This window comes from Populus trichocarpa, chromosome 11 (genome assembly GCF_000002775.5).
Source record: "Populus trichocarpa isolate Nisqually-1 chromosome 11, P.trichocarpa_v4.1, whole genome shotgun sequence".
Classification (NCBI taxonomy): domain Eukaryota; kingdom Viridiplantae; phylum Streptophyta; class Magnoliopsida; order Malpighiales; family Salicaceae; genus Populus; species Populus trichocarpa.
The window spans coordinates 11,949,809-12,021,897 of NC_037295.2; the positions used below are offsets into that span (position 1 = coordinate 11,949,809).

Consider the following 72,089-nt stretch of genomic DNA (forward strand, 5'->3'; position numbering starts at 1 on the left):
AAAAAGAATAGATATCTAGTATCTTATTCTTTTAAGGGAAATTTCTTAGTTATGGAGTCTCTATATTGTATTATGGTCACTAGAAAACCTTAACTGGTCAACAAAGATTCTATAGTATAAAACTAGTTACGCTAAAAGAAAGATATTGTTACCTCTAAAGCGTCCTACTTAAGGAATGTTGCATTGTTGGTTTTGTCTTAAATTTCTAAAGGTTTATTGTGTTATGCTATTAATGGTCTACCTATAATATTTTTTATTCTAGCATCAATGAATATTCAACTAATAAATGGTTCCAACCTTGGCGTTGGTAAGTAATATTTGCAAAAGGTCTAATATTCTTGACTCTAGCACCAATAAATATTAGGGTTTAAAGTTATTGCTAATCCTAGTGCTAGTATTCCTAACTCTGATGTTAATGAATAATTCCAAGTTTATTTGAGATTCAGAAACTATATTTCTTTTATACTTGAGGTAACTCATTGTGAGTCTATTTACCTCAAAAAAAATTTTATTGAATTTTCAAATGGGTTTTAAACCCACAAGAGTGATAAAAATAGGCTTTGGCCCTTTTATTAAAAAAAAAATATCATTTACCGTATGAAAACCTAGTTTATTTAAGAATGACGAGTTTTAGGTTTTTGAGTATGTAGACCCAAAGGTCATTTAATTTAGATCAAGATTTTAATGTGCTCAATGAACTTGTTATTAAACCCAAAAATACATGCAAAAAATATTTTTGAAAATATTCCAATGAAAAAAATATTTTTTTATTTTTTAAAGTGTTAAACATGGTATTTTATTAAATGTCAAATCATGTAAAGAAAATATTTTTAGTCCTTTTTTTGTTATGCTTGGCCATGATATAAATAAATAAAAAGGCTGCTATTTTTTTTTCTAATATTTTCCTTTTTTTATATCCATTTATCTAAGACTTGTAAAAAAATAAAAAGAATGCATCACACACGCACATGCCTCTTCACTAATTAACTCACACACCCTACAATCATATATATTTACAAAGTCATTATCATATATCAAATAATGAGCACAACAAACATATCAAAAATCATCAAAAATCCGAAATGAACTTTTCAAAATGTTGGAAGTAGATTGGAGCTACTAAGATCAAATAAGAAAAATGTTTGAAGTGAACTGGTGTTACAGGAATAGTGGTGGCGTGTAGGTTTAACGTGCCACCATCCACGACACCTGGTGGATTGAGTGGATCTCCTCTTCCTCTTCCTCTTCATATCTATACCAGAGGTGTAACTAATGGCAACCAAAAAGGAAGAACACAAGCACACAAAAATTCTGGTCTCTCCCTCTTTTCTCTTTTTCTCTCGACTCTGTTTCTCTCTCTACTATTTTTTGTTCTCGATCTCCTATCTCTTCTCCCACTCAATTATTATTGTTTTCACTAATAAAGGATGGTTATGTTGGCTAAAAGTCTTGGTAGCATTGTTGGTTCAGATGGAAGAGAGGACTGATGTTTTTCCTCTTATCTATTGTCAGACTATTTATATTGGTAGGAGGACTTGTGACTAGTAACTAACTAGCTGGAAAGTATGGTGGTCATTGTCCTTTATCTTTTTAGTGTGGTTTTGATTTTCATAGTGAGAGACACAGAGAGAGATTGGTTTGTGTGTGTTCAATTAGGTATTTTAAGAGAAATAAATATATTTATTGAATCTCTCTTTTTATATATATATATATATATATATATATATATATATATATATATAAAGAGAGCATTTCTCTCATTTTTTCTTGAATATGTAGGAGTCTTTATGTGTGTATAGGAATCAGTAGTGGTCTTTAGCTTAATGGTTTGTAAGGCTAGTTGTGACGGTAGGTTAGGAGGTGAGAGGTCACTAGAAAGGAAAGAAATCGAAGGGTCAGCTTTGGTGTTTTACACGAAGGTGAGGGCTCTCTGCCTTTTTTAAAAGCTGAATATGAAGTTGTGTTTAGTATGCTATATTTATGGGAGTGGGGAAAAGAGGAAAATAAAGATCAACTTTTATACACACACACACACACACACACACACACACACACACACACACATACCAGCTGATTAGGAATGCTCTACGGTTTTTTAAGTGAGTAGGAGAGAGAGTCTCTTTCTTGTGTTTTCTGGTATGTTATTTTTTTTATTGTGTCATCCTATTTTTTTGCCATGATTTTTCAGTATTTATAGGCCAAATTATTTTGTCTTTTTATTTTAATTGCTTCATCCCCAAGCAACTTGGTTTCACTTTGGTCCCTTATTTTCTTTCTTTATGCTTTTGGTTGCTTTGCCAATTTTTGTTTTTATTTTTTTTAATCTTAGAATTTTTTTTAAAACGATGCGGATGTTCAAAAATATATATATATATATTGGAATTTTTGTTGTTTCTCACTTTTTTTGGATTTTTTGAAAATATAGGTTAAAATCGAGTTACAACAACTACCTCTCTTTATAATGTTTACGATATAAAGTATTATAAAAAGTACTTTTCATAGACGCTATGTAGTAATCTTGTAAAGAAAAGATTTTCTTTGGAAAGGATTTTTGAAAAATGTCAAAGTTTAAGAGGAAACTTGATTAGGGAATTTTTGAATTTGAAAATTATGAGATGATTATCCTTGTAAACCTTTGAAATTAGTCCTTTAAGAGGTGACATGCTTCTTGAAATGTTAAAAATTTGAAAACAATCATTTTTGGAGGCGATCTACCTTTTAAAATATTAAAAGTTTGAAATTGATCATTTATGAGGCAACCTTCCTCGAAATGTTGAAATTGATCATTTGAGAGGTAACCTACCTTGAAACATTGAAATTTTGAAATTGGTCATTTGTGAGGTGACATTCCTCGAAACGTATTAGTCATTTGAGAGGCGACTTTCCTTGAAACGTTGAAAATGATCATTTGAGAGGCGAACTACCTCAAAACATTGAAATTGATCATTTAAAAGGAGACCTATCTCGAAACGTTGAAATTAGTCATTTGAGAGTTGAACTTTCTTGAAATATTGAAAATGATCATTTAAGAGGCAACCTACCTTAAAAATGTTGAAATTAGTCATTTGAGAGGTGACCTACCTCAAAATGTTGAAATCTTTGAATTTAGGATTTGAAAGACTCGCATGGATTTTAAATTTGCACGAACAATTTTTTTTTAGAAAAAATTGTAAGTCTTTTCTAGGACTTAAAATCACGAAAAGGCTTAACTTGTTATTTTATAGAGTGATGAACTCAAAGAATATTTTTTTTATCTTTTTCAAATGATCATTTTATAGAGTGAAAAATTCAAAGTTTTTAAAAATGCTATAGGGTTGGATGTCATGCATGCATCTTTACTTGTTTTGAAATATAGAGCCCTATTTCTCTTTAGTGATCCATCTTTTTCAATGATGGCAAGGATTGCTATTTTTCTAACTCAACCTTTTTGGTCGTTTGATTCACTAGCTCACTCAAATTTTTCATATGCAAATATTTTTCTTGGATATAAATACACAACCTGGATTTTTGTAGTGATCATTACCATTTTGTTCTTAGCAATAAATATTTGTCCTTTTGACTATTCAAAAAAGATCAATTACTTTTTTTTTTTAATCGTGACTTTACCTCCAGCCAATCTTACCTCCTAAAGGTGGTATCATAGGGTCATTGCCTACTCATCGTCTTGTCTTGATAGTGAATTGATGCTCAACTTATAAAGAAGTTTATCAAATCATCTACTTTCATAGACTATTTTAAACAAAACTGCCCCTTAACTCCTTAAGTTATGCACATCATATGGCAATATCCTTATCAGAGATTTTTCATTACTTGACTATCATCATCACAATAAACTTCTTTAAGCAATATTACCCCCATCTGACCTAAATGTGCATGTTCTTATAAAGACCATGAAAAGACATGCATCATCTTTTATAAAGAACTTCAATGAAAATTCTTCAATAAATCTATTTTCATGTTTTGAGATCACTTCACAAATTTTAGTGATTTTATCTTTGTGTATCTCACAATTGAAATGAAATTGTTAAGATGTAAATTGGAAAGTATTTTTTTTGGTTAAGACCTTAAGACGCGTCTTTCAACATCAAAATTAAACTTTATAGGTATTTTGTTGATAATTGACAAAGTATAGGTCGAGCAACAAATGTTAGCTCAAAACTGGTTATCCATAGCTCAAATTAATTTCCCAAAATCTTAAATGTCTTGTATTTTGAATTTTTTGCCATTACGTTCTAGTTACAGGTTATTTGGCTTAGCAAAATCTACTGTTAATTTTCCTATATGTATTCTTTTTACTTACTGAGAAGTCAATAAAGTGACCTATATTATTCATGCCCATGAATTGAATTAGGACTATGTCATTGATGTATGATCATGCATCCACCATCACTGAATGAACCATAAATTATTTACTGTGTATTTTAACTATTTTAGTTGATCAATCTAGTAACTAAAAAAAATAAATCTTGAAGTAAGGACGATGACATATATGTTAGCGTGTAACCTATCTCATCTAAATAAGGCGTTGTAACTCATCTTTTCTTCCATTTGTAACAACTCACAGTGTCTCTGATACCTTCTCTAAAATATGATAAAACCAGTTCTAATAAGATTATGTCAGTTCTATTATGATCAATCTTGGAGATCAAGGTTAGAGATATAATATTGAGTGATACATTATTATCGACTAGAACCCTCTATATTGATACATCGTTGAAATTTACTATAGTGTACAAAGGTTTCAAATGGTAACTTATAGACAATATTGACTTAGGAAATGCAAGACTTGAATGTTAGTCGATCATTGGTTCTAATTAGTGAATTTCAATGATATCTATATTTTTTTTCTACATTATCTTCATAATCATTATCTAAATAAAGTAGTTGGCGAGGTTTGACTTCAAATGAGTATGGCAAAGTGAGAACTATGTTTATGGATGTAATTTTCTCATGTTTTCTTGCTTTTACATCAAAATGTATTTCCTCTCTTATCTTTTAAAGCACTATGTTTTTCTAGTTATTGTATTAGAATTGAGAAATTTAGTTTCTTTCCTTTTTCTTTCTATTGTATATTATCATTAAGAAGAGTTTTCACACCTTCATCAACCATACCAACAACCAATAAACCATTAATATTGAGAATAATGTTGTTTATTTTCCTACCAGGTCTTTTATTTAGATGAGAGCATCTATCAAAGTCATTTCATACCCTATGAGTTCATTTAAGGTCTGAATATTTTTGTTGTCCTCAACCATTGTTAGAGTTGCTTTTTTTTTTTTATCAGATATTTTCTTTTTTTCGGAATGACTTGTTTAGCAATATTCTCTTGTTGTTATTATTGAAGAGCTAATGTTATCTTCTTATTCTATTGTATAGATGATGACTTAGATCAATGTTAAGATGCTTGTTTTTTTTATTCAAACTCCTTATACATTGGATTAACATATTGGATGACATTGTATCATTGTTATTTGACCTCTAGTTTTACTTTGGCACTAGTTTTAATTTTTATGTTTTTTAACTTTTGGATGATTACTTTTCACAAACTTCTTCATTATCTTAATTATTATTTTATCTACTTTTCTGAAGATTTTTTTAGTAATCTATCTCCTTAATACATCATGGTATATTATAACCTCCTAAGATGAAGATGGTGTAGAGGTATGACCTCTTTTCACTATTTTCTTCGAGGTTTTTATATCTCTTGTGATTTTGTCTTTTATAAAAATCAACCTCTGATTGATACTTTTATTTGTCTACACAAGATATGAGAAATTTTATCTAACATTAATCGATCTTAGGTGCCTCTTGTTAGTATCTTGAATAGTGCTTGAGGTTATTTGTTAATGGCTATTTTATTGATCTGTTTAACATTCAAAACTTGATCTTTAGCAAGATGTATGCCTATGCACCATATCCCTTTACTAAAGTGTTTAGGCATTCTATTATCCTAATTTAGGCTTTGGACAACCATCTTTATTTCCATATCATTTTCAAATGTAGGAGATATTGGTTGTTTATAATAAAATTACCATCCTCTTCATTATTGAGTTTGGATGATTTCTATCCTGACTGGTGTCTATGCCAATCATTGTTAGCTAGTTTTTTAGGCCTAAATATTTTGGTCTGTCACCAAGGTACTACTTGTTACACCGTGTACCCTAAGTCTTTCCCTTTTGGTAAAGTTATATGGTAGGTAAGGCATCTATATATTTCATTATATGGCATATCCTAGATTTTTCAAACCACCTCTTTATTTTTTTTATGATTTATATATCTTTTCTCAATATTAGAATTTGTGACCAATTCTAACCTATGTCATAGTTGATTAAGCCATAACTTTTATAGCTCTCCCTTGTAGACATGCCCTTCTGCCTTAAAGATAGTCAATATTGTTGTTGTATTGGGGAATGGATGGTTATCCATTTTCATCTTTTTGTCTAGAAAAGAAATTTTTCAAGACGACACAACTATTAGTTTCATGCCACTTATAATACTTATTTCCCTTAATTTGGTTAGTAGTTGGGATGATATGATTGCCAAAGAGCTTAATTTTCCCTACACATGTCAATTGATTAAAGATTTTTCTAAGTTCTTTTTATGTTAAAATATTACTTATTTTTTTCAACCACTTTGATAGCCTATATATCTATGCTACTAGATTTAATAGCCTCTCTAGGCTTTTTTAATATCACAATCTTAGATTTAATAGCCTCTCAACATTTTTAATATCACAATCTCAAATGATCTTCATTCTTCTATTTCAATTATTAATATGAGTTGTTAAATGTTCTCAAACTTCTCATTTAACTCTTAATCAATTCCCTATTTAACTCTTAATCAATTAGGGAATGCATGCTCATGGCATTGTCTAAATAGCCAAATAAATATATTCCTCTGAGTGGTTTCTTGTTTTTTATTTTACCAACATCACCTTTTAAGAAACAATATCACCTATTAGGCATATATGTCTAAGTATATGGATTCTACAAACCACTTCTTCATGTTCCACTACATCATTTCTAAAATAAGTTTAATGCATTTATGCTCTATAATAACTGCAATGCACTTAGTTTTTAACATCTTAAATCCAAGGACATAACTTTTAATTGACTCATTGGGTCATGGACAATCCTGGCTAAGTTAACCAATATCACTTTGAGTTTTATTCTGTATAAGTGATTGTTTAAGTGAGTCTCTATCTCTTTTTAATTATTGATGAAGTTTGGTGGGAGAGTAGAAAACCAATGTAAACCTTTATTATTATTATTATTATTATTATTATTATTGATGAACTAAACAACCTTAGCTTTATGAAAAGATTCATTGCATCATTGTCATATTAGTTTGTGAATTTGGTGATGTGTTTCCTTGTAATTGCTTAAAATTTGCAATCTTTATTCCTCTAGGAATTAGGTGCAACTTGTTAACCCATTTAGGATATAAGCACTTGTTACAGGTGTTACTATTCATCTAATTTCTAACCCCGTACAAAGGGGATTCAGGTTTCCCTATTGTAAAATAGCTTATATAGCATTAAACTACCCAATAATAAGTTGTTGCATAGGATAATAGGGTTGCTGGGCCGTACAATTAGCTTGTCGTTGCCTATATATTTACAGGGGAATTAGTGTATTAAAGGCTATCATGTTTAGGTTTGTTGTTGTATCTGATATATTTACATATGTTCCACTATATGAAGAATATTAGTTTCAAAAACCCCTACTATAGTGATTATAGCTATAGAACTTTCTAGGATATGCCTTCCAATATATAAGCTTGAGGAACTCCATACTTGCTTTGCCATAATTCATTATTCAATTAATCAAATATGGCATGCATAGTTCATATTAGCTACCATGATATTATTATGGTAAGTTGTGTTTTGTGCTCTTCATCTCCATTTAGGTGACCCTCATATCAGCGTTAGAAAGGTTTAAAAGCTAATAGAAAAATACTTTTTTAAAAGCTATCGTTATTGGCTGGTTAACACTTGTCACAACTAATTATAAGCATATTATAACACTATCTAGTCCATATAATAAGGGTGTGTGTGTGATTATGTTTGATACATAAATACACCTATATACCCATCCATAGTTGGTATTGATGACATTAAATGAGGTGGAAACATAAACAATTGCATGTAGAACCATGTCCAAATGGAGTTCCATGTTGCAGGGGTGAGTTTGATGTTAAAGACCCCTATCATGCTACTTCTAACCCTAGTTGATCCATAAGGTTACGTGGAGATGAAATATCAAGATCCTCACAATTAAGAAACAAGCCCATCTATATCTCTTGTGCTCATTGTTCATCAAGTGTAACAACAATGATTTTATTGTATTCTTATTTAGTGGCATATTTTTTGGTTAATGAAATAAATATTAAGTCTTCTCCATTGGGCATGCTAATATGTTGACCAAGAAAGATAGTTTTTGGTTAATTAAGCTACTTGTTTTTCATTTCTTGTTTCCAACTATAACTAGAAATTGAATCATGAGCATAATCAGGTATTAGCCTTGCAAAATCAAATAGAATATAGAGATACCAAACCTTAAACCTTAAAAAAGTTATATGTTTCATCCATCATCACATATAGAAGAAAGTATGTGTTTAAAAAAGAATCTCCTTATTGATAACCATATAAATCCTAACTAATTTATAACACTAATCAATTTAATTTATTAAGAGCTCTTACTCAGAACAGGACTAAACCTTCTAGTCGATTACACAAACTCTAACTGGTACAACCGATTATTTTCTCTTAGTTGATCATGACTCTTGGTCAATTAAGGTAATATCAATAATCCTATGCCTCGAAGACCTTTTATTGGCCAACAACTAAGGAAAGGATCGATATGATTGAACTAGCCTAACATTTGTGATAAATGAGGCTAGATAGTGGACATATAGCAGGATGATAGCTAGATATTAGACCTATAACATAACCAATATACCATTGTCCATACCTTGAATGGTTGATCAACTTTATCTAATTCCCAAAAGAATAAAAATTGTTGATTTTTAAGTAGTTCTCTAGGGAATACAAGTGTCAACAAGGGAACATGATGCTAAATTCACATATTTGAGTGGTGGTGGTGTTGGTAATCCCTTCATAAAAGTAAGGTTGTTTGGTTATTCATTAACCAAAACTACCTTCCACTGGTTCTCTATAATGCTCCCCATTTCAATCAATAGTTGAGAGGAAATAAAAGCACAATTTCATAAGCACTTTATAAAACAAAACAAGAGGTAACATTAGCTAACTTAACCAGAATTGTTAGCGACCCAAGAAAAACCATAGGCAGCTATGCACTCCAATTTAGGACTCCCTATAGCCATAAAAGAACAGGAGTGCAACAAGTTAACTCTAGAGAGGATGCAATGAGATATTAGATAGAGGTTCATTGGAAACAAACAAATTGCTATCTATATCCTTATAAACAATGCCGCTTGGTATGAAAAAGATGTTGGGAAAATGAGCAAAAAAGTAGCCATTATAGGGAACTTACCCGTTTGGCTACTTGAATGAGGTTGTAATGGCCCATTCAATTATTGACTCAGATTCTAAAGAGGAGTTTGAGGAAGATCAGCGACAGCTAATCTTAGTCCAAAAACTAGAAAAGAGAAGACCATTCGAGATAGTTGTATTAAATGGCATGATCTTTCTTATAGTGTTCGATAACTTCCTAATGAAATTAATTTTGCTAACCTTATTTTATAGAGGTTGTGTTTCCATAATGGCTTTTGCTTTGTTTTTCTCCATCATACTAATGCACCAAAAATCCTAAGTTCCCCTGACATAAAAAAAATAGAATAACTATGGAGAGACTAAAATTTTACCTTGACATAAAACTCCAGGCACTACTATATATGCGCTATTTAAGAATTCAGACAAAAATCCAAAGTTAATAAGACCTCTGGAATGCACAAGTAACTTACCCAGTAGTAAATGAAATAATGTGCTGAAACAAAAAAAATTGTTTACTGAGGTCATTCCCAGCATGCTTTGCAGATTAAAGACAACTAATGAATGAAATTCACACATGCGCTGTACAAAGGGACAAAAGAGCGCTTGAATTAGAAAGGGAAATAAATTGAGGTTGATTGATTCATTAGCTGTTAGGTTTGAATAAATGAAAACATAAATCAGAACCTAAAAAACAGACAGAAAAGCTCTATACACCTACATTTCACTACCAATATCTGGCCAGCATTGGTGACTTTTCATGCATAATATTGCTTACAAAATCAACCAACCAGAAGGGAAAGGGGTAAAAGAAACCGTTGATGGATGGGCAAACAATCTTCACAATCTTGTTCATGCAACCACCTTCCACTGGCTTGAATGAAACATCAACTTTTCTTAGCCTAGTCTTTTAGGAAGAAATCCAGCACCAAGTACAACAATGTTCATTTCATACACATCAGGAACTGTTAAAAGTTAAATCAAGAAGAGAGCTACAATATCAATGAGAATATTACGTTAGACTAGCTATTTGAAGAGGAACAGTAGTGCAGAAGATGAAATAATAAAAAATGCAAAGCAATGTAGATGCTTGAGGTCATTAACCATTCTCCAGTTTCAAGCACAGCCCCGCAAAGAATGAACCAGCATAAAACAATGCACAAAAGATGGGATTTATAATAGAAAGTACCAGTTATGGGGTTGAGGGTTTCATTGTTGAGAAACTAACATAATTAAATCCAAACCATGACCAATAAGAATGTGTCAGAATGCTTTTGTCCAAGCATCTAATTATGAAAATGTTTTTAAAATAAAAACCCTGAAATAGATTCATGAAATTCATTGCAGTTGTTACTTCGCACTTGCCATAAATAATATTTCTTCTTTTAAAATAAACAGTGCACCATTCATATTAGTAATCGTGTAAGAGATCCAGGAAACATTAAGGTGAGTGATGAGGTTGTTAAATACTTCATATGTCATAGCATTGCATCCATAATGCAGTAAGAGAAAAAAATAGGGGGGGCAAAAAAAACAGATACTGGTTTATGGAGAAAAGCCAAGTTGTTGCTAAGAAAGTGACATGGAGCAACTAAAAAGTGTCATGAAGTTTACCTAACTGCAGATTCACTAACTTCAGAGCTTGACCTCCACATCAACTCCAGCAGGAAGGTCAAGTTGCATCAATGAATCTATTGTTTGTGCAGTTGGGTACAGAATATCTATAAGACGTTGATGGGTTCGAATCTCAAAATGGAACCTTGCATCCTTGTGCACATGGGGGGATTTAAGAACACAGTAAACACGCTTCTTGGTTGGTAATGGCACAGGACCCATGGTCTTCGCATTGGTGGTCCTTGCAGCATCCATTATCTGCTTGCAGGAGTCCTCGATCAATTTGACCCAAAAAGATCTTAGCTTGATTCTAATTTTCTGCTTCGGTGCCATCTATAAGCAACATGAAGACAAAATGAAAACTCTATGCATGTGATATGAAGAGTGATTACATAGTTAAGGGAGGCCAAAATAAAAGATCATAAGGAATAAGATGAGGGTCATTCAGGCATCAATTGACCACAGATGCAAAGATATTTGAACAAGTAGGCTCACTCAAGGCGTGTATATCAAAGAAAGGCTGCCATTTGGAGCAAATCCTATAAAGTTACAACCCAGAAATAATGTTACTTCCCACCAGCCAGGAGAATCTTCATAAGCAGCCGAACAGAGGGTTGAGTTGAGAGGACATGCACTCTTACTTAGCACAAAACAATAAGTGTTATGGGTAAATATTTCAACATGGAAAACATTATGAAAACATGCACTGTTACTAAAATTACTTTTGATTCATGATTATTGAGGATAGAAATAAATAGGGAAATAAACTACATATCTAACTGTTGAAGTATTTTGGTATCCCAGATAGTAGTAATACAACAACAACAACACAAGCTCAGAATACCCCAAGGGACACAAGCTCATTAATTTTCTACATTCTGTGACAATATCTAAAACGATAAGGCAGGTAGAGATATATACCATGTCTGCATCTGCAGCAATGCTGACTGATTGATGACTGGGAGTCTCAGAATCTCCAACCTACAAGATCCAGGATTAACAAGTGAATTGAGTAAAGATAATATTGATGTATTTTTTTCATCACAGGAAAGCAGAGAACTCGTTCTCTTCATAATGTAAACTTTACTTGATTGTTGAGAGTGAAAGGAGAGAGTTAGAGAGAGACCTGAAAGGTATCAGATTCAGGTCCGTCAAGGGTATCTGGAAGTGGGTCTAGAGTGGTTTGAGAATCCAAAGCTTCAGGAGCAGCAAAAACTCTACACGTTGAAAGGGAGGAGGGTTTAAGGGTCGTCTTCAAGACATTGTTGTTAAAAGAAAAACAAGAAGTCGAGAGCTTCGTTGTTTTACAAGGAAATGAAGAAGAAGTCGTAAGAGAAGGGATTAACGTTGTAGTGAATGAAGAAGCAGACATCATTTTTTGTTTTTTGAATCAATCAATCAATCGGCCACTCCTCTCTCTTCTTCTTCTTCTTCTTATCTTTTTGTTGTGCGCCTGCGTGAACCCCTCTACCTGTTTATTGGACTTGGATTATCCAATTGTTTTTCACATTTTATAAATAATTTTGTCCTCGTCTTGGGATCCACTTAAAGCCCACACCTGATCTGGCGTGGCTGCACACCAACTTTATTCTTTCGCATGGGCTTAGCCCTTACCAAACTCATCCAGGACGGACAGCCACACACAGGTCGTCCTTCCCACGGAGGAAAGGACCTGGGATTTATTTTCTTGATTAACAACATTAATGAACACATGTTGTAATTAGGTGAAAGCAACATGGAACTACTCTGGCTATTCATGGATAATTTAAGTATGGAGTTTAATATTTTACACGCATGAAAAGAGATTATATGATTCTCAAGCCAATGAAGCTCTATCTTGAAGATTGTTTTCTAAAGTGGAAAAGAAAGGAGCTTCCAAGTGATCAGTACCTTTAGCTTAATTTTTACGCAATAATAAAATGGATTAGGGGTGAGTAAAAAAATTAAAAAAGTGAAAAACCGAGAAAACTGAAGAAAAAAAATAACCGAAAAAATCGAACCGTGAAAAAAAAACGATTAAACCGATTAAAATTTTAAAAAAACTGGCCGGTTCGGTTCGGTTTCAGTTTTATAAGTCTAAAACCGAAAAAACCGAACCGAACCTAAACCGGAAAAAAACCGGAAAAAAACGAGCCAAACCGGCAAAAAACCGAGCCAAACCAAAAACTGAGTCAAACCGAAAAAACTGGTTTGAACCGGTTTTTGTCCTAAAAAACCAAACCGAACCGAAACCGGTCGGTTTGAACCGGTTTCGGTTCGGTTTCTTTTTTTTTTAAAATTCGGTTTGGTTATTTTTTTTTGATAAAAACCGAACGGAATAAAAAATAATCACTTCTAAAATGGATTAATATGCTTGAAGATAACAATGATTAGAAGGATCATATTTAAAAAGAAATAATATGGAGGATCATGAATACATATTAGAGTCAACCTAGTTGGGTAGGGAAATATTTTGAAAAATTTAAGAAACAACCAAATAATGTTGATATCAGCCAAGTAAACCCAAAACAGGGCTATTAAAATCCAAAATCAGACTATTGATTTTTTGCATGATTTTTTCTATTTTAAAAAGATTGTGTGCTATGCATGCTACCGTACAAGGGTTTGTGACTAATTTTCTTATGTTTTTATTTCTTTCTAAATACCCATTATTTCTATGCATTTTAACTTGAGAACTAAGCAAGAACACGTGAAGGAAAGCTAGAAAAATACTTGAATATACATTATCATTTTTGTATATTGTGTTATTGTCTTATAAATTATAATTGGTTTGCTCTTTGAGTGAGCATAATTATTTGGGTTACTTAGTTTTTTATAAAAAAAAAATTATGGAGGTGTGAGTGCTACCATATCAATACTAAAAAATTAATAGTACGAGGTTTGCTCTCTAGAGATCGCTAGTTCGAGTCTCACAAACCTCGGAGTTACTAGAAAATTACATGGTCGTTAACTTTAGGGCATGTGAGATTAGTCGAGATGCGCGCAAGATGACTCGAACATTCACGTTAATAAAAAAAATTAATAACATGAGTGATATTAAATCAACACTTGGGTTAGCTCTCGAGTCTATAGAAACAGTGGTTGTAAAAGACATGTTCCTCTCTTGTACAAGTAAGATAAAATAATGGATTGAAAAAGCTCAAAGTTATATTTGGAGATGGAATAAAGGATAAATCTTTGTGCTCGACATCTTTATCTATACACGCTTTATTTTATAGTTTTATTCTTCTATAATGCAAATTTATTATCTTCACTTATTGCTTAACATGTGTTAGCAAGTTTTATATTTATGTAAGTGTTGTTTTTATTATATCAAGGCCTATTAATCATTCGTCTAGGCTTAGTTTTTATGAGCATGTGTTGATATAAATTCTTACAAAAATAGCCCAAGTTTAGGAATTTCAAAGAGTTTACTCTGTCATTGAAATTAACAAAAGGACCAATTGATTAAAACCAATTTTCATCATCATTGTTATTAAGTTCTTTTTCAAACTATTAGATTTAACTCCTACATTTATTATAATGTGAAAATAATGTTGTATTTATGTTTATTATGTTATTAATGAAGTACTAATTTCATTATAAAAAAAAGTTGACTAATAGATTCTGTTAAACTCTTTAGAGGTTATAAAATATCTTTTAAATACTAAAAAATCATTTATTTTTCATTACAATTAACATATAACAAGCTTTTCTAATACCTAAATCATATGGTTTTTATTGATCCCTCTTATATCACATTCATCAATTTTTTTCATTAAAAAAAAGAGTTACACTAATATCCTTTTATATATATATATATATATATATATATATATATAAAACATGAACATGAACATGAACATTTGATTAGAAAATAATTAATAAATTATTCCTCATGAATATTGACAAACAACAAAAAAAGTATAATAAGTTCATTTTTTAGATTTACATTTCAAATAAGTTTATGTTTTATTATATTTCCTAAATATCCTAAAAATACATTTGAGAATTTGCTATTTATCTTTTCTTTTTAAAAGAAGCTTTGTAGGCATGTGAAACAATAAGAATAATAATGTATCTAGCCGCTCTCTCATTCTTTTTTTATCCCTTTTTATAACCCCTTTTCAAAAAAAAAACCAAATTTTTTTCTCAAATCTTCTTTGTTCTTTTAATTGTTTGATATTTAGCTACCAAATCTAATTAATGTTTTCCGTTGTCCAAATAATTATAGATTTAAATTTATATTATCTAACCTTTGTTTGGTTTATTATATGTAGTCATGTATTTTTTTTTTTAGTTTCTGTTTGTTGGAAGTTGGTTAAAGAATTTATGTCAAAACATGAATTGCAATCTTAAGGGATTTTTTTAGGAGAGTTATCAATTCTATAGGTTATGAAACCTTGTAATTGTTTGTTGCATTAATAAGGCATAGTAATACTACCTATAACTTCATTAATAAGTGATGACATGGGATCCCTATGATTGAGATACATGAAAAAAAAAAAGTTTTATTGTAAAAATAGCTTGAAAATGAGAAACTAAAAAATAGAGAGCATGAGATATTATGATTTATAGTTACTTCTATAATGAACACGTCTCTTTTTATTTTATTAGAATTGATTATATCTTTACTTGAGTTTTATGCAAATTTTAATGACTCTATACTACTTTTAGTATTAATAAATTACATTTTCTTATAACAAAATATTTTAGTATGTTTTGGTATGTAATAATTTTTTAAAATCATAAAGTTTTTCTATTAGCTTCTTGGCCTAAAATTTTTTTTAGAGATTAAAAAGTAACATTAATGCATCTTTTTTATTTATTTATTAATTCACATGCTTCTTTATAACAAAAAGCTTATAGTACCTATTTGAAAAAAAAAAGATTTACAAGAAAAAAAATAATGATATTTTCACCTTTATAATAATTTTTCTTAACTTTATAATGATAGCATTGTACAAGAAAAAATAAGTTATAATAATAAATTAGTTTGTCGATCAAAAAATTAGAGATTCATAAAATTATTATCATATGGTTTATAAAAGAAGGTTAGAAATAATTTTGAGATCAATCAAGCACTCAATTGAAGATAAAATAATTGCAATTTAGAGTTAATTTTACCAAAAATGAAAGAATTAAAAGACCATGGACTAAAGTGAAAAAGACACTAAAACTTGGTGGGCATTATTAACTCAATCAGGGGTGTAAATGAAGAGAAAATTGAGACTTAGGGTCAATTTGATCAAAATGCACAAATTAAAAAGCCAATGACTAAATTGTAAAATGCATCAATATTGAGAGACTGTTTTGAATGTAATCAGGGGTTAAATTGAAAGAAATATTGGGAAAAAATTGAAATTGGTAAAAAAAATAAAGAAATTAAAAGTTTAAGGACCAATTTGAAAAAAAAAGCATTAGTGAAAAAATGTGTTTCACCAAAAACAGAACTTCAAAAAAAAATTATAAACAAAAAACAACATCATTTCTGCTATCTTCTTCCCCTTTCCCCGGCGTGACCAGACCTATCATGCATTAAGTTTCTTTTTTTCCCCTACTTTGGATGAACTTTGGACACACCATTCTCTCTCTCTCTCTCTCTCTTGCATCCCATAAATGAAAATAGGCATACCCCTCATTTCACTTGAACATGTACTTCACCCTTAACAAAAACTAGTCGCATTACCCCTCTGGAATGACTTAAAAAGCTTGTCAAAGTAACAAATCTGAGCATGTTTACAAAATTTACATCATTAGTGAAGGGTCAAGATCAATCCAAGAAAATCAAGATACATGATTGCTCCACCTATAAATATTCTAAGATCCCCTGCCTATAAATAGAGGGTCAGAGCAAGAAAGAGGGGATAAGTCTAGAGAGAGAAAAGGTTGAATTAGAGAGAGAGAGAAGGAAAAAAGAGTTTAAGCTGAGAGTAAGCCAAAGAGTAAGAAGGAGGAAGAGGAGGAGGAGAAAAGGAAGAAAAAAATAAAGAAGAAAAATAGATAAAAATCACCCTAAGACCATAAAAGCCCAAATAGGGTGAAAAAAGAATAGATGGGTTTTTTCGGTCATAAATTTATTCGTTTTAAACTAGAGAGTTTCATAATCGAAAGAGGAAAAAAAAGAAAGAAAATGAAGAAAAATAAAAAGAAAAGGAAGCAAAAAAAAAAAAGCTACAAAAAGCTAGAGAGAGAAAAAAAACATTCAAAACACCCCACCACTGCAAGCAAAGCCTTGTAACTGCCATCAAGGACCACCTAACACCTCCCCTCTTATTTGAAATAATTATTGAGGTAAGTCACATCCCCTCTTCTCTCTTTTTCATTCCTTATGGTTTTTGCTCAAAATAGTTTTTCATATATATTATGTTTTTTCCTTAGAAAATAATGTATGAATGAAAACTTAAAGTTTTTGTTTTTAGGATTTAGTTGGATTTAATCCAAATTTTATATGTTTTTCTTATCACAAAATATGAAAAAAGAAATAGGGGTTGACTATGTGTTTTGGTTATTTTCTAGAAAATAATGCATTAATAGAGACTTAAAGTTTGTGTTTTGAGAATTTAGTTAGGTTTCATCTAGATTTTATATGTTTTTTTAACACAAAATACTAGAAAAAAGTAGGGGCTATCTATTTGTTTTGACTTTTCGTAGAAAATAAATGCATGAATGGAAACTTAAAGTTTATTTTTTGGAGTTTAGTTCTGTTTACTCTGGATTTTATATGTTTTTGATTATAAAATATGAAAAAAATTAGGGATTGAATATGTATTTTTTATTTCCTTAGAAAATAATGCATAAAAGAAAACCTAAAGTTTATGTTTTAGGGTTTTGTTGTGATCTGGACTAGATAGGTTTGTATAAGTCAAAAAATAAAGAATTAATGTTTAAAAATATTTTTTGCCTTTAAAGATAATGGTGAATAAAATAAAAGTCAAAGTTCATTAGGGTTTGGTTATACTTGAATCTAAATTTTGTATATTTATTTGATTATAAATATGAAAAGTTATGGACTAAATGTGTATTTTTGTTTGCTTAGATGATGCATAAATGAAGAAAAACTTGAAGTTATTTAGGGATTATTTTGTTTTTATCTAGGTTTTGTTGGTTATGATCGAATTACTTTGATTAAAATTTTGTATTTTAGTTTTCTCTAGGTTAATCTGATGCTTTATCGAAATTAAATTCTTTTTCATCAAAAAGCAAAAATAAAAATTGATGAAATCTTTTTTTTAGGGATTAACTTAAAAAAATTCAAGTAAATGTTTTTGATAAAATCTTCTATTTTCAAAAATTAATGTGAATTTTTTTTGTTCGCGTCCAAAATCAACAAAATCTCCTAATTTTAGAGATTAAAATAATTTTTTTTATAAAAATCCTAAAATTAACTAAATCTTCTATTTTTAGAGATTAACGACAAAATATTTCATTCAAATAAAAAAGTCTATGAAATCTCCTATTTGGAGGGGACTAAGGTCAAAATCCTTATTAAAAGTAAAAAAAAAATGATGAAATCTTCTATTTTTAAAAATTAACTTCAAATTTCTCCGCAAGTCTTCGACATCCTTTCAAAAATAAATATAATAAAATAAATCATAAAGATAAGTCTAGAAATAATTCAGATAATTAATAGCATACTAAAATAAATATAGGAGAAAACACATAGCAAATGTAATTTTTCTTTTGAAAAGATTCGGTAAGAGTGACGATGATATTTCTTAGGCATAATTAATATAGTACTTGAATCTCTTAAACAAGGTTTTATTTTAGGATTTTTAGTTTTTTAAATTATTAGGTGGCAACTCTATTATTTTTATTTTTCTTTTAATTTTGGAGAGTCCCATATTTATTATGATGTCACAATAGGTTTTATTAAAGATTGTGTTCTTTATCAAGTTATATTAAGTTCGATGCTATGTATCAAAAACATGTGTTAGGGCTTAGAAAATTACATTGGAAAATAAGAAAAATTTTAAAACAAAAAACAGAAAAAACAAACTTGAAAAGTAAAAGTAAGACTCTTTACTTCTTCTTTTTTTAAGTCATTTTTGAAATTTACCATCATTGTTATTAGATAGAAGAGTTAGTAGAGTCAATCAAGTTGACTTGAGAGTTGGTAATATGAAGCAATTGTGGTTTTCTAACAATCAGGACTTTTGTTATTTTTCTTTGTATAATTTAATTCTTAGTTTTTTTATCATATAATTTAATTCTCACCACCTAATATTTTGGAAAAAAAATTTAAAATCCAAAAAATTAAAAAATCTCGTTAAGCTGTATAGTTTAATTGTCTTGTCATAATTATTATTTTTACTTTGAAAGTTTCATACTTTTTAACTCTCCTCATGTAATTATCTAAAATTTTAACATATAAAATTTTGATATCCAACTTAACAAGACTTGATAGAAGAACACAAACTTTAACACAAACAATGATACACCGGTAGAATTCATATATTTGTTTTTACAAGGACAAAATCCATAGAAAAACAAGAGTGCAAGGTAAAATATGTCATTAATTTAAGGTAAATATGATTAAAAAAAATGGATTTGAAAGGCCAAAGCCAACAATCTACTTATTTTCTAGCAAACAAGTTAACAAAACACTAAAGAGAATGACTAAATCACTATATCTATAAACAAAAAACATTATTAATTAGAATATTGTTTTGTTTTGTTTTTGTTTTTTTAATTTAAACATTCAACAACCAATTCATTTTTTTCTTTCAATCTCATCCTTCAATATTAGCTTGTTTTAAGAAATGTGTTTTATAAAAAAAATTTGATTTCCTTTCTGTCAAGTTATATACCAGTTTTATAGATTTTTTTTCTCAATTTCAATTTTCAATATTAGATCTATTGAAAGTGAGGCTTTATATCATTTTTTTTTAAGTTTCTTTATATATAATTAATTTAAGGTAAATATGATTAAATGAAATGGATTTGGGAGTCCAAAGCCAACAATCTACTTATTTTCTAGCAAACAAGTTAACAAAACACTAAAGAGAATGGTTAAATCACTATATCTATAAACACAAAACATTATTAATTATAATAGTGTTTTGTTTTGTTTTTGTTTTTTTAATTTAAACATTCAACAACCAATTCATTTTTTTCTTTCAATCTCATCCTTCAATATTAGCTTGTTTTAAGAAATGTGTTTTATAAAAAAAATTTGATTTCCTTTCTGTCAGGTTATATACCAGTTTTATAGATTTTTTTTCTCAATTTCAATCTTCAATATTAGATCTATTGGAAGTGAGGCTTTATATCTTTTTTTTAAAAAAAATCTTTCTATTTATTCTCTATTCTACAACAACACCAGATGAAGTTGAATCGCACCAAATACACCTTCACCATTAAAGGGGAAAATTTTCTGGGTTTCATGGTACGTAGTAAGGGTATTAAGCCAAACCTAAAGAAAATCCAGGAAATATGACTCCTCCTCAGACAATGAAAGATGTATATAGATTAACCAAAAGATTTACTGCCTTCAACAGGTACATCTCTCGCTTAAGTGAACATTGTTTGTCTTTCTTAAAAAATTTAAAGAAAATCTCGGATTTAAGTGGACTTTGGAATGTCAACAAGCTTTGGAATAATTAAAGCTCCATCTTTCCTCTCCTAGAGTTTTTTCATAGCCTAGAGAAAGAGAATAACTTTTTCTTTGCTTGGTGGTTGTTGACTTGGCAGTTAGTGCGATACTGGTATGAGAAGAAAAGGGTATCCAAAAGCCAGTGTATTATGCCAACAAATTTCTCCATGGTGCCGAGATGAGATATATGAGGATTGAAAAGATAGCCCTCACTTTGGTTAGTGATGCTAGGAAACTAAAACTATATTTCCAAGCATATCAAGTTATTGTGTTAATTGATTTGCCTTTAAGATAAATCCTCCATAAACCTGACCTATTAGGTCGCCTAGTCAAGTAGGCCATTGAGCTAGGAGAATATAGACTCCGATATCAGTTTAAACCAACTATTAAAAGAAAAGCTTTAGTTGATTTCATTATGGAATACTCCTTCACCAAGCCATCTCCATTAGAGTTTGAAATTGAAGTAGCAGAGAACCAATTTGCCACTAAACCTTAGGTATTACATCTTGATGGAACATTAACCCTGAATGGAAGTGGAGCTGGACTTGTGTTGACTAGCCCTAGGGGAAACAATTTTTAGTATATAATTCATTAGGAATTTTCATCCTCCAATAATATGGTCGAGTGAGGCTCTTTTAGTTGGTCTCAATCTAGCATAGAGTATAAGGGCTTATCTATTTTTATGTTCAACGACTCTTAGCTAATTGTAGAACAATGTTAGGAAGTATTCGAGGTTAAGGAGCCTTCCATGATAAAGTACCGATAAAAGGTGCTTTCACATATTAATGTGAAGAAAGGAAAAGGAAAACAAATTATTATCTCCAAATCCATTTGCGATGGAAACAATAAGGCCAATCTTCTCTCTAAACCAGCTAACTACAATATAACAAAATTTATATCTCATGTCTGGGTTGAGGTGTTCGAAAAACCAAGATATCAGAAAAGTAAATGTGTTGATAGTAACTATACATGCAATCATAAAAAATTAGAGAACCTTAGTCAGGAAATACTTACTCGCGAGATAGTTACCACCATATAGGATTACTACACTCAAGCTAACACGGAGAGCATCATGTTATTGTCTCCAAGATGGTTAATTATATAGAAGATCAACTATTACTCCATTATTGAAGTGTATATCTCCAGAAGAAAGTGAATATATGCTAAGGGAGATCCATGAAGGAATATGTAGATTTCATATAGGGGCGAGAGTCTTAGCATCCTGAATAATTCCCGCAGGGTTTTATTGGCTTACACTCTTAAAAAATACTAAACAAATAGTAAAGAGGTATGAAAAGTGCTAGAGGTTTGCTTTAGTGACTCACCAACCTTTTACTGAGTTAACCATCATTACTTCTTCATGTGTTTTTTTACAATGAGGAATGGATAGACTGAGATCATTATCAAAAGCCTCGAGAAGAAGACAATTTATCTTAGTGATAGTTGAATACTTCACTAAATGGGTAGAGGCAAAGACACTAGTAGAGATAACCACCAACAATGTTATCTTTTTTTTTTTTTTATGGAAGAACACCATACATAGATTTGGACTTCTACATATGCTCATTACTGACAATGAAACCCAATTTGACAATAGAAAAATGAGAAAATAGAGTCAAAAGATCAAGATTGATCACAAGTTCTCCTTCATCTCTCATCCTCAGACAAATGGACAAGTTAAACTCACCAACAAGATATTGTTAAATGGATTGAAGAAGAAAATGGAAGGAGCTAAGGGTGAATGGGCTATGTTGTTAGATAAGACTTTATAAGCATACCGAACAACTCAGAAATCTTTTATCGGTGAAACACATTACCTCTTGAATTATGGAACAAAAACAATGATTACAGCCTCAATAGGATGCCTCGGCCATAAGGTATTACATTTCTCTACCAACACCAATGACCAAAGATTGAGATCAAACTTGGACTTCTTGAAGAAGTTAGAATCAGTTTTGTAATGAAGAATAAGGTATTTTAAAGTCAAGCTACTCAGTACCACAATGTTAAAGTGAAGAATAAAAAATTTAAAGTGGAAGATTGGATATCAAGGAAATTAGAAACTACGAGTAGTGTTGAAGAAAAAAGGAAATTGACACCAAAATAGGATAGACCATTTAAGGTGATTAGAGTAATCAAGTCTAGTACTTGTCACTTACAAGATGAAAAAGGAAAGAATCTTCCACATGTATGGCATTCTAACCTTTTAAAAATATACTTTAATTAAAGTTTCTAATGTTGTCTCTATATCTTTAGGATCTCCAATCAAATATATCTCTAAAGTTTATTCTTCTTGTATGAAACTTAATGAAGTAGTTATTCTTCATTTTTCTTGTTTTTATCTCTCCAAGTTAATTTTCACTATAAAAGTGAATTTACCTTCAATTATCTCCATATTATTTTCTTCAAAGTTTATATATCCAATTAATTTCTCCAAAATAAAATTGGAATAATTCTCTATTAATATCTCCATGTTATTGTTGCCAAGGTTTGTCTATTTGGTTATTTTCTCTAAAGATTGAATTAAATCTCCATGGCAATCTCCGCACCTCTTTATTATTTTCTTGAGGATTTATTTCTTCGTGTTTGAAATTCTAAGTAAGAAAAAATAGTTTGGGTAGTGAATTGGGTCGTGGTTGGTTCGACCAAACTTTCCTTTAGTTTGGTCTGGGAGGTCGATTGGATCAAATTAGACATGTAGTTCGGTCGAAGCAAACTACAGGTAGTCTTGTCAAACTAAACTACACAAACCAAACTAAAAAAAAACATTTCAGAGTTATTTACCCAATATGTTATGAAATAAACAAGAAAAGTCGACATTAATGCTTTGAGACCTATTACGGAAATGAAGATCTCTAATCATGTTTACCAATTTATCCTCTAATATTGTTTTTAATACTGGAATGGTGCTATAAATAGTCTCAAATTCAGAGTTATTTAACCCAATAATTGTCAAGGAGAACATTCTCTTTGTAATCATGTCACCTCACTTTAAATATGTGCTAATTCATTTTATACACTAGTTAATGTACTATAAGCATTAAATGATATTTTTTCAAGCTCCTCAATTTTATTTTTGTAGCCAACCATTTTTTTGCTTAGATTCCACTATAGTATCCCGAAGAGTGGTAAACTCTATATAGAAAATGTTTCCTTTTGTGCACAAGGAGCAATATGTTGATTGTAATTCATGAAAACCCTCCTCTACTTGAGCCTTCTTTTCCTGGCAAGTGGTAATCTCTTAACGAGCTTGTATCAAAGAATTAGTATCTACTTATGCTCTCCTTCTCATCTTCAGAGAGCTAATGCTTGTCTTTATAAAATCTAGGAAAAATATTTTGTTAGCAATGATAACAATCATAAAGGCTTATGATAAAAGATCAACAATCTTTTACTCATATGAAAAGCATAATTCAGGTTATGGGATAACAAGTTCGACATGCTACCTCTTCCAAACCGTTGGATATCTCGATGAAATTATGTTATTCTAACAACAATATACATATATATATGTGTATATATATATATATATATATATATATATGTATGGTCATAATGATCAACAAATGAATTATTATTCTTGTTGCTACCCAATGTTTTACTCAATTTTTGAAAAACAAATCAAAAATAGCAAAAAATAATAAAAATCCAAAAAATATATTTTTGACATCTTTGTGTCACTTGCAACGTCTTTTTCCAACGCTCATTTGTTAGCGCACTTTTTAAGTCGACATTGAAGTTACTCTTTTAAAAAAAATCAAAATAAAAAAATAAAATAAAAATCAAAATTTACAGAGGACCAAATACAAAAAGAAAGAATCTGAGGGACCAATTTTTTTTTTGTATTGCTTGATCACCAAGTTTGCTTGGGGACAAAAAAAGCAAAAATACAAAAACTTAAACCTAATTAACCTAAACTGGCCCTCTCCCGCCCTATGGTTTTCTCTCATCTTCTATACTGAAACTACCCAACACCCCTCCTTTTGCTTTGGCTGAACCCCCACGAGCTCCCCTTCATCTTCTCTACTCTTGTTAGAAAACAATTTTTTCACCATCTTTTGAACTGGTCTCAATCTTCACCAAATAGCCCCCATTTTCCTTTCATATTCAACCTTCAACCTTCAGCCCCTTCATCTCCCTCATCTCCAACGAACCAACCTGAACTTTCTTTTTCCATCTACCACCAGCCTCCAGCAGCCCCATAGACCCCTCACTTCCTTTTTTTTCTCCTTCATACCATCAACACCGTTGAACCAAGAAAACAACCTCGATCATTTTTAGCTTTTTCATCTCCAACAACCCCCACATAGAGAAAAAAAAACCATCTGACTCATTTTCCCCAGCAAATCCTCCGTTCATTAACTTTTCCTCTCTACCCCCATTACACCCAAAACAGCCGCCACACAGGTCACGACCCTTCACCCTCCTCTCAAACCATCTTCTCCAGGTAAACACCCAGCAACCTCCACATACAGAAAAAACCTTGAGCCTTCAGGCCCATTCCCCTAGACAAAGCCTCACACTCATCTTCTCTCCTTCAAACACCAGCAAATCCATCACCTCTCCCTATTCAAACCAACAACTCGTCGGTCAGACACTACACAGATAAACCTCTCATCTCCTTCTCTGAACCATCCTCCATTCTCACTGCCACTATTTCACCGCAACTCAACCAACACCACCAGATTTGTCTCAGCCATTCTTCTTCCATCGAAGATCCACCACTTCCAACCATGTTGACAACAGCAGCAAAGCTTCAACCAATCGCTCCCTCACTCACAGGAGACCACGACCACCAAAGTAAAGGTTTTCCTTTACAACAAAACTGTGTATGGAGGAGAAGAAAAGGGAAACTGAGAACAGATCCTTAAAAATAAAAATAAAAATGAATCGACTGACTTGTATGTTTTTTCATCTTTTACAGGTGACAATGGCCATCATCATCGGTGTAGGAAGAGAGGAAAGGAAGAGATCTTTTAGGTCCACTTGATTTTCCAGTTCACAGGAGACAATGCGTGGAATTCACGCGTCAACAGAATTGGTGGCGCATGGAGAAGACGTGTTGCCACTGTTCTTACAACCCAGAACTTTCCAGCACTATTCTCGAGTCCAAGCAACTTTTTCCAGATAATGTTTTTACCTTTGTAAGGTCCTTTTTGCAATTTTTAGATGTTGATGTGTGTATTTAAATTATGGTTAAACTGTAAATTTTTATTATGTTTACAACATGTAAATTGTGGGGTGTGTTAGCAAAAATAATAATAATAAAAGATGTGTGTGTGTTTGTATTTTCTTATATGTTTAATATTTCAATAAATCACTATTTTTTAATTCATGAGAATTAATGGTTAAAAATCCTGGTATAGAATGTTGGACCTACAAATGAGAATGATATTTGAAATATCAGAGTTGACTAGAAAATTTTTAGAGTTATTCTAAATGTTCACCAATTTTAATTGGAAATATTTTCATTGTAATACACAAATTACGAAGAACTTTTTCCTAAGAATTTATTTGGGTACACGAGTTCATAATAAATTCTTAAACACCGGATTTATTTATACGAGTAAATCTCAATTATAAACTACAGATAGACTACCGATCAGAAAACCATCAAAACCTCTAAATTACATCAAACCACAAAACAACTTACCTTAGGTAGGGTGCGCTAAGGGTCCTAATACCTTCCCTAGCCACAATTAGTCTCTTACCCTCAAATCTCTGACAAGACTAGTATATCTGAATTTCTTAGCAACCTTGAACCAAACAACTAGGTGGCGACTCCAAACGACCCCTCCGACCCAGTGCGTCCACATGCGACAATTCCCAAATAGCAAAGTCATGACATATCTCTCTCTATCAGTGTATATCACTTCTTTAGGAGGTTGGAATCCTATCAATGAAGGTTTATCAGGCATGGGGCCATAACCACTAATAGTCATATGATTCATAAAAATTTGTGTGAAAGAAAGATGAAACCATAAAAGAGGAGGAATAAAAGAAGAAATGTCAACAGTAGGGCCATCACTTTGACTTATATCATTAGGGATGTTGATAGGGATTGGCAAACTAGTCACAGAACTTATAACAACAGGATTCTAGGCAATAACATGTGCAGGGCTTGGCAACGGACTAGGTGAGGGTGTCATTGTCATGGGACAACTGGCATCTACAAGCTTGAAATTCATAGGCAGAGAACTACATCTTTTCTCGCTCCTCAAACATAGAGCATACCTGCTCCTCGTTGTTCCTATATCAAGTTCAGAGTCTATTTCACCACTTTCTAGATGAATTGCACCTAATTCATCTACTTCGAGTTTTTCTACAGCCTTTCCCTTCTCTTGTGATTTCTTCTTTTCAGATTCTTCTTCTTGAGACTCTTCCTACTTCTTTTCAGAGGACGATGTGATGATAATGATGATGAGGTTTTTTAGGCTTGTTTTTTCTGGTTATTTAATTTTTTCAAAGAGTGGGGTTACAACATAGACAAATATCACTATAACACTTATGCAGCACGAGATTCTAAAAAAATGACAAAATATCTCTCATATCATATATGTTGTCTAATAGAGAATACCCTTCTGCCAACTAAAGAAGGTAATGTTGACAATTGTCAATAACATTTCAGAACATCTTTTCCTTATTTGGACTCAAATAAAGAACAACATTATCTACAACACAATCTCTAGAATGGAGAACATCCCCCATATTATTTTAGTAGAGAACCACTATAACACATTATAATCCAATCACTCTAATTTTTTACTGAGAGTGTTTTGCCTTGAAAAATATCTTCCAAGAGATTTGGTGTTCTTCTCTTAGAAAAAGTGTAAGACCATGCTATACCCTTTTTAGCTTCAGGAGAACTAGATAGACTATAACAATATTTAAATAGTTCAACAATAGGATTTTAACCTTTAAGTCTCAGGTATCTGTTAAAAGTTGTTATAGTCATCCACCCAATTAGGTGTAACTAACCTTCAGATATGTTATAATAACAAAATATGTCTCTAACAAAACCATACGTGAGAAAGATATACACAAACCTAAACATGCATATGAGAGTTGTGATCTCAAAATTTCAAGTTGTTGACTCTAGTTTTCTACTTAGTCTTTCACAGGTAAGTGGAGTCCTACCATTATACCCTGGCATCATGTTAAGTGTTAGATGATTAATAGATCTATTGGCTACAACACTTCTATAAAGGTCATGGGGTTGAGGTGGATAAGATGTAAGCATGGGATTTGATGCACCCCATGAGAAAATCTAGCCCTCTTGTTCCCACTAACAAATATACTAGCTCTAGAGTCACTATAAAATGAGTAAGTTTCCTCACATCTGTTTCTACTTATAAAAGATTCACAACAAGGAATTCGAAAGAAAGAAGAATAAGGTATTGAAGTGGAGAAATTGAGAAGAAGAAATGACTATTTATAGAGTGATTCTACCAACAACATTAAAGTAATTCGGCGTGCCCACGTGAAACAGTGATACATTTACCAAGATTCTTAAGATAATTGTCATCGGTCATGGTAGAATAAGTTCTTTAGCTTTATCACGTACACAACCATATGAAAGATGAAAGATGTTTAATGATTCCTGACATTGATACATCTTTAATTTCCAACAATGTGATTCCTGAAATAGTTATCATTGTCATGATGGACCAAGTTCTCCAACCCTATTACGTACACAACAATATGAAAGATGTCCAATGATTCCTGACATGGATGCAGGTTTTAATTCCCACCAATATCGGTCATAATATCACTAACATTCCTTGTATATATCATTCAATTTGTCCATTGCATATGGCTTTATGATAAAGTTATTTTTTAACAACAATTTGTTAAAAAATTACTTTAAAGGGCAATTGATGATGATAAGATATTCGGTTGGGCCTAGCCCAATAGAATTACCCAACCCCCAACCGAGTTCTTCTTCTTTTCTCCTTTCCTTCCTCTCCCTTTAATCACAAGCTAAAAGTCTATGATAACTCTACTTGCATCTATAATAGAGGAATAAGGTTGCCACCTTAGGTCGAAAGATTTTTTCTAGATATTTATCTATATTTTTTCATGTTTTTTTTTAAAATAAAATGTTAAGTTTTAACAATAAGAAAGGGATTCTCTCTCAAGACAAGACATAGAAAAATATCTCTCTCCCTCTCTCTCTCTCTCTCTATATATATATATATATATTCACTTTTTTCCATTATCAATACCTAATAACCTTAAATTGATTTTGGTATTGGAGGGTTTTTTTGCATGTAACAACCGTTATCTATACAACAATCATCCTTAAAGGAATCTCGGATTTAATGCAGTGGGTTTCAAGCTTCTTCAGTTTGTTTCCATGCTTTGCAAAATGAGGTGCCTATTTTTTGCAATTTATGACTTTAATGATTCAGGTTTTTTAAATTTTTTCTTGCCTTCATCAATAATATTAAGATCGTTGATGCATTGCAGAAATAGTGATTATTTAGCCTTGTTTATGGGCTTTTGAAAATCATCTAAGAGGCTGATATTATTTTTTCAATCCTTCTATAGCGAAAGTTGTTTTCTCTATTGCCAGGTAGAGGAAACCAATAAGAGGGCGAAATTCCACATTTGTTTTCATATTTGCTGGTTGATTTTTCCCATTCTATTCATTCAATTTGAACTTTAAATTGCTACTTAACCCTTCAAACAAGTGATTCTCACGATTGCTATGGAGAACAAGAGGAAATTTGAATTTGGATATGGCTGCTCCAAAAGATACAAAAAGACACCAAGTCGTAGGAAACATGGCTGCTCCAAAAAGTCCCTGTATCCATACCAAGACTATATAAGATACAGATACGTGATACGTATCAAATTGGTGAGAATACAACAAAAATAAAATAAAATAATTGAGATATGCAGGATAGGATACAGCTAGAACTAGAAAATTATCCATGTTACGCTACCGGTCAGATTAAATTTTTAATAAGTGTTGAAAAAAATTCAAGCATTGTTAACATGTTTTCTAGGAAAAAAAATTCCATGGAGGTTGACCCAATGTGAAATGATTTACTTTGCATATCCCAAAATAACTCAAACAAATGGTAAATATATAGTTTGATTAAAAAAAATCAAGACAATATCTTTTTTTTTTTAATATTAAGATGACAACATATTAGACTACTTAGATTTACTCGAATCAACTCATATTAGCCAACTAAATCTCCAATCTAAGTTATGAGATCCTAATAACATTATAGAAAACAAATAAAAAAATATTAAGTTCTATTATTAATCAACTCAATATTTAAGGATGTAATTGAAAACAAAATTCAATTACAAAAATGAGTCGAGTTAACTTGGGTTATCCTGTCAAATCTTAGTTATTAGACCGGGATAACAGCATAGGAAGAAAAATAAATCAAATCATGAAGCTTAATTTTCAATCAACTCAATGTTGAATGATGAAATTGAAGAAAAAAATCAATTAAAAAAGAAACACAAAAAAACCACCCAAGTTAACTGACCAAGTCTGTGACCCGAGTCATGAGGCCGAGATAACCTCGTAGAAAACAAACCGAAATAAATTATGAAGTCTAATTCTCAATCAACCTAATATTAAAGGATAAAATTGAAATAAAAAATCAAATTAAAAAAAAACAAAAAAAAATGGAGGCAACTAGGCTAACTTGCGACCCAAGTCATGAGATTGTAATAACCCCATAGAAAGTAAATAAAAAAAATTATGAAGCATAATTCTCAACTAACTTAGCGTTGAAGGATTAAATTGAAAAAAAAAATCAATTAAAAAAACAAAAAAAAACATTCTGAGTCAACCTAGGTTAACTTGTTAAATTTGGATCATGAGACTGAGATAACTCTATAGAAAGAAAATAAATTACAAAGTTAAATTCTTAATCGACCTAATATTGAAAGATGAAATTGAAAAAAAATCAATTAAAAAAAGACAAAAAACACTTGAGCCAACCCGGCTAAACCGCAAAACTTGCGACACGAGTGATGTGACCGTGATAACCTCATAGCAAACAAATAACAAAAAAATACAGCAAAGTTCTCAACCAACACAAAATTGAAGAATAAAGTTAAGAAAAAAAATCAATTAAAAAAAATAAATAACTTAAGCAAACCCGAGTTAACTTGTCAAACTCAAGTCCTCATACTAGAATAATTCTATATATAAAATAAATTAAAATAAATAATAAAATTATATATAAAAAACCTTTTAAAAAATAATTATAAAATTTCTTGGTATTTCACTTTCCATTACTACAGTGAAATTCCAAGGCATTTTAGTGTAGGTTAATTAATGAGCTGCGATTTCCTTGGGACAAATGTTACTGCTACGGCATAAATTTCATCAATTATCTTTTTTTTTAATGTTTTTTTTTTTTTTTGGAATGTTCTTAGATTAGATTAATTTGTGTTTCAGAATTATAACTCTCTCTAGTCTCTAAAATTACATTTAAGGTTCACATCAATGTTACTGTTGCCTCCTCACCTTAGATTCATGGACGCTATCACTCTAGAACACTTCTATTTTCAATCTTCCATCAAAATACTGAAATCTTAATTATTAAATAAATCACGAAGAGATAATTATAAACCACTAATCAACTTGAAATTATTTTCAGTTCTTGAATATTTCATACGGCTTAAATCCGATTTATAAAACTTGTTTATTGCAATCATGTTGAACTAATTACGTGTATTTTTTTAAATTTATCTGAACTTTACTGGAATATCCAAGCTCAAAACTTAATAAAAATAAAAATCATATGGACTACAGAAATTTTTTTAAAAAAAATAAAAACTGCTTAATTAGTCAAATCAACATTTCATCCTTCAATGGTTTTTCTTAAGCTCAAACACGTTTAAGTCATTAGCATAAAGCCTATAATTTCAGTAAGCATCAATATTACAATCTTGGCCCTGAATTATTGGTTTGGCTAAGAGTTGAAGAGCCCAAAGTAATTTTCCTGAAATAATATTTTTTTATTTTTTAAATTTATTTTTAAAAAACACACAAAAAAAACTTAATTTAAAACAAAGAAAAAAATTAAATAAAAATTATTTTTTTCAAAAACATTTTTAAAATGTGAAAACAAACAAGTTAAAAGAGTAATTATATAATAAAAATATATACTCATAAAATTAAAGATCAACCCTAAAATAAATATTTATTTGAGATTATGTAAACCTTATAGAAAACAAATAAAAATAAATCACACACTCTATTTCCTAACCAATCTACTATTAAAGGAAGAAATAAAAAAATAAAGGACCAAAACATATTCAATCGGTAAGTAAACCCGTCAAACCTGTGAATCGAGTAACCTGGACTACCATGTCAAATCCATGAACCGAATTATGAACTCCATTGATATTATAATTTTTTTAAAAAAAATTGTTATTTAACTATATAATTACAAAAATAGACGATCACAAAATCAAACACCAACCCAATACCGAGATATTTTTTTAAGACCGCGGTAACCCTATAGAAAGCGAAACTAAACCACTTATGAAGCTGAATTTTCAATTAATCTAATATCTATAGATGAAATAAAAAAAAATTTACTCATCAGACCCGCGAACCATGTCAACCAGCCAAACTATGAACAGATCCATTGACTTTATAAAGTTTAATAACATTGCTTTTTTCCGAAACAATTTTTTTTAACTATAAGAGAAAAAAATAAACGATAACAAAGTCAAGTTCAATTAAAAAAAAAAAGACATCACATTAAACCCGTAAACCGAGGCAACTTGGGTTACTCTAGCAAACCTGTAAACCACTTTAACCCTATAAAAAGGCAAAATGAAAAGAAATAAATTGCGAAACTCAATTCTCAATCACCTCGATATTAAAAAATAAAATAAACAAAAACAAAATTTAAAACAATAATAATAACAAAAATTTAAAAAAAAAGAAGTATTTCATTATGAATTGCTATTATAATCCACAGTACAATGTAATGTGAGTATAATATGTGGGTGAACATATTGTAATTCACAATGCAATAAATGTGGGCGAACAATAATTTTCCCAAGCTTTCTCTTAATATGTCAAACATTCAGCATAATAACATGCAGCGAGGATTAAATTCATAATTCTTTTTAATAAAAATAGATCCAAATACAGTTTTATGTTTTTATGATTTGAGAGAATTAAACATTTAACTAAACACAACTTCACTTCACATTTTTTTAATTTTTATTTATAATTTTTAAAGTCTTATAATAATGAGAATTAATGTATATTTTTATATAAGAGTTATTTGAAGGAAAAACATAAGCGCCATAATTCTCTTATATAAGTTTTTCCCACAATACATGATATCATTATTTATAGGTAAAAATACATATTTCATTTTTTCATTAATTGCATATTAAAAGAAGATGAGCAGCACTAATTAAATTTGAAGAGAAAAAAATGAAATTGTGACTGATCCTTTCATAATTATTGTATTCATTCTCAAGGTAATTTAATATCTAGACATTCAAATTTATTAACTTTAAATAAGATATAAATAGCATGATATCTATTCTTTTATTTCACTTTTTTTTTAATTTAACGTACAATCCATTATATTGATATGGCAGTGTTGATTTTTATTTACTTTCAAAATGTTCCATTTTTGTATAATATATAAAATAATTAAAAAAATAACAGATCTCTAACATATCTTATCTTTAATTTTTATGTACTTTTTTGAAAAATAAAATTGATCAAAATAAGATTGCTTTTATTATTTAAAAAATAGGTCAAACAAGTTAACCCTCTCGACCTATGATTTAAATCTTGTCTCGGATTGATTCTCGAATCGGGTTTTAAAATTATGATAATAATTACTTTTATCTATACGTTGACTCGAGTCAACCAACAATAACCACTTTTATCTATATGTGTACTTGATTCGACCCGTGACTTGGGTCTTACCCAAATCGACCCTTGAGTCGGATTTTTAAAGTCATGATAATAACAACTTTTATTCTTACATTGACCTGGGTCAACCCGGGTTGACTCTTCTGATCCATGACCCGAGCTTAGCCTTGGTTTAACCTCAAATTAAGTTTTAAAACTATGATAATAACCACTTTTGTAGTTTTGTTCTTTCGTTGACCCAAGTCGACGGTCAACCCCACTCGTGACCTAGGTTTTGCCCCAGGTCGACCCCCGAATCGGGTTTAAAACTATAATAATAACCATTTTTATTCTTACACTAACTCGGGTTAACATGACCCATGACCCGGGTTTTGCCCTAGATCAACCCTCGAGTTGGGTTTTAAAACTATAATAATAACCGTTTTTATCCTTACATGTCTTAGATGAACAATTTTGGAATTGAGAGTTTTTTACAATGATATTCTAGGAATAAAAAATAATAATTATTATCTCTGAAAACATGTTTTTTCTATACCTCCTATTTTAAAAATACAAAATTCAAACCAAAATTGTTCTAAACATATTTATTTTTATCTTTTTAACCAAACAAATTTATATCTCTACTGTTTCCATCCTTTCTACCCCAGGACATATCCAAACCCCCCATAATGATCTAGCTTTGGGAGCTTCATTTATCTAAGGAGCATAATACCCTTTGCACGATCCCACTAACAGAACCGGGAGGTTGTTAAGTGTAATTGCAAAGACTGCAAAGTGTTGCAGCCACTATCCTACAAGGTAATTTAGCTTTTTTAATGGATAAATTACATTTAAACAACCTATTGTTTGAGATTGTTCATATATTTCAGCGGGCCTCCTATATTATGCTATGTCATTTCACTTATCATCCTATACTTTGATTTCATTTACCAGCATTACTCTTTAGGGGTGAGCACTGTCTGGTTTAACCCGAAAACCTGTACTGAGCCGAATTCAAAATATCAATCAATTTGGATTCTAATATAATTAATGTGCAAAAAACTGAACCTAAAATTAATTTGGTTTTTTCAAGTTTGGTTTGGTTGAATACAAAGCTCCACAAACAAACTCTAATATTTTCCTGATTTAATTATTTGTAACATCAGGTAATCCAGTTAAATTTACAAGTAGGGCAGGAGTCATAAATATTTGGAAGAGCTGCTTTCATCCCTCCACTTTCCCACTTTTTTCTTATGGCTTTAAATGTTCTTAACCAAACTCTATGGTAAGGGGAAAAGAAATGATTTTCCTTTCTTTCTGTGTTTTTTTTTTTTTTTTTGGTGGATATGGTCTTCATTTCTTATATGATATTGTCAAACTAATCTTGTGTTTATTTAGACATAAATGGAGGAATGATCCACTTGAAATGTTCTCACTCATTGGTTAGGTGCTTTCAAATTTTTTCCGAGATAAATTTTTGCCCCCAACACCAAATAATGTACGAGGTTTTTTATACAAAATGAAAGAAGATAGATCATAGTCTTAAATGGTAATGGTATATGTATATGCTTACTCTATCTAGACAGCCCTAATTACACTTGTTTTAACCTTTAATTTCAACATTAGAACTTTACTGAGCATCTATCAAGTACAAAAGTTACCACATGTGAATGCAAAAGCTATTTTAACAATTTGACCATTCTATATCTCAACCCTGATGATAAAAAATGGAACCCAAAGAGCCATGCTAGTAATCATTCATCAGGCAGAGTTACTTGGAGAGGTTATAGTTTATGGATAATGTACAACCATACCTCAGGTGCCAAGGTTGGGAGCACGCCTCAGGTGCCAAGGTTGGGAGCACGAGTTGACACTGGTGGACCATTTGAATATCTCCATTGACCACATGCTAAGCATCTGTCCAACTTCAGACAGTTCTCCAAAGTACAGAATTTGCAGGACCAGATTTTGTTCTTGGTGCTGGCATCTTTGGGCTTTTGTGCGCCACAAAGCTCGCATATTGGGGCTAGTTGCTGCAGTAATCCAACACATGACACAAAAAAATGCTCATCAATTCAGCAATAGTAAAAAGAAGACGAAAAATATTTGGTTGCTATGGACAAACAGTATAGTATAATACACATTTTGTTCAGTTGAGTATCAAAGTATATATTTACAAGACCCTCAAAAATTTACTGCACCATTTTCCTTGCTTCGTCATCTTTGTTCCCTACTCTACTGAAGCTATTATAGACTAATGGAACCCAAGAAACCAGCTCCCTTGTATCAACACTAAAGTCTTCAGTTATAGCATTTAGTATAATGCCGGTGCTCATTGTCTTGTATAGATACTAAAGTCTTCAGTTAACGCAAATTTATAATATGCAAGAACATGGAAAAAATCAACTTCTAAGCAGAAAAACATGAACAATCTTGAACAATAAAATAATCAGCCTTTTATGTGACAAAAAAGAACAAATGAATACTTAGAACAGTATCTGCAGGTAGAAGAGACATGATTGTCGTTTCTGGACAAAACAATAACACAATCTCCAATTGTTGCATTTAGTACAAAGTGGGAGCTCATTTCAAAAAATGCTTCTATATTTAATGGGAATTAATAAACCAACGACTGGAAAATTCAACTTGTAAGCTGAAAAAAAAAATGTAAACAATCTTGAACAATTAAACAAATCAAGATTTTACAGAACCAAAAGACTCTGCGCATTATCTACAGATACGAGAGATAAGGTTGTCATCACTGAATCTACAGTAACAAAATCTCCAACTATTGCATTTAGTATAAAGCAGGTACTCATTTCAATGTATGCTCTTTGTGTTTATGCAAATTTATAAACAAAAGACTGGAAAATATAAATTATATGCTAAAAATGTAAACCATCTTGAACAATTAAAATAAATCCATTTATAAGCCAAAAACACTCTGTGTATCATCTGCGTCCATAAGAGATACAGTCCCAAGTATGTACTTAAGCTGTGAGGTGTAAGGAATAGATCATGTAACTTGAAAATCTAGCATTAAAAATACTCAGAATATATTTCCAATGAAGCGTAGCCGCAAAACAATTGAGTTGATGTAATGATGCTGATCACTTACTGGATTCAGTAGTGTGCAGGTTCCACACTCCCACAAAGAAGATGCCTCTGGAGTATGTGCTGTATCACAATTACATATGGAACCAAAGGATGAATCACTGGTTAAAGGAGGTGCCTCTAGAACATGTCTTGTATCGAGATTAGTTGTGGATCCAAAAATTGAATCACTCGTTAAATCAATGAAACTACCTTCTATGTGGGTAGTAGTATCAGGAAATGGATCCTTATATGAATTGCAAATTTTTTTTCTAAGGTTGGTGCCATGATCGAGCATAGACCCAGATGTTGAAGCATCTTTGGATAAATCCACAAAATTAGAATCTGAAACTGAATGTCCATTGGAAGATAAACAAGCTGTTCTGTCATTTGATTCACAACCTCTTTTTCTACAGTTATGTAACCTTGAGCTTTCTGTAAATTCCCCCATAGATACAGGGTTTTCTGCAATATCAGAGCTAGTTTCTCCATCACCAGAGGTCTCATCAGTCTCAGCCAACAGAGAACCACACCATATCTCATCCTGCAACCTCCTTTCCGCAGCCATTGCAGCAGCTTGTATTGGACTGAGTGCAGCCATGATGGTACTATCACCTCCAAGCCTTTTAGGCTGAGATGGCAGCATGGATCCTAATTTCGCCCTCTTTTCCGCAGCAGCTAGGGCAGTTTTGCGAAGAGATGACAGAGCAGGTTGGCAGGAAAACCCACCCAAACGCCTCCCTGGAAGATCAAAACCCTCTCCTGTGCCAGTGATTCCCTTGAAAATCAACTCTTCGCACTCCTGTTAAAAACAACGGGAGCAAGTGAGGTGGGTCATAGCGGAACCATATTGCCTGACTTGAAAACTACAATTGGATTGTTTACAAACAAGAAAAAAGTAATGGAGATTAAAGATGCACGAGATACATCTGAAATTCAATATGACAGGCTATAACTGCATATAAACATTTAATTAAAATAAAATGCCAAAGAAAAAAGAAATAGAGGACCTTTCTGAGTTCATCCCAGAGCTTGTAAAAGTTGGCGTTGTGGGGACCATGAACATTATGGCAAAGCTCATGAAGCATTGTATCAAGAACCTGATGGAATGGAAAGAAATCCAAATCCCTGTTTGGTCTCCGAAGCCTCAACTTCACATGCACCCCACCTCCTACATTTAATCCCAGAAGAGACCGGTTGTTTGGACTGAAGTCCGATTCAAACATATAGTTTCAGTCGTCAGTCAATTTGGCATCAAAACAACATAGAATGTAAATGAGAAACCATAATTTTCCAGCAGTTTTCAAAAATCTAACTAATTTCGCCAATACAACTATTAAAATAATTTTATTTCATTTTCCACCATTAACCGGCCTGTTGATGAATGAATCACATTTTAACTTCGGCACAGTAATGGGTTTACAAAATGGAATTTTCTTATCCTTTCTTTTGGGGCATTTAATTTCTCAGCAGCCAAACAGAGACTGTATATAATATAATATATTTTTTCAAAAGAAAGAATACCAGAATTCAGAGAGAAGCTTGACACGCCAATTGTGTTTACGCATGATGGGCTGCACCTGTTTGGCTATTTTGTCTAACATCCTTCTGGCTTCCTCTTCTCCTGGTTTTTTTAGGGCTTTGATTTCCCATACTTTGTTTAAATCACTCAAATTCATCTCTCTCTCTAGCTAAAAAATCTAAATCAGAACCCTGATCAGTATGATACGCTTAGCCTATTTGCTTGCTGTTATGACGAGGATTTGAGAGATTTGTCTAGCTACAATGGTGGTGAGTTTCCTTTTAAAGAGTCTTTATATGGATTTGTGTTTGAAATTGTTAATTTGTAAGAACATTTTACTATGTTGTCTTACGAAAATATGTTTAGTCCTAACAAAAGCGAAGGAAATTGAATGAATCTAAGATTTTAATTTTTATCTTTATTTTTTTTAAGATACGGTATGTTTTATTTTTATTTTTATTTTTATTTCTAAATTTGAATAAAATTCGATATATAGTTTTGTTATTTAAAATTTTTAATAGTTTTGTCTAGTTCAAATTAACAAAAATTAAACCCTTTTTGAAAACCACGGTTGATTGTTCTCTGCCGCAATAACATCTTTGCTCTTCCAAAAACAAAATTACATCCTTGGTAATTTGATCTTTTTACAAAACTCGTTGCTAATTAAAGCTTTATCAAAGATATGTGTTTTTTTAAAAAAATTAAATACAATAAAATAACTTAATTATTTTTAATATCAAAAAAATTTATATATTCTTAAAAAACTAATTGTAAATGTCCCTGCTAAGGATGCTAAAGAAGAAGTTAGTAATGAACATCAATATTATATTGATGACGATGAATAATCTGCATATGTGATGTTAGCCAGTATGTCACCTGAACTTCAAAAATAATATGGGAATATAGATGTTCATACTCTGATTATGTATCTTAAAGAATTGTTTGACGAGACTAATAGGACTGAGATGTGTGTGATATTTAAAAAATTGTTCTACTGCAAGATGATAGAGAGTTTTTCACTGAACACCCATGTTTTGAAAATAATTAACTATATTGAGAAATTGAGTTTTGTCATAAATCAAGATTTAAGTTGACTTGATCTTGTAATTATCACTCCAAAATCTTTCGCAACTTATTATGAATAATCTCATGAACAAGTTAAATAATATATTGTTAAAATTGTACTTAAATGGAGAGAGAGAGAGAGAGAGAGAGAGAGAGAGAGAGAGAGAGAGAGAAGGGGGGTTAATGTGCATGGTCTATATAGACGATGAAGCACCTCGGACAAATCTTAAATATATATATTTTTTAATAAAATTATACCAAAACTAAAACATGCCTAAGGGTTCTAAAAATATTAACCCATGAATTATATGGGAAAAAGAAAAGATTATTATGAAAAACCAATACTGGGTGTTTGTTATATGCATGAATGGAGGATTAGAGAATACATGAAATTATTGATATTGATAGATTTACGATATTTCAATTATTAATACAACATTAAAAAAATGGCGAGATATGAAAATATCTTAATAAAATTTTTTTTTTGCTCACCAAGCATGTATAATATAATACTGACATCTTGTTTGGAATTTACATATTGAATTGAATTTATAATTATATTTGAATTCAATTGATATTTCATTACAATTTTTATGTTTAAAATAAAATATTAAATTATAAAATTATATTTAATTAAACTAAGTGGAAATAAATTTTCTTTTTGCACTTAATTCATAAATCATTATTGTTTTTGTTAAAAAAGGATTTCTTTTTGTTACAATGACCCTTATATTTATCTATAATGACATAAAATATAGACATTTTAAAAAATATATAAATAGAACAATGATCTCATATTAATTCTTTATTAAAAAAATTCAAAAAATATATATTTGTTAAAAACATTTGATCAAATTGATCTTTTAATTGGAATGTTGAGAAAAAATCTAGAAATATTTCAATAAAAATTATAACATTTTACTCAAATCAAACTTAGATAAAATAAATATCATACCAACACAAATCACATTACCAAATAGACAAGTCTATGATTATTTTCCATGCTTCACTTGAACTTCTTAATAACATATTACGGGCTCATCTTTTAATTTTACCAATTATTTAAATTGTGGCTTCTTCGTATATTAAAAATATATATTCTAATAAGATTAAAATTATCTACAAATCATTCAATCATTTCAAAAAGATTTGATCCCTTCAAATTCAATTTTCTCGTTATTTTAATTATCTCAGCAGACCTCCAAATTTGATGGTTTATGTTCATAATAGCTTGTGCAATATTATTCAATCATTTCACAAAGATTTGATTAAGATTAAGATTATCTACAAATCATTCAATCATTTCAAAAAGATTTGATCCCTCCAATTCCAATTTTCTCGTTACTTTAATTATCTCAGCAGACCTCCAAATTTGATGGTTTATGTTCATAATAGTTTGTGCAATATTATTCAATGCACAAATTATCTCTTTAAATTCTAAAGAATAATCACTTGTGTCGTAACCCTATTTTGACCCATTTTTTCTTACTTTTGTTTTAAAAAAACAACAAAAAAAAGTTTTAAAAATATATTTTTGACATATTTATATTGTTTTTGGCATTTTCATCATCTTTTCAAAAGAATTTAAATTCAAAAATTTATTTTCGACGCGTTCAGTTTTTAACGTGCTCATTTCAAAATCATTGATCATTTTTTTCTTATTGAGTCAATGTTAATATTGTCTTTTTTAAAAATATCAAAATACAAATGAATACAAGATACATCAAAAATAAAAAAAATATTTGGACAATGAGACTAAAGTGCAAATAAAATGAGGGACCAAAATGATTTTGAGTTGCTTGGTCACCAAGTTTGCTTAGGGACCAAGTAATTAGAAGAAAAATGACAAATTTATTTTTCTTATAAATAGGTGGTTGTACCATATAAAAAAAAAGGGTGAGGAATTTCAAAGGAGCCATTAAAAATTACAAACGAAAAACCAATAAAATAAGGAGACCCTCTTTCCCATACACATAAAAAAAAACTAGCTCCCCTTTTTCCCACAATAAGAACAACCCAATTGTCATTAAGCGAAAACAAAAAAACATTTATTCTTCATCCCCAGACATTTAATAGCACACTGAAGATTTATCTTTCTTTTTGAAAAAGCAAAGAACATATGACCTCTTGTAAAGAGAAGGTAAAACAAAAACATCCATTTCCCCATCACCATTACTAACAACAACCTCACCTTTTCAATCAGCCACCAGCAGCTCTCATATCTAGCACCAACGACAACAGTAACTCTCCTTCCAATCCACGTCAGGTCTCTTCAACAACATCACATTCACCAGCAACCCTTCAACAACTAAGAGAATCACTATTCACAAATTCATTTCCCCTCCTTCCACCATCATATAAATTAGCCTTTTCTTTCTCTCTGCCAAAGATACCCTTCATCATTTTTAGCTCCTACAGATCCTTAGCCCAAACACATTCTAGAAACCACATCCCTATGCCATCATTGTAATTTTCTTCCACACCTAGAAACCCGTAAACACGGACCTCTTCTCCTACAGCTCGACCGAAGCTTCATTAGCAACAATTCATCACTGATCTCGTGGCCCATCACCTCCTCCCAGTAACCACCGCTAACGGCTTCCTTATAATAGACTCATTAATTGTCTGTGGAGGAAAAGAAGAAGGAAAACTCAAAATAGATCCTAAAAAAATGAAAATAAAATGAATTACTTAGTGTGATTCTGTGCCTTTTGCAAGTATTGTTGACACTCACCACCAGCACAAGGGGGAAGAAAAGTAAAAGCCATTTCAGATCCACCAATTTTCGCTCTTCAATCGGTGATGACGCATGAATCTATACGCTGCCAATGTTGGTAGCGTATGAAGATCACGCATCGCCATTGTTTCCATACTTCCCGTGTCAATTTTAGTGTATCCTGGACACATCAAACGTCTTGGAAGGTCAATTCATAACCTCAAATTATTTTTTTGGATAAATTGCTGAAATATTGTGAAATTTTGAACAATATTTATTGTTGTGTATAATTTTAGACTTTCTTGGACACTTTAATTTGGTTTGATATGTTTTTATTATTATTTTGAAATGATTTGAATATTTGTGGTGAATTGTGAGTTTATTTTTAGATTGTGATTTCTTTTTGGACATTAAATATTGATATATAAATTATGTTTGGTTTGGGTTTGTGTTGATTCGTTTGAATTAATATGCGATTTGAACAAAGTTTATGAAATTAATAATATTCATGTGAATTTTTTGTGTTGCTTGGTTTTGAGTTGATGAACAATAATTCATCCTGAGTTTACATCGTGGTTAAAATAACTTAATTAAAACATATAATTTATTTTTGCCAAACATGACTTTAGTTTAATTTTGATAAATTTTCAAAAAATTTAGATGATCATTTTGCAATTAATTTTGAGTTCCCCATATTTTTCGACCATCGAATATGTAGAATTACATTCTACACGCGAGACAGTTTTACGGTATTGAATGAATTGTTTTCCCTTCCATGAAAACAACAACAAAATTTTCTTTCAAAAATATAGTTTTTATTTTAATTTGCATATGGATAAATTTCTCAAAAATAGATCATATTTGTATAATTTAGCATACTAAAAATCAAAAAAATTATCTTCTTATTTTGCATGCATATTAGATTTAATGACTAGTTTATTAAAGTCATGAAAACTTGACCTACATTTCAAAAAAATCAAAAATATTTTTTGTTTCAATATATAGAATTATAAACTTATACGTAAGATGTATTCCCGATATTGAATAAAAAGAAACTGTCTTTTATTTTCTTGTTTTGACTTTAGAATGATTGAGTTTTAACCTGATAAGATAATGATTTTCTTACCGAGAATGACATTTCTTAAATCTTATACAAACCAACGGTTAGAAAACATAACAATATCTTAGTTTATATTAGACAAACAAATAATGCAACATACCTTAGATAAGGTGTACTATGGGTGATATGTTCTCTTTATACACAACCACTCCTCTTATTTAGACTTTGAGACCAATTAGAGTTCCTAGTGACCAAAATACTATGTGACAACTCCATCCTTTTTTATTGATAAAGATCAAGAATTTCTTTTTCTTTCACCCATTACCACAAAGATTCTACTCTGGGAGGATGATTAACGCGATGTTATACATGCGCGACAAAATGACGACTCAACTGTGGATACACGTGGACTAAGCTTTGTTTTTTTGTTTGATTATTGTGTTTTAATTTATTTGGTCTATGTTTATTTTCAACATGTCGTTTGTAACTATTGTTTATATGTTTAAATCTTTGTACATATTGTTCATGCATTGTATAATTAAGAGTTTGTCCTATAACTATTAGTCATGGTTCAGATGCGTGAAATGCCCAACTCATATTTGAGTGCCAGCTTGATAATGATGTGCATATGTGCCTTAACCATTCCTTGCAACGCCTCCATATTGTCTTTATAAATACCGTTATTGAGCAGATCTGAAACCTTTTTGAGACAAGGTAAAAAGCCTACCCATGTTCACTTAAAGATTAGAACTTGTCCTTATGATGTATGTGTCATTTGTAAATTGCATCCAGAAAAGCCTGACATGAAACATCCTACATTCTAGGATTTTTGGGTGGCAAACAGTCATCACATAGATTCTATAAGAGTCTAGATTATTATAAATTGATTAAGACGAATATAAATTCCATCATCGCTGTAATAAACACCAAGTGACGACCATTATCATCCCTTGAAAGGCAAACCTGCATTTAATTTACCTTTTCCCCCCCGTATGCATATCATATTTATAGGCCCACCCTTAAACACCAACCCCCTACCAAGACCTACAAGAAGCAAATAGGAGAGTTCAACCTGAACAAAAGCAAGATGACTTTCTAAAAAGAGAGAAGGCTTGGTTAACCGATCTGCGAGGATGAACCATTCACTACGAAAAAAGACCCCCAACACATGAAAGCCAATACTAAAAAGTTCACTATGAATATGCCCTTTATCCCTCCATATATCCTTAGAAGAGAGTTTTAGATGTTTATCTGATTAATCAAAGTTTGCAATTTTTTTCCTCAACACCCCGAGCTCATCAAAATATTCATGATGTCTTACCTCAAAATTCACTATAATTTGCTGCAAATCAGATACATCAAACATCCTTATTTTTGTTTTAGCCTGAATATCATTCAAGAAGAAAATGTTAAGAACAATTTGAGCTTTTTGATTTGTCATTGGTATGAAAGATTGATCGGATTTGAAATATCAAAATACAAAAAAAATATTTGGATGAAGGGGACCAAAGTGCAAAGAAGGAAAATGAGGGACCAAAGTGATTTTGGGTTACTTGGTTACCAAGTTTGCTTGGGGATCAGGCAATTAGAAGAAAAAGAAGAAATTTGTTTTGCCTATAAATAGGTGGTTGTACCACACAAAAAAAGGGATGAGGAATTTTAGAAGAGCCATTAAAATTACAAACCAGAAACCAATTAAACAGGGAGACCCTCCCTCCCACACACAAAAAACAACTAGCCTTCATTTTCCTACGAAAAGAACAACCCAGTCATCACTCGGCGATAAAAAAACACATGTCTTTTATCCCCTCATAGACATTCAACAACACGCTAAAGATTTATCCCCCTCTTTGAAAAAACAAAGAACCCATGTCCCCTTATGAAGTGAAGGAAAAAATAATAATAAAACACCCAAATAATTAATTCTCCTTCACCCTCCATGAAGCACAACCCCTCTCACTCTCAAACCAATCTAAACCACTGGTTGCCTCTCTACCGACATTGCAAGCAAGAACCACTTCCCCCCATCACCATCACTAGCAATAACCTCATCTCTAATTGACCTCTTCAATCAGCCACCAGCAGCCCTCACGTCCACCACTAACAATAGTAGTAACTCTTGCTTCAAACCATGCTAGGTCTTTCCAGGAACCCCTCAACAGCCAAGAGAATCATCATTCACAATTCATTTCCCATTTCCCATTTCTCTCTGCTAAAGATACCCATCATCGTTTTTTGCTTTCACAGATCCTCAACCCAAACACAGTCTAAAAACCACAGCCCTGTGCCACTATTGTAATTTTCTTTCATGCCACAAATCTTCTCTCCTACACTTGATCGAAGCTCCCTTAGCAACAACCCATCATTGATCCTGCAACCATCAACTCCTTCCAGCAACCATCGCCAGCGGCCTTTTCATAATAGACTCATTGACTGTCTATGGAGGAGAAGAAGAAAGGGAAATTAAGAACAAATCCTAAAAAAACAAAAACAAAATAAATTGCCTAGTTTATTTTGTTTTTGCAGGTAACAGTGACACTCGCCACCAATACAAGGGGAAGAAGAGTAAAAGTCACTTCAGCTCCACCAATTTTTGCTCTTCAATTGGTGATGACGCATGGATCCACGCGTCGCCACTATTCCCATACTTTCAATGTCAATTTCAATGTATCCTAAACACATCAAATGCCTTAAAAGGTCAATTCATAACCTTAAATTATTTTATTGGACAAATTGCTGAAATATTGTGAAATTTGGGATAATATTTATTGTTGTGTATGATTTTGGACTATGTTGGACACTTTAATCCGGTTTGATGTGTTTTTTTATTTTATTTTGAAATAATTTAGACACTTTAATCCGGTTTGAATTGTGAGTTTACTTTTGGATTATGATTGCTTTTTTGACATTAATTATTGATACATGAATTATGTTTGGGTTTCTATTGATTCGTTTGAATTAATATGTAATTTGAACAAAGTTCGTGAAATTAATAAGATTCGTGTGAATTTTTTTGTATTGCTTGGTTTTGAGTTGATGAACGATAATTCATCTTGAGTTGACATCACGATTAAAATAACTTGATTAAAATGCATTTTTTTGTGTTTTGCCAAACATGACTTTAGTCTAATTTTGATAAATTTTCAAGATTTTTGAAATATCATTTTGCAATTAATTTTAAGTTCCTCATATTTTTCTATCCTCTCATATTTAATATTTATAATTCTAATCTACACACAAGATGTTTTTTCAGTATTGAATAAATCATTTTTTCTTCCACAAAAACAATAACAAAAAATCTTTCATTAAAAAATAAAATTTTTATTTTAATTTGCATATCACCAAGTTTCTCAAAATAAATCTTATTTGTTTAATTTAGTATATTGAAAATCACAAACTAATCTTTTTATTTTGCATGTATATTGAATTTAATAACTAGTTTATTAAAAGCATGAGAACTTGGTTTATATTTCGGTAAAAAATTAAAAATCTATTTTGTTTCAAAATACAGGATTATAAACTTGTATGCAAGATGTATTCTTAATATTAAATAAAAAAAATACTTTCACTCATCACCATAAAACCCTACTTTGAAAAAACAATCGACACAACACTCCAATAACCTGTTTCACTGCACAAGACCAGATAGTGCTTGATTGAACCAAAATCTCATTAATTCCCTTAGCTGCAAATAAGAGTCTGGACTGATATGCAGCCCCATAGAACAGCTTGGTGAATATTGGCAGTAACATGTATTATTCAAAGAATCTGGGCTTGGTGATGGTTTTTTCAGAGTATAATGGAAACTTCCCTGCATAGACAAACATGGAAAAGATATTCTTAAACGAGTGAACTTGGCATGACTCATACCATATAATTGCAGGCGCATGACTTCAAGATTTCTAGGCTTGCATTCTCAATACAACAGCAACAAACTACGGAGATGACATCGGCCCGGCAAAGTGCTTGACCGTACACTTTTTGCCGGGTTTCTCATGCAATGGAATTGTCAAAGCCCGTCGGCGAAGTTGAAGAAGGTAAAGAGTCGAGGAGTCACTTGAGGTTTTGTCAAAAATAGGGCTAGTGTAGCTCTGAAAAAGTAATTACAAATTATTTTCGGATTGCTTTGGTTTTTATATATATAAAAAAAACTAAACTGGTTTTTTTTGAAAAAAAACCGAAACTGAACCGGAACCGGTTCAAACTGACTGGTTTCGGTTCGGTTCAGTTATTTTAGAACAAAAACCGGTTCAAACTGGTTTGGATCAGTTTTTCCGGTTTGGCTCGGTTTTTTTTCTGTTTGAGTTCGGTTCGGTTTTTCAGTTTCAAGCTTATCAAACCGAAACCGAACCGGTCAGTTTTTTAAAAATTCTAATCGGTTTAATTAGTTTTTTCACACTTCGGTCTTTCAGTTATTTTTTTTTTCTGATTTTCTTAATTTAATTGATTTTTTAATTTTTTTACTCATTCCTGTGAAATATTGTTGTTAATATCAATTTCAAGAGAATTACTATAGCAAAGCTGTTTTGCTTGTATATATATTTTTTTAAAATTAAATTCTATTTGAAAATTAAAAATATACTCTCAAAGAAATTCTAAACATAAAAATTAATTGAATAAAATTGAATTCAATTTACAGGTTTTAAATAACCTTAAGAAACATTAACATGGTTATATATAATATTAACAGCCTGTTTGTAACAAGATATTGAATATAATTCCTAAATATATTTGAATTCAATTAATAATTTATTACTATTCTTATATTTTAAATAAAACATTTAAAATACAAAATTAAATTTAATTGTATAGTTTAAAATATCTATGTAAATAAATTAAATTAATAATCTTAATTATTCTACGTTAATCACGTGAAGCAGTTCATTCGAACGAGGTCTGTTCAATTCGTGAAGAGGCTTGAGAATTCTAGCATTGAATCTTTAATAACAGAGATTGTCAAAATCACATGGTCACCGAGAACCTTGTTCCTGTTTTAACCTGAGGGTATAGCTCAATGGTCAATAGGTGAGGCTTGCTTTGCTCCCGTTCTGAGTTCGACCCTTTATGTGTATGTTTGTCATTCCCGTGGTGTCTTACCTGTCTACTGGGCTTGCAGGATGTTCAGTAGATCCGGGGAATAGTCGTGGTGCGCGCAAATTGACCCGGACATCCCGGGTTATAAAAAAAAATAAAAAAGAAAAAAAAAGAAGAAAATTGATAGCAAGCATGGAGACACAAGCGCCGAGCCCAATGCAAGTCCAGGAGTGAAAAAATGCTTCCTTTTGTTATATGTCGGGCCATACACGACACGCGCACCATCAGACATCAAATTCGGCAAGCTTTTCCACTGGTCGAACTGTTTCAGATTTGTGCAAATCGCAGGATTCAAAATTCAGGTTTCTTATGGTCATTTGAAGAGAGTTGCGCGACCTTACTACAGTTTTTTTTTTTTTTAATAATAATATTGGTATTCAAGCTAGTTTGTATGTTTTTTAATTAATCTTATAGACAATGAAGTTAACGACTATATAAATTCTTAATGACCATGAGATTTATAGGACTCAAACTGATGATCTCTAAGAAACAAATCCAGAGTCTAACCTGCTAAATTACACCCCACATAATTAACCTTACCACGGTCTTGAATAGTTGGGACAGGGAGAGAAGCTTTAGAAATTATTATAGAAAAAATAGTTTCATTATGTTCTATGAAAATAGAAAGACTAGTAGATTTTATTTAGAATTATCGTAGCAAATTAGATCTTTATTTTATTTTATTTTATAATTTGAAATTCAAATTAATATTATTAAAAAAACTCTAAGTATATGAATTAATTTAATTTAATTTTTGAAATTTAATTTAATTCTAAGAGTTCCAATCATCCTGTTACATGTTAAATTTTTATATATATATTTGTAAATAATCATTAATTATAATTACAATGTTATCCATCATTCACAATCATAAATTAAGATTGAATTATAAAGTAGAGTACTAAGAACCTAAAGATTATTTTTTTAGGTTTGCAATAAAATGTTGCAGTAATAATTATATAATTAAAAAAATAAAAAAATATTATTTATAGAGTAAAATTTAATTAAAAGTTAAAGGTTTGTTTTACAAGGTTTATAAAAATCATATATAAATTAAAGAAATAGTAAAAAAAAAATTAGATCGGACGAAACCTTCACTTGTGAATGCTACTTTCGATTAAAGTAAAATTGAGTAAAAACTGGAAGTGTCATCCCTACTAACTTATTTATTATATTCCCAAAACAGGCAATTAAATGGTAAAAAAAAAGAGAAAAAAATAGAAAAGATTACAATTGATAAATCAGATGTAATATAAAATATTTTTTAAAAGTGTTTTTTATTAAAATAATTTTTTAAAAAAATTATTTTATTTGTTTTTGATATCGGTATATTAAAAAAACATTTAAAAATTAAAGTATTAAATTAATAATATTTTTCTTAAAAATTAACACTTCCTGAGTCTAAAGTCGGTTACCAAACAGGGCAGTTTCTAATTTCTACATTCTAGACTCTGACTAGTCACACGATACACCGTCGTCCAAACAGATCCTTTAAAAACTTGAAATGAAACAACCAACCAAGCACCCATTTCCCTTTCCCAACTGTCTCTCTCTACAAAATTCCAGGCAGACACTAAACCCTATTTAAACCCAGCAAACTCAAAAACAAAAGCAATAAAAATAAAAATAAAAATAAAAATAAAATTATATATGGCTTCCACGGTACTTCGATCTCGCATTTTATCAATCGTATCAAGAAACAATAAACCTAATCGCAGATTCTTTTGTTCAAATAAAGAACCCATCATCTCTTCTCAATCAACTATACCCGATCAATCTGCTGCGGCGGCGGAGGAAGCACCGGCGCAGGCTGCGGGGATTCGGGAGAATAAGGCATGGAACTTTTTCAAGTATGGAATTATTGGCGCTCTCACTGGAGCCACTGCTTTTGCTGGATACGCTTCTTACGGTTTGTTTTGAATTATATAAACAAAAAGTCCTCCTACTAGTATGTATATTTGAGTGTTTGAACTTGGCAATGCGGGAAAAAATAAAATAAAATAAAATAAAATTCTACTATTTTTGGTGATGTTTCAGCCTACAGTTTGGATGAAGTGGAGGAGAAGACGAAAACTTTGCGAGAATCAGTAAACTATACTGCTAGTAATGACGCTTCCAATGTTGAGGTATCTCAGTAGTAAATTTGCTTGTAGGCATATAGTTGAGTTGATTTTATGTTTGCACCTACCTTTTCCAAGGAACGAGACATAAACAGATTCATATTTTTCTGTTCAGAAGTATCAAGGTTTGCTGTACTCCACAGTGATGACAGGTTTGCTCCTTCCTCCAATTGTTGCTCTTCTTCTTCTTATTATTATTACATAAACAGTCTATTTTTGCCCCCCTTTTCATCTGCACGTCCTAAGATTTTTGTTGCATCTTCAATAGGATTTTAGCTACCATTGTATTAAGTTCAATGCTCTATTCACTTCCAAAGGTTGGTTTTATAAACACCCCATCAAGTGTTAATGACACTCCACTTCTCTCTGCCAAATTGTTTTTCATCAAAAGCTCTTAATTTCCTCCCCCGGACTGTAATTTGAGATTTTAAGATGGATTCTCTTAAATTACTTGTTATTGGATTTTTTTTCTTTTCTTTTCGTGTTATTAAGACATGCCAATTAATTGCTGAAACATTCTATACCTCTAGAATGTTGAAATACACAAGTCAGGACTAGCCATGGACAGAATGCTGGTTTTTTGGTAGTTAGGTTTTTGCATGTTTTCAGGCTGTTTCAGTGATTCTTTCATGCCTGTTTTAATGCAAGGTGACAGATACTCTCTCTAGTGACATCATTTGCTTTAGACTAATTTCATATGTCTGCCTACGATATTCCAGTTCCTGTTAAAGCGGTGGAACTTTACTTGGATCTGAGGAAGTTACTGGAAGAACATGTCAAAGTGAGCGCAAATATTGTTATATGTGTTCCTCTACATCTTGGCTTCATGTTTTCCTTTATAAACCATGAACTCAATATGCTTTATGCAGGGTTTTACTGAACCAGCCTCAGATAAACTTCTTCCTGATTTGCATCCTGCTGAGCAACATGTTTTTACTCTTGTTTTAGATCTTAACGAGACAATAATTTATAGTGATTGGAAGGTAAGGCCTCTGCTGGAATTATGTATTGTCAAACATGTCTTAAGATTTTGCTCAATAACTTTAGATCTTGTATGCATGATTATATTACAGTCATTTGACATTTCTGTTCTGGTAAGTAAACTAAGATGGGACATTCCCTACGCCATTCTGGTCTCTGTATGTTCAGTGTATAAAATTATCCATGCTTGCAGTCTAATTTTTACTTTTATATGCGCATAAGCTTTTTATCCAGTGAAACTGTAATGATAATATTCTCTGTTCCTCTGTGTGAAGCGTGACAGGGGCTGGCGAACATTCAAACGACCGGGAGTAGATGACTTCTTGCAACACCTTGGACGGTTCTATGAAATTGTTGTGTATTCGGATCAGCTAAGTATGGTAATGGAGATTCATTTTCTCCCATTTTGGATAATCTTTATAATCCATGATGCACTGTGATTATGAATTTTCTGTTTTGGGCTTCTGCAGTATGTCGATCCTGTTGTTGAAAGGTTGGATCCAAACCACTTTATCAGGTACAGGCTATCAAGGAGTGCTACCAGGTATCAGGATGGCAAGCATTATAGAGTATGTCATATTTTCTTTTACTGCCTTTTATAGTTATGTTATCTTTGAGATGCATTTCATTTAAGTGTGATGACTTGTTTTCCAGGTTTTGCAATTGTTCTCATTTTTACTCTGGCAATTGCTGCTTGTAAATGATTGTCTGTTTCCTTGATTGTTTCTCTCTTTTTGAACGTCAAAATTTCTTCTCTGCATGTGGCCTGGTGATGGCATTAGAGGTCCTCCATCTGGAAATGCTGTTTGGTTCTGGTTATGTTCTTGCTTGCTGAATTGCATATAAGCATTAGGTTTAATTTTGGTATATTGGAGTTCATGAATTTTGCTATATTGGAGTTCATGACCATTCTTTAGAACGTTCAGTTAAATGAATTGGAGTTGCTTACCTGCAAAACTGAATCAGTATAATAAAATTCTGTAATCATGTTACAAATTCATCTCAAAATATTTTTTTTGCCAGTATGTTTTGGGACTTTTGTCAGTTGCTTATCTGCAAAACTGAATCAGTTTGATAAAATTCTGTAATCATGTTACAAATTCATTTCTCAAAATATTTTTTTTTATTTGTCAGCATGTTTTGTGACTTTTGTCATTCCATTTCCCTTGGCATGTGTTTCTTAGTTCTGCATTGTTCGTCATCAATTTGATGCGGGTGACATGTAGAGGTTTCTTACAAACAGAATTTGCACCACTTCTAAGTCCTTTCAAGTATACTTTATTTGTGAGCTACAGTAACAATTGATCTTTACCAAACAGTCTGTAACATGGATTTGTTCAGCTGGTTACAATTCACTGCTATGCTGCTTGACTTTCTCTAAACCAGAAACTCTCATGTCTAAACGATCCCGAAGCCATGGATGTTAGTTGTCGTTGCTGATTAAAGTTTCATATCCTAGATGTGAAGCTACAAAAAGTTTCATATCCTAGATGTGAAGCTGCAAAGTTTGTGGATGTTTTAAAAGAATGCTTGAAATGGTGATTTGGAATGCAAATACAGATCATGGGGTTTAGAATTGTTGGCCTAATTATCATTAGGTATGCTTGGGCCAACCACACCTAGCAAACTGTGGTTGCAATCTTGAACTGCAATGCCGAAACCACACCCTAAGGATGAATTTGGAACTCAAAATTTGAAATTCTATCTTAGGTTCATAAGATTTAGATATAAACGAAGCCTTGAAGAAAGAAGGGGAAAAGGAAGTGATGCTCTAGTCCCTGGCACAAGTTCATGGGTGGGCTGGGTTCTGGGATAGAGTCTTAATGAAAATGATATAGATATACCAATGACATGCTGTTAAGTGATCTAGGAATTACAGGATAAGAGCGGAAATCCACTGGAGTTAGGGCAGATATTTGGGCACAGTGGAGGCTTCCATTCAGCATGTCCAATTCATTAGCTTAAATTTTGTGAAAAGCAGTCTATCATTGTGGATTTTGCAAAATCAGTGGTGTCTGGAAAGGTAAGTGAAGCTTCGTAATTCCCATAGATCATATCAGCTGCTTTTCTACCATTTTGTAATTTGTATAGTTTCTGTGCTGCTACTTCTCAAAATGCTTGCTTCCTTTAATGAAATGTGGTAATTCTGGCGTGCCTTCCAAGCCTTTTGCTATTCTCAATTTCACTGCTGTGTATGAATTTTTGTGTTATTTTTACTGTGCTTTTGTGAATTGGAAAGCTGTATTTGATGTATGTTATTGTTTGCAGGATCTTTCAAAACTTAATAGAGATCCGGGCAAAATCCTCTATGTGAGTGGTCATGCATTTGAAAATAGCCTTCAGCCAGAAAATTGTGTCCCAATTAAGCCATTCAAGATCGATGAAACGGGTGATGTACCTCTGGATACAGCACTTTTGGATCTTATTCCGTTTCTTGAGTGTAAGTTGAATTTCCTTTCTGCAAGCACATATTATGGTCCATTTGATTGTCCTCATGGAATTGAAACAGTTATATTCTTGGATTTCATTGCATACAAGGTATTAACATTTTTCTTGAAGTATTACAGCCAAAACGAAGGCAAAAATATTATAACCCTTGCTGAAACTGAATAAACTGGGTTTATTTTATGAAGTGCAGAGACTCTTGTATACTTTTGGTTCTTCCATTTATAGAAGTTCACACACTGTGCCTGGAGTAAATCCCCAGGCTATTACCTTATTTCGATCATCATCATAATTGTTTATTCATTTTAGTATTGTATAAAATGCATCCTGCTATTTTGGTTTTCACACAGATGTTGCTCGCAACAGTCCATCTGACATCAGAACAGTTTTGGCATCATATGAAAGAAAGGATTTAGGAAAAGAGTTCCTTGAACGTTCTAAAGATTATCAGAGGTACTTTGCATTGTTGTCCGTTTAATTTTATTTTTGTTGAATATGTGAAATTCTATGCTGAGAAGCTGAGATACAATGTGAGATCTAAATTGAGCATGCACAATCTTATGTGTATGGCATTTTGATTTGAATTAAATGATGATACAGGCGAATGCAAGAACAAAGGCAGCAAGGCCGCCTCTGGCGTCGCTGAGGGCTCGAGGATAATGTAAAATGTAGTAGTAACTGAAGTTTTGGTAGACAGGGATATGAAGTGAAGATTTGCATTGAAGACATCAAAGAATATTTCACTAAAAACTGGTTCCTTGTTAGAGCTAAGAATTGATGAAATTCCATTCCCTGCATAATTTTAATGCTGGACACAAGAAATTGTGAATTTTCATCCCTCTTCTTGGAATCATAATTCTTACTAAACTTTCTAGATTACTAAACTTTTTTTTTTTTTTGTTTCCCCCCCCTGTAACAACACTCTGATGTTTGCCACTGATTTTTCTAGTGTTGCAGCAATAACAGTCCACTTGGCAATCTAGTTTTTCAAGATGTGGCTGTTCTGTAATTGAAGTTTGCAGACAATGAGACATGATGATCCATTGGAGTTTGAAATGTGAGGTCTGTTCGTCACTCTCTTGTGTTTGTGAATTTCTTCTTTCCTTGGTATTAATAAAAGTAACAGGTAGGTAAAAAGTAAAAAGAAAGAAACAAGAAAAAAACCACAATCAAGGTTACGAATGTACTTCTTGATGAAGACGGGAGGTTAAATATTTTTTTTTTGGGCGAGTATTCTGTTGTTATTCCATCGAAGAAGGAAGTTGCCAACAAATGCGTGGATGGAATGCAAATCTCTAACGATAAATTTATCCACGATATGTTTCTGTAAATAATTTTGTTGGTATTTGAAATGCTGACCACAGTTTTTTCTACACGCCGAAGAAATATTTCATTAAGGATTTTTAATTTTCCAGTGGTGAATAAAATCAAAGAATTTATTTATTTTTTAAAGAATCTTACACCAATAATTTTTTTTAGAATATGGCGCAAATTTTTTTTATTGCTTCACTTTTTTTTTATATAAAAAAACATAGTTTTTTTAATAGAGTTATTTCAGTTCCATGATTTACGTTATGGATTTGGTGAGTTAACTCAAATTTTTTTTTTTTTTAAATTTTTTTTTTTAATTTCATACTTTGATAATGGGTTGATTAGGAATTAACCTTTGTATTTTTTTTTATTTTTTTTCTATGGGATAATCCCATTTTCATGGCTTGGGTCTCAGATTTGACCTCTTTATCTAAGTTTACATGAGTCATTTTTTTTAGACCTTTTTTTAAATTGAATATATTTTTTTTTTCACCATTTGATATTTGGTTTATTAGAATTAAGCTTTCTAATTTGTTTTGATTTGCGTTTTATGAGGTTATCACAGTCTCATAACTCAAGTCGAGAGTTTTGTAGGTTAACAAGGGTTAACCTTGGTCGATTCACTATGTTATTGTTTCAAAATAAATTTAAAAAATTATATCGTTTAATATATTGCAATCTCAATATTTTAAAAGTGTGTAGTCTAGTATGCATTAGATTTCAGACTTCCTAATGTTTTTATAGTTTTTTTATAGTTAAAAAATAATATTTGACCTGCGACATAGTGTGAACCAAGAAGCTGGTTCAATACTAGTCCTGGTGTTTGTGTTTCACTGCAAGTAGGATAAAAAGTAAATTTTAGTGGAAAAAAAAACACAGTCGTCGTTTTTTTTTGCAAACAATGAAAAATACAAAATTTGAATTGAAAACATGAACTCGTGTGTTCAATAAAATTATTTGATTATCATACACGTTAATAAATGATAAAAAGAGTCATTAAAAAATAAACTAAAGCTGAATTAGAATGCTAAGAGATAAATGTAAATAAAGAGACATGATCTTGTACAAAGTCATGATATTTAACATATTTCTATAATTATTTTCATTTTTTTTATAAAAATAAAAATAAAAATAAAAATAAAAATAAAAATTGAATCAAAACAAAATAACTTATTAGCATAGTTCTTTTGCTTTTTTTTTTTATTGATATGACTTCGCCCTACGACATGGCTTCTTGCACGACATGAGTTTCAAACCCAACCATGTTGGAGGTGACTTGGTGTGGCCCATTTGACCTAGCCTATTCAAACACAACCTTGTTGGCCCACTTAAAACTTGATCTGACTTCTAAAAAAATTTCAAGTGCTATCATTTTAACCTCTATCCACTCGATCAAGCTCAAATTCAAGGATAAAATTGATTTTTTTTTTAGATAGTGAAATGAAAGACGACACTATATTGAATCGACTTTGGTCATCTCGGGTCAACCCGTAAAATTCATGATCGAGTCATTGACAATGAGATAACCCCTTTTGTCTCTTTCTTTTCCTTTCTTTTTCCTTAGTTGGGCCTTTATTGGGCTTGAATGTGATGAAATCTGGGATAAATTGAAGAGTTATTAAAGAATCATAGATCAAATTAAAAAAAAAGCTTTAAGTGTAACTCACATGATAGAGTATGAGGAAGCCCACTGCATTGGGGAGGTGCCTGCTACTTCCTTCGAGCTCTGATGATGGCGTTTCTTATTGTCGTTGGAATCGTCTTGAAAGAGTTTCCTTAAAGGGCGACGTGTAGTGGTTAATCAGGACTAGCATGGCTCCAATGACCCATTTTTATTCCCTTTCTTTCCTTCACTCCTTTTTCTCTCTCTTCCCTCGGTCTCCATGCTTGACTCCTTCTCTTCTTCTCTTAAGGGATGGAAAGGACTTAATTTTCTTCTTAATATCAAATCAGACTCCTGCATCTTCAATTTCTTTTCAAGCAACAAAACCCTCCTCCAATTTTTTTTAAACTCGAGCATAAATCCAAGACATATTACTGCTACCTTGAGCACCTGATAGTAAGATAGTTAAAATAATTTCTCAAACTCAAATGCGCAACAATCAATTATTAAAGGATAAAATTAAAAAAAAATTATGAAACCAAAATGAAAAAAATCCAAAGATTAAAAAAAAACTGATAATATTATGGCCCATAGTGTTTTGTAAAGGTGTCAATAAAAAAAATGCTATACCTTCTAGTTTTTTGATTCAAAATATGCTACCAACTGACCACACTACAGAATTTTGATCTATTTATTAATGGTTTACTCTTGATCATTAGTGTAATCTGGATTATTATTGATCATGTAATAATAATTAGCAAAAGTTAGAGAAAATAACTTATTTTTACTATTTATTTATGGATGTAGGATAGCTGAATCACATAAAATTAATATTTTTTTATTATCGTTTCTTTTATATTTATCATTATATCCGATCCTTAATTTATAAATATACTAATCTACTAATTTGCCAATATGCATGCATAATCATAATCTTTTGAAATGGGCTTGAAAGGGATGCAAATAAATCTTTTGAAAGTTGAATTGTTGTGTACTTTAAATAGATAGAGAAAAAACTTTTTGCTCCGTAACGATAAAACAAATTACAAGTCAATTTGTATAAAAATAATTTTCAAGAAAAGCACATCATACTATAAAGTGAAAAGAAGTTATTGATATATTGATGTGATTCAAAGTTTAGCATAAAACAATAATGATAACTAGGACTCATGGTTGACTGTGGGTTGAATATTTTTTTAAAAAGAGTGTATATGTAGATTTTTATGATATTCTTTGTAAATAAAAAATCTTAAAAGAAATTTAAAAAGTTCATGAATATTTCTAATTAAATAAATTGAGAATTAAATCCCTATCCATCTAAAGTTAATAAGTCAAATCTGTGACTCGGGTCATGAAATCAATTGGGTTAAAGAATTTTTTTATTTAAAATATACACCTATAAAATTAAGAGCCAACAAAATTTTAAAGTGATTGGAAAAAAAATCAAACGAAAACAAATTACATTGTCCAATTAATACTAATAAAAATATTAAATGATGAAATTGAAAAAAAATAATAGGTAAGAAAAAAAAATGTAATTGTAATGGATAAAAATGAAAAGAAAAAAGAAAGAAGTAAAAAAAACTCAGTCTTTTGGGTTAGGAAGGCTTAGAGCTCCCGAAACTCCAAAAAAAAGACCTAGGCGGGCAGGTCTGGAGCAGCCTATGCACCTTGACCTTATTTTTCTTTTTTTAAAAAAAATTCTTAAGGGGCGTGGGTTTGTCGCCCACCCCTTAATTCCTCGAAAAAGAATAGTAAGCGATGTGTCGCCTGTACTATCCAGATTCCACGACCTCTAGTCATTGGAAAATTAGGTAGTCTTTTGTAGACCAAGAGAATCTCATTTTCAACCATATTTTGACCTGAAAAAATAAAATAAAGAACACACTAAACACCTTGTAGAACACATCAATAACCTAAAAATTGGCTCTAAAACCCATAATCAACTCAAAACTAAAATTATTTTTAGGCTTAGATCTACCATTTCAGGCAAATGTAAGGGAAAACAAACACATTGTATAAATCTTTCTCATAAAAAAAAACTCATTGACACCAAAACTACCTGTTTTCATGGCCGGAATCGATCTCAAGTGAGAATTTTTCTCTCTATCACTGGAATCTAGTAACTTTCTCTCTCCTCTCTTAAACCAATGACCAAAAAATAAGAAAAATGAAGTTTGAGATCAAAATTGAATGTCATAAATATCTAGGGATTGAAAGTTTATAATTTAAAAAGTTAGAGGACCAAAGTGTATGTTTAGCCTCAAGTTTAGAAAAAATTCTCTTTTTCTCATATTTTTCATCTTAGTCCCCTATCTTTAAATCTTACCATTCCTTGATAAATATGCTTTAATTGGCCATTAATTTGGGCCTATAAGCATATAATAAAAAAAGATGAAAAAAAAACAAATTACTGTGGTAATTAACAATAATTTGTTTCTTAGTAAGCAATGGCGTGAGGAATAATATTTTTTTTCCCACTAAGTATTTCTTAATTGTTTTAGGTGTCAATTGATTGAACTAATATATTGTATTATTAATGGATATGAGTTCTCATGAAAGTGCCTTGTGATAAGAATTATGTTTTTAAAAAAGACATCTTTTTATGAAACATTACTCTTATGACTATTTATAAGAAATTAATTTTAAATTAATGAATACAGTTAATTATGAGTCATTTAATTATGAAACAATGTTACATTATATCATAATATAATGAGTCACGTAATTATGTTAAATATTTCAAAGTGAAGAAAGCTATGTTTTACTATATAAAGACAATGATGTTTTTTCAAAGTGTATATAAAACCACTTCAACATTGATTTTGGCTTATAATTCTCATTCATATGTTTAAAGTTTTTCTTGTAATGGATTTTTGTTTCTTTCTACCATCTGGTCATGGATACCAATATATATATATATAAACTCTAATAGTAGATAGTTTAATTCTCTTTTAAAATAAAGAAGAAATAAAAAGAGAAAATAAATTGGCTATAGAGTTTTAAGAAAATATCATCTTATTGAAAAGATGAATAGCCTTAAAAAAGTTTTGCATGGTCAACAATATGAATATAATATGAACAAAAAAATGTTTTGCCTGTATAAAATATAAACACTGTGCTAAAAACCCTATTGAAGTTGTAAAGACTAAAATGATGTCCACTACCTTCATCAGTTAACATTATGATTTGTATGGCTGATGATGATTTTATTTCAATCAACTTTGAAATCAATTTAGTGGTGAATAGATACTCTTGCTAATATCTATATTTATGCTAACCAATCATAATTCTCTGTATATCATGTCATTGGTGTAAAATTCTTCTACATAAGAAAATTTCATTGTTGTTATTTTCAACATAGTGTTAATCACATAATTTTAGTTACCAAGTCAGAAGTTAATGAAATAAGTGACAATACCATCTTAGAATCAATAGATGTTTTCTACTTTGAATGTATATTTATAATTTTAGAATAAGTGAAAATGTCATTGTTGTTATTCTCAATATAGTATCAGACTATCAGTTATATAATTTTAGTTATGAAGTCAAAAGTTAATGAAATAAGTGACAATACCATCTTAGAATCAAGAGATATTTTCTACTTTGAAGGGGGGTGTGTGTGTGTGTGTGTGTGTGTGTTATAACTAATAATATGAAATAACATTATTCTTAAAAATTGTCCCGAGCTTGATTTATGTAGCTTGTCTTTATACACCCGTGCAAGATTGAGCTTTCATTGGCAAGACCAATCTTGTGACAGATATTTTTACTAATAATATGAAACTTCTTAATTCTTTCTCTATCTTAAATGTAGGTATATCATGGATTTCCTTAACTTTGTCTTGGTCAATTTCTATTCCTTGACTGCTCACTATGAAGTCCAACATTTTTCCTGTTTTTACCCCAAATGAACACTTTGCGTGATTTAGTTTTAATTGAAACTTCCGCAACCTTTCGAGCAACTTTTTCAAAACTTGCACATGATCTTCTTCTTTCCTTGATTTAGCAAATACATCATCCATATATACTTTCACTTTTTAATGCATCATATTATGGAATAAAGTGATCATTACCCTTTGAAAAGTGGCCTCGACATTCTTTAATCTAAATGATATTATCTTGTATCAGAAGGTTCCCCATGACGTGATAAATGTAGTTTTCTCTTAGTTTTCCTTTGCCATTCTAATATGATTATATCTTGAAAACCCATCTATAAATGAATACATGATACTTTTTACAACATTGTCAACTAAGATATCTATATAAGGTAAATGAAAGTCTTCTTTTGAGCTTGCCTTATTCAGATCTTTATAATCCACACATACCTTGATCCTATCATCTTTCTTGGGAACTACAACTATATTAGCCACTCAATGTGAATAATGAACTATATCCAAGAATCTTGCATCCCATTGCTTCTAAATTTCAGCCTTTACTTTGAGTATCATATTCGACCGCATTTGTCTTGTCTTTTATTTAACCGACTTGCTTCTTTCCTTCAAGGGAATTCAATGTACCATTATATCAGTATCCAAACCGGGCATGTTTGTATAAGTCCAAGAAAAAACATCCTTATATTCTTGCAATAACGAGATCAAATCATTTATTTCCTCAACTGTAATAAAAGTATCAATCTTCAATTCTTTCTTATCTTGTTCGATACCCAAATTTATCACTTCTAGTTCTTCCTTGGCAGGTTTCCAAGATTTCTTAGATTTTGTAACCAACATGGTAAACTCTTTTATACCCTTATCTTCCCATTCTTCATCACCCATTATAATTATGTAATCAAAGTTTGGTCAATTATTCTTAATGCAATGGGTTTGTGAATTGGTGAAAGATTCACTTTTAGAATTCCTGAAAGTGTAAGGTATGCTCGTGTAATTATGTATTTTGTATGAAAAAATAAAATGAAACAAAGACACATTTTGAACACAAGAAATGCATGATCTCATTGACAAAAGAAAATATAATGGCATCATGAGTTAGATTGCAAACAAGACCATGAAAAGGTGAAAAAAAAAACAACAAAATACAATAGGACAAGACATCTTAGTAAGCATAGTCAAGCAAGAACAATTAGTTTTTGAACACAACAAGAACAAGCTTTATTTTCTGATTCTGATGAGCTTCCCCACCGACCAACTTCTTCACAAAGGCTTTTACAAGAATTTCATTGATGGTGTGAACAAATAACTACAACGACATCTCATCCTTTACTTTGATCTTCATCTCCTCAATCTATTCCTTGTTCTCACATTCTAAAGTGTTGATGTGGAGGCTTGCTATCTTCAACACTCTATCGCCATATCTAATCACTTGAGCAGGTCTTGGGAATATTGTTTAGGGTGGTGAGATTGTCAGCTCCTTTTCTTCTGGCTCTTTTCCATTAATGTTTGCCATCCTTGCTTATTTTTTAATACTAGAAACTCATTTATAGTCATCCATCTTGAGTTTATATTCAAGCCCAAGTCTTTATTCAACACATTTTAGTTTCATCAAATCAACTTATTTTGTCATTATGGTGTTGGCCTTAAAGGAATGCCATGTTTCAATAAGCAATTAACTGTCATTCTTGTTGCTTCTGAAATCTTTGGCCTTCTCAACACTGTGTTCTTAGGAACCCTTTTAGCATTCAGGATTTTAAAAACATGAATATTCATATCCCTACAATTTAATGCTTCGAGGAATGGTACAACCATATTTCTTATCATGAAAACTGCTTCTTTAGCATTGACAATTACCAACATCTTTTTCATTATGTATTTCAAGCATTGATGTAATAAGGAAGATATTGATCCAACCACAAGGATCCAAGGTCTTCATAATAATATATTATAGGAATGATGAATATACATCACTTTTAGTGTCACCAATAACACTTGCAGCCCCACATACAATTATATTTCTAAGGTCTCAATTATTTATCTTAGTGAGTTGTCATATGCGCTTGGCCTTATATGTGATTCATCGACGGATATCTCCCTCAACATGTGTTTTGGCAGCACATTCAATATTGAACCATTATTGATCAATACCTTACATATCAAGACATCTTTGGATCATACTGTGATATACAATTGTTTGTTATGCTGAGTACCATCGAGGTCCAACTCATCTTTGGTAAAGTACATATAATTTGAGGCTTGGATTTTGCCTACCAGGTGCTCCATGGTTTTTTGGTTGATATCTTGAGGCATATATGCCTCATATAACACCTTTTGCAGAGCCTTCCAATGTTGTTTTGAACTCAAAATCAAATATAACATCGATATTCTAGTAAGAGTTTTCTTGAGTTGCTCAACAATGCTATACTCACTGTGTTTCATCAGCTTCAAGAATTTATTACTCTCTTTCTCTGTGACATGCCTATTTACTTCTTCTAACATGTTAACTACCTCTTTCCCCTTAGCTTTCCTTTGTTTCTCAAGTTCTTCTGAGATAAAACACCTTTAGCTGCAGGTTAAGCCTCCAACTTCTACTTGAAAAATAGGAGTTGGTCGCGAGCTTAGGAAGAAATACTCGTAATTATATGGTAGGACATTTTAGTTTCTATTACCTACCACTATAGATTTAAACAGAATCAATTTGGGCAACCTATCTGCAGTAAATTGTATCAAACAAACTTACTTGTTCCTATTAGATTCATCTACTATGGACACGTCTCTGTCCACTTTCCCTTTAATTTTAAGAGATCCTCGAGTCATCATCTGTATCACCTCATTGCAGAAATCTTCGGATTGGTTATTCATATAGCCTTCTTTTTAGTGATACTTACAGAAATCCCTGCTTATTAATCTATCTTCACAGCTACTCTTCTTGTATCCAATTTCTATCAGCATTTCATAAACCCTATCCAAAGACACCTTTAAATTCCTTGTGCTTTTAGTCTCCAATGTGTTTACGGGTTCGCTACTCATAATATGATTAGGTAGAGGATTTGTATTTATATTTGAAGCATCCTTAAACGTTATCCATCCAACTTTATTTAACTATAAGAGCTTGTTCTTGAAGGCATTACATGTGTTAATATTATGTTCTACAACACTAGCATGATATCCATATATGAGTTCTGGCTTATACCAATTGGGATAAAGTGGCTGCAACATTATGAGTGGTACTAGGGCTACCTATCCAATGCTTAGTAGTTTTTGGTACATCTCATTCAAGGGTAGTTATAGCAGGGATAATTGTTCCTGGGTTATTTCATAATTTTTCCTTGGTCGGTTTTCAGCTTGATTGTTGACTTGGTTACTTTTGGTTTCAGTTTTTTTGACAAGAAAATGTGAGTTAAAGTTAATGTTGGCAATCCATGATGAAGGGTTTGGAGAACTGTAGTTTTGGAAATGGTTCTTCTTGGCTCTATAGCCACACTCGATATGATTAACATCCTTTTTCTTACCTTCAAAGCCCCTGTTCTTATTAGGTATAGAGATTCTACCATTCCTTATCCCTTGCTCTATACGCTCAGCCATATTTACAGTGTCAGTAAATTGCAAGCAAATTAAAAACCATATAAATTATAAGAAAATAAACATTGCAAAAAAACTAATTTTTATGAAATGCTTAATTTTATAAGAAAATAAGTCTAATCTAAAAAATGATAGGATTTGATTAGTACTAGAAAGGTCAATCTTGAGTGGACGAAACCCATGGATATTTTTCTCTTGGCTTAAATCTCCAAATTGCCTTCACTTGTTGAAAACATATCAAGACAAACATGCAATTATGAAATTATAGCACACCTACTCACATATTACTTCTCATTATAATAGTGTAATTACACATCTTTTCTTCAATCATAGAACTTTTAAACTAGGCATTAGGGGCAATACAATCTTTTTATTATATTCAATTGTAATTTTTAAATTATATAGGTGAAAATTGATATTTTTACTTTTTTGCACAGTAAAATGACTTGATTACCTTTAAAATAAAAATAAAAATTAAACTTACATCAATAAATGTTTTAGTATTTTTATTTATTAGCAAAGTGAAATGACTTAATTACCATTAGAGAAAAAATCTACTAAACTATCTTCTAGGGGCTTTTTGGTGCTTTCATCATGGTTTTCTTAGGCGCGTGCAGAGTCGTTAAGTGATCAAACACCGCATTCCATGACAATGCTTGAATCTTCTCAATGTCCCTCTATGACGGGGTTACATGTGTGGCCAATGGCCCTTCCGTTTGACGTCGATAATATGTTTTTTAATTATTTTCTATCTCCTACTCGATTTTCATGTCTTCTCTTTTAAACATTCAAAGAAACCCTTTAATTTGTTATTCCTTTAGATTTGGTCTATTTTCTTTCAATTACTATTTATTTTATTTAGGATAATTTATAAAATTAGAATTCTTTTTCAATTTCACCCCCTTCAGTTTTTTCATCTTTCAAATTTAGTCATCATTATTTTGATTGCTATTTGTTTTGTTTGAGATAATTTTTTAAATTAATTTTTTTAAAAATTTCATCATCTTTGGGTTTTTTTTCCTATTAAATTTGATCAAGATTCTTTTGATTTCTATTTTATTCATTCTGGAAAATTTTTTAAATTGATTTTTTTTATTCCATCCTTCAACATTAAATTGGTTAGGAATTGAGCTTCTAGATTGATTCTAGGTTTAAGATTTCAAGAGTTGTAAGTTTTACAGATTAACTCGGGTTTGAGAGGTTTACCTAGGTATACTTGGTTTTCTTTCCTTTTTTAAAACTCATGTCTTTTTAGTTTCATATTTCAACATTAATTCAATTGAAGATTGAGTTCTATTATTTTTATTTCTTTTCTTTCTATAGATTTTTTTACAAATTTTAAAAATAACTTTGGTTATCTTAGTTTTTTTATTTATTTATCATTCTTTGTGGAATTTATTTTGGCTAATTTTTAAAATTGATATTTTTTTCGATTTCATTCCTCAACATTAGATTGGTTGAGAATTAAGTTTCGTTTTTAGTTCCATCTTTCAAGGTTGGAGGTTTTTTTATATATATATATATTGGGCTTCATGATTCTTTTCAATTTCTTTTATATTTTTTTATCCCAGTCTCATCACTTAGACCGTGGTAAGCCTGGGTTGGATCGAGTTTTTTTAGGATTGTTCTTTTTAATTTAATATTTGTTATGTTTTGTAATTCAGTATTGAGTTGTTTTGGAATTAAGCTTCATAATTGTTTTTAGTTTGCTTTCTATTAAGTTTTCTCATTTGAATGATAATTTTTTTTAGTCGCTTTCTATTAGGTTTTCTCATTCGAATGAGTTTGGTTGGCTTGCTTGGTTTGTTGGTTATGTTTTTGGTTATTGTTTTTCAATTTTATCTCTCTATACTTGATTTGTTTGGAGTTGGACTTCAACTATTTTTTAATTTGTTTTTTTTTTTGTTGATTTATCTTAGTCTTATGACATGACTCGTATATTTGGCATACTCACTTAAGTTGGTTTTTATCATTTTTTTCCTTTACTTTTTTTTTTATTTGATTGGATGAAATCTTAGTTTTGTCAGTTTTTTTTTGTTTTTTTCGGTTACTATTCTTTCTTTTGCAACTTTCCATGATTTTTTTTGTTTGGATTGGTCGTTAACTTTCATTGTCTATTCTTTTATTATCTATTAGATTATATAAGTTTTTTTTTTTCTCATTCATGTCTATGTCTCAAGTCGTGGTTTTTTCATTTTTAAAATATGTTTATGTAGCCCGAGCATCTTCTTTTTTTAGCCGATAAAAAAATATCCAACCCACGTAGCTCGGTTATAGATATCTAGTGGGGTGCCAAAAGCTAATTGATCTAAACATAAAGATTGCAGGTCTTTATGTCAAACTAGTTTATTGACCTGTAATTCTCCGCAAGTTGGATTTTTTTTATAAACATAAAAAGAATATAAAGATTGCAGGTCTTCTTTGAGAATGTTATTAAACCCCATAAATGGGATGATCAATAATGCGGTTTGAATTTAAAATAATAATAATTAAGATGATAAAAAAAAACCCTATAAAAAGCAAAGCAAATCAAAACTAATTAATTCTATAAAAACCAAAATGAAATATATCATAAAGACTAATTCAAAATAAACAAAATACTTAAAAAAAATTAGTATTGCTTTTTTTTTAAAAAAAAATAAGAGTTAAAATGATAATATATTTGATGAACTCGGATTTCACAGCCTAACTATATTATGACAATCATGTAAAAATCAATCCCATAAAAAAAAATACATCACGAAGACAAATTCAAAATAATCAAATTCTTAAAAAAATTTCAATTTTACATCTTTTTTTTTTAAATATTCAGATGATAAAATTTTGGATCAATCTAGACTTTGTGGATTAACTTTCAAACTTGTTACTTAAGTTATGGACTCAACTGAGATTAATTTTTCTTTTATGAAATTTATATTTTACCTAAATATAAAATTAAAAAAAATTCAAAAAGAAGCTCAGCGTGCTTGTGCATTCTAAAAAAAGCCTTGGCGCATGGGCATTTCATCCCAGTTTGTGAGTTTGTGCTTAGTTTTATAGTTTTTTTTTTATTTCTTAAAGGGGTGGGTGCCCTATTGTTCGCTTTAAAAAAAAAAAATAGACGACACATTGTCTATTGTTTGTAGAATCTAGCTACTAAAATGTTGCCAGAAAATCAGGGTTTCTGTACTTTTGCCTAAAAAACCAATTTTCAAAGCATTCTTTACTCAAAACATCTAGAAAACACCCTTAAACACTTTGATAAACTTATTTATTGCCTCAAATAATCCAAAAAACCGCTCAAAACCCCAAAATCAACCCAAACCCGAAAATCTTCCCACAATAGATTTGCTTCTCGGGCAAGGAGAAGGAAAAACAACACCTATGTGAACCTTCTCTCATTAAATAAAACTTATTTACACTAAGATCGACCATTTTTATAGGCAAAATCGACGTCAATGATGACTTTTTCTCTACACTGTAATCAGACGACTCTCTCTACTAAAAAAAAAAAAGGACTAACAAATGAAGGAAATAAAATTTGGCATCAAAATTAGATTTATGATAAGTATAGAAATTGATTACCAATCATCTAAAAAAAAATGAGGGATAAAACTGAACTTTTCAAATGAAATTCAAAGTTATTATTTATTTTATCTTTGTTTTTTATTTTAATCTTTTTTCTTAATTTCACCTTTTCTTCAAAAAAAAAAAAAAACAAGAAGACAAGGTAATTGGATATTAATTTGGGTTTAAAAAGGTGCAATTAAGTACAAAAAAAATTTAAAAGATTAAATTAAAAATTAAGAAAATATTCATTAATCCATTTCATATTAATTTGCGAGAAAAAGCACTTTAATTTTGTCTCATAACTTTTTTTTATATATATATATATATATATATATATATATATATATATATATATATATATATAATAGCAAAACTAAATGATGGATTCATTAAATTTACATGGAAGCCTCGATCATGTTTTCTTATTGAACTTTTAAATATGACTATTCCCCTCAAATAGTTGATTTGATTTTTTTAGGATGGACATGTTACATCTAGTAGCCTAGAAACTAAGCATAGTTATCAAATATGATCTGGGGATTGACTTGGTCAATGAGTTGGGTTTTAAGTTACACGAGTTGATTTAGGTCAACCTAAATTTACTCAAAAAGTTTTTTAAAACAATATTTAAAATTTTAATATTTTATATGAAAAAATTTAAAAATAATCCATGTGAATATAAGCTATACATGTTGTAAATAATGAAATTTAAAAGATTATTTCAAAAGGTATTCTATCCCATATTAAAAAGATATTATGTTATCATTTTAAGTTGAAGTATTTAAACCAAAAGGCTATTTTATCTCACATTGAAAAAACAAAACTTTTCTCTTATGAATATAGAATATATATATACTAAAGGGCTTGAAAACCTATATTGAAAAAATAAAACATTCTTCTAATATTCATATAGTCAACTTTGAAAAGGGTTAATAACCAACTATAAAATATATAAAAAAAGGGTCTCTAGCTAGGACAAAAAACACATTTGAAAAAAAAAACAGGTTGCTACCGGTTTTGCCTGGTCGCCCAGGTCACGGGTCAACCTGGTGGGTCAACCGGGTTTTGCTGGGTTTTTGCTCATGTTAGTCTTTTACCTTACCCAGACCAGTCCAGCCACCGAGTCGACTAAGTCCCGAGTTGACCCGTCGGGCCAGTCTGGGTTTATAACTATGCTTCTTGGTTCTTACTTCTTTTTTAATTATGCAAGCACGATCAGAAATAGGAAAATTTGACATATAGTAAATGAAAAATTGATGAGATTTTTTTTATATTGTCTGAAAGTTGGGTGATGATAATTTTTTTTTTTTTAGGTTGGGTTGAATTTTCTTATTAAAGCATATTTGTTTTTGCATTTCAAGAATGCTTTCAAAAAACTTTTAATTTTTTTTTTTACTTTTTTCTTTAACTCAAATTAATAGTTTTTTATGTTTTTGTATTATTTTTATGCGATGATATAAAAAATCAATTTTTTTTAAAAAATATATTATCTCAATATATTTTTTTAAAAATATATTTTTTAAAAATAAATGTTACGCAATAATATAATAACTAGCATATTGGCCCGCGCTCCGCAGCGGGTCAATAACAATTTTTTTTTAAATGCAAAAATATTTGAGTTGAGTTAAAAGCACGGAATGTATTTGCACCATCATAATCTTCAAATAAAATATTTTCTACAGTAACACCATGAATAGCGCATAGCAGAGCAGCGCCCAATACACTGACAACTAATTTCTTTCCCTTTAAATTTTTTTTCTTTTAAGATATTTTCAATTTTAGTTTTTTTTCCTCTTGAAATTTTTTTTCTTCTCTCTTATTGATTTTTTTTTTCATACTATAAAGAAAAAATAAATTGATGTGAATTTTTTTATATTGTATTAAAGTTGAGTGATGATAATGTTTTTTCATTTCAGGTTGGGTTGATTGTCACGGGGTAATTTTTCGCTACGTGAATAAACCCGTGCGGCAGCCTAGTGCCTCACTAGACTTAGCCTTCCCTCGCCAATCTCACTTGTGTTTGCCTAGTAATTAAGTGTTTCCCTCACCCGAGAGGTTTCCCAAGTTAGAAGACAAGCGGAATGCACAAGTAGAATAAGATAATCAAACACAACAAGTTTTACAGGAACTCTTTCCCAACCTTTATTGATCTCGTAAACAAAGGGAACTATACACAAATCCGTATGTGTGCTATGTACAAAGATTGCATGCTACACTAAGCTATCTCTATCTAGTGCTCTACATGCTCTTGCATGCCCCTACATGCTGAACATACCCCACGCATGCTCTCCTACAACCAAGAGTTGCAACAAGTATTTATAGACAAAGCATTTACAGGGCACAATTCTCATTCCTAATTTTCTTATTAAAGCATGTTTGTTTTTTCGTTTCAAAAATGCTTTTAAGAAAATTTTAATTTTAATTATTTTTTTCTTTACTTCAAATTAATATATTTTTTTATGTTTTTATATTATTTTGATGTGATGATATAAAAAATAAATTTTTAAAAATAAAAAAAATAAATAAATTTTTAAAAATAAAAAAATACTATCTTAATATATATTTTTTAACAAAATATTTTAAAAAATAATATTTTGAATATAAACTCATTTTACTGTGGACCATATTATAGAAATAAAGTGTTTGAACTGTGGACAACACTGTAGCATCTAGGAGGCGTTATCTTTTCTATTTTTAGTCAAAAAATATTGTTGGGTCAGGTTGTCAGCCAGACCCAATAACATTTGGGTTTAGCTCCGCAGCCAGACCTAAGGATATTGGATCTAGTGCTCTATACTCTTCATATTTGTTTTATATTTGAAAAAAATTATCACAATCTCAATATACATTAAAAAAAAACAACACAAATCTATATATTAGATCACATAAGGAACCACTTATTATTGTTAAGAACTCTTATTATATAAGAATTTAGGAGGGGCTAATTTAATAGTTTTGAGGGACATAATGGATAATTTATTTAACTGCAAGGACCAAAATGAACTTTAGCTCAAATTTTATTTCATGATGGAGCTGCACAAATCAATTGGTTTTTGACTAAATGGGACTGAATAGGACTCGTTAACAGTAAAATCGCCCCGATGTTAATTATGAAACATTAGAAACTTATCACAATCGACATCATCAATTATTTCTTTTGATGACCTTTCATTGTTATGGAGTCTCTAGCCTCAAATTTCTTGTGGGAAAAATGACGCTTGATAGAGAGACATCGGGCTAGGTTCTTCAGGCACCACTTCTCGTGTTCCAATTTCCTAGTACCAAGACCAAACGAACATCCTCACTCCATGCATCTCCTCGGTTGGTGTTCAAATTGGAAAGCTTTCGCAAGCCTTGTTCACCAAGATTTAAAGGGCGGGCTTGTGCCGAGCATATTTGCGGGTGCTTCCCTCACCATGTACCAGGCTCTGGTGATCGACCAGCTTGGCAATCAGCAACAGTTTGATCAATGGTCGCATCTTGTACAATACCAAAAGGAATCGTACTGAGACAGACCTGTGAGTTCAATTTATTGAAACAAATCAAAAACGATATCATCAACACACAATCAGCTAGGCATATAACAAGTTGGATTGAAGATTACAAATAATTGAGAAATAATAACCTGTCATAACCGACCTCACATGATTAGAACATAATATATATTGTGGAAAGCATGACGAGGCTCACCTTCTCTAGTTTCTAGTAAATGCTTGTCTGCTAGCCAGCAAATTGAAAACTAAGAATGAATTACAGCTGCATTCTTACAGAAAGAATCATTTGTGCACGAGTGAAATTAAAGCATAAAACACAAAGCTACACCATTCCCGGAAAGTCTGCGTTACACGTTTCAGGCTTCAACCTCTTGACCAGCAGACTGGGTTTCATCTCTCTATGCTTCACCTTCTCCATCTTCATCATCACCCTCATCTGCTATTTTGGTGAGCTCAGCTTGGATCACAAGCTTAATAGATGACTTTCTTGTAGTGAGATCTGTGTCAAATTGCCGAGCTGCAATGTGGCCAGATTACTTTCAGGCAACCACAAATAAAATACAAACATGATCTCTAAATTACAATAACAGAATTTAAGGCAAATGTTGCTATTTCTTTTTATGCCTGGTACATCTTAAGAAATCTCCCAATCTAGACAAACCTTGACAGACCTATTGTCATTCAAGATGCGGTTCATTCTTACATGTGGACCACAAGGATCACTTTAATCACTGAAAGACAAACTACATATGCCTGCCTTTCTACAAATCTACTGTAAAATGGTAAAATTGTAAATTATCTAGTCAATTTGTGGATGAAGCAAGCATGTTCGATCACAACTATAGAAACGAGACTAAGGGCTTGTTTATTTACTCGATCTGAGATGGCTTGCACTTTACATGCCATGTCGATTTGTCATAAGATTGCTTGTCATGGTATTTTCCAGATAAGAAGAAACACACTTTACTCAAACCAATGAAAGTAAAAAAAAACATACCAAGTAGCTTTAGAATATCAGTGAATGTAGCCTGC

At 31.1% G+C, this 72,089-nt stretch overlaps 4 protein-coding genes across 8 annotated transcripts in view; 1 reads left to right on the forward strand and 3 right to left on the reverse strand.

The window, feature by feature from the left end:
• Nucleotides 1–10,084: 10,084 nt before the first annotated feature.
• LOC7483645 (30S ribosomal protein S10, chloroplastic) lies at nucleotides 10,085–12,582 on the reverse strand. 4 transcript variants are annotated; one of them, XM_024611785.2, is made up of 4 exons: nucleotides 12,214–12,582; nucleotides 12,009–12,068; nucleotides 11,088–11,420; nucleotides 10,085–10,380 (listed from the first exon to the last, which is right to left on the reverse strand). In XM_024611785.2, exons 1-3 carry the CDS (start codon nucleotides 12,460–12,462, stop codon nucleotides 11,109–11,111), a joined length of 621 nt encoding a protein of 206 aa, XP_024467553.1. In that variant the 5' UTR covers nucleotides 12,463–12,582; the 3' UTR covers nucleotides 10,085–10,380; nucleotides 11,088–11,108. The 4 variants fall into 4 exon arrangements, with proteins under 4 accessions (XP_024467553.1, XP_052301093.1, XP_002317356.2 ...); XM_052445133.1 differs by having other exon boundaries at nucleotides 10,085–10,465; XM_002317320.4 differs by having other exon boundaries at nucleotides 10,085–10,438; nucleotides 12,214–12,581.
• A 16,672-nt stretch (nucleotides 12,583–29,254) lies between these two features.
• On the reverse strand, nucleotides 29,255–38,515 carry LOC7483646 (uncharacterized). Its single transcript, XM_024611863.2, has 5 exons — nucleotides 38,147–38,515; nucleotides 37,633–37,828; nucleotides 36,648–37,424; nucleotides 35,344–35,562; nucleotides 29,255–29,467 (listed from the first exon to the last, which is right to left on the reverse strand). Exons 1-4 carry the CDS (start codon nucleotides 38,299–38,301, stop codon nucleotides 35,371–35,373), a joined length of 1,320 nt encoding a protein of 439 aa, XP_024467631.2. The 5' UTR covers nucleotides 38,302–38,515; the 3' UTR covers nucleotides 29,255–29,467; nucleotides 35,344–35,370.
• An 11,080-nt stretch (nucleotides 38,516–49,595) lies between these two features.
• On the forward strand, nucleotides 49,596–54,699 carry LOC7483647 (mitochondrial import inner membrane translocase subunit TIM50). The gene is made up of 10 exons (XM_002316739.4): nucleotides 49,596–49,988; nucleotides 50,117–50,205; nucleotides 50,315–50,351; nucleotides 50,919–50,980; nucleotides 51,069–51,182; nucleotides 51,456–51,560; nucleotides 51,651–51,749; nucleotides 53,449–53,620; nucleotides 53,976–54,078; nucleotides 54,226–54,699. Exons 1-10 carry the CDS (start codon nucleotides 49,730–49,732, stop codon nucleotides 54,269–54,271), a joined length of 1,086 nt encoding a protein of 361 aa, XP_002316775.2. The 5' UTR covers nucleotides 49,596–49,729; the 3' UTR covers nucleotides 54,272–54,699.
• Nucleotides 54,700–71,117: 16,418 nt separating this feature from the next.
• Nucleotides 71,118–72,089, reverse strand: part of LOC7471874 (DEK domain-containing chromatin-associated protein 3) — a 7,541-nt gene continuing 6,569 nt past the window's right edge. For both annotated transcript variants that reach the window (XM_052445449.1, XM_052445451.1), the window contains exons 11-12: nucleotides 72,055–72,085; nucleotides 71,118–71,574 (exon numbers count right to left, since the gene is read on the reverse strand). In XM_052445449.1, the coding sequence (XP_052301409.1) occupies nucleotides 71,456–71,574; nucleotides 72,055–72,085 (150 nt within the window). In that variant the 3' untranslated portion in view covers nucleotides 71,118–71,455. The remainder of the gene's footprint in view (nucleotides 71,575–72,054; nucleotides 72,086–72,089) is intronic.

What these genes read in the sequence shown, in the direction of transcription:
- LOC7483645 (XM_024611785.2), bottom strand. Translation starts at nt 12,462, where the DNA reads ATGATGTCTGCTTCTTCATTCACTACAACGTTAATCCCTTCTCTTACG. An exon ending in CTGAATCTGATACCTTTCAG is followed by an intron (nt 12,069 to 12,213) that starts GTCTCTCTCTAA and finishes TGGATCTTGTAG; the next exon opens with GTTGGAGATTCTGAGACTCC. An exon ending in TTGCTGCAGATGCAGACATG is followed by an intron (nt 11,421 to 12,008) that starts GTATATATCTCT and finishes TGTTGCTTATAG; the next exon opens with ATGGCACCGAAGCAGAAAAT.
- LOC7483646 (XM_024611863.2), bottom strand. Translation starts at nt 38,301, where the DNA reads ATGAATTTGAGTGATTTAAACAAAGTATGGGAAATCAAAGCCCTAAAA. An exon ending in AAGCTTCTCTCTGAATTCTG is followed by an intron (nt 37,829 to 38,146) that starts GTATTCTTTCTT and finishes ATCGGACTTCAG; the next exon opens with TCCAAACAACCGGTCTCTTC. An exon ending in TCTGGGATGAACTCAGAAAG is followed by an intron (nt 37,425 to 37,632) that starts GTCCTCTATTTC and finishes TGTTTTTAACAG; the next exon opens with GAGTGCGAAGAGTTGATTTT.
- LOC7483647 (XM_002316739.4), top strand. Translation starts at nt 49,730, where the DNA reads ATGGCTTCCACGGTACTTCGATCTCGCATTTTATCAATCGTATCAAGA. An exon ending in AGGATGGCAAGCATTATAGA is followed by an intron (nt 51,750 to 53,448) that starts GTATGTCATATT and finishes TATTGTTTGCAG; the next exon opens with GATCTTTCAAAACTTAATAG. An exon ending in TCTTATTCCGTTTCTTGAGT is followed by an intron (nt 53,621 to 53,975) that starts GTAAGTTGAATT and finishes GTTTTCACACAG; the next exon opens with ATGTTGCTCGCAACAGTCCA.